Here is a 57,603-nt window from a genome sequence, read left to right as displayed (position 1 = left end):
AGCGTGCCATTGCCAAGTCAAAGAAGCAGAGTGGATATCAACTATATCTATTTTTAATTTACGAAAAGGGATAATTCCATAAAAATAAAGTTTTGTAGGTCAAAGGTCAAAAAAATGGAGTCAAATTTTTATTTTCTAAATAAATGTAGTTTTATGAAATGCTGAGGTGGATATGGAAACTTATTGCGAAATGACCCAACTACCATTTCTCTCTCTTTATATCTCTTTGTGATTGGGAGAAGATGAATGCACAGTACTATCTATCTCGATTAGTTGTTTTGCTTTTTTATTTATACATATCCTGTTATTGTACGAATTATATTTTTGGACTACCATATATATCCGTATATGGATTTGATTTTGTTGATTTTTAATTGAATTCTATAATTCATTTGTCATAATTTGATTTGGTCATCAGATTTCCAAGAAACACACACCAACTATATTTATGGACTGCCATATATATTAGTATATGGATTTGATTTTGTTGATTTTTAATTGAATTCTGTAATTCATTTGTCATCATAATTTGATTTGGTCATCAGATCTCCAAGAAACACACACCAACTATATTTATGGACTGCCATATATATTAGTATATGGATTTGATTTTGTTGATTTTTAATTGAACTCTGTAATTCATTTGTCATTATAATTTGATTTGGTCATCAGATCTCCAAGAAACACACACCACGGGTGTTGAAAATGCAAAGAAGGTGAGGGGTTGGAAAATTAATAGATAGAAGAAAGTAACAGCACTGTTTATGTTTGTAATTTACTGATAAAAGCAAATATTTACAGAAAAGCTGTTTCTATGGTATATGATCATCTCCAAACTTAACAAATAGTATAACCCCTATCGTTGCTTGTAATTCTTGCTTGTCGCCGGTAAGAACATTCCATCATCACCATCACCGTTGCTCTTGACTCAGTTCATCATAAACTTTCAGGTATGAAGAGATTTATAAAGACTTTGACTGAAAGAGTAAGCAATCACAAAGAGATATGAAGAGAGAAAAAGGGTAGTTGGGTCTTTTCGTAATAAGTTTCCATGTCCATCTCAGCCTTTCATAAAACTCCATTTATTTGGAAAATGAAAGTTTGACTCCACCTTTTTGGCCTTTGACCTACAAAATTTCATTTTTATAGAATTATCCCTTATGAAAACTACGACAAATGTAGCGAATTAAGTAACAATTACAAAACATGATAGAAAAATAAACATATCACACAAAGTATATAAAGATTTGGCAAAAAAACATAAAACCCCCCTCAAGTGTTACGAATCAACATTTTACACCCCTGAACTACAAAATCGAGCAAGTCAATCTCTCCATTATCAGAAATGATCAGTTTCACTCCCTGGCTGTCCTTTCCGGCTCATTTCCAGTACCGGCATTGTACATTTACAAAAATGCCCATTATAATTAACATTTAAAAAAAAGCAAATAAAATTAAAATTGTGAAATACTATCAATACCCTCAAGCAATTATATGGATCGGTTTTCTCTGCTTGGAATTCAATCAAAAGAAAGGTGAAAAAACTCTGCAGCATATTTGAATCCACCAAATCCCCAACATCAGTTCTGGATGAATCGCAATCGCAATTATAATCGCCTACCAAATTGAAGCCCACCAAATCGATCGAATCCGATTCTAAGGTTTCTTCGTTCACGACCAACCCTCTAATTCGATTGATGCGTACTGAGGATCGAATTGTTGTCTATTTCCCTAGTTTGAGGGGAATTCGGAGGACGTACGAGGATTGCTGTGCTGTGAGGATGATATTGAGGGGATTTAGGGTTTTCGTCGACGACCGCGACATTTCCATGGATTCAGCTTATAGGAAAGAGTTGCAGAGTGTTCTGGGCGAAAAGAATGTGACTTTGCCATAAGTGTTCGTCTAAGGGAAGTACATTGGAGGTGCTGATGTGATCAAACAGCTTCATAAGGTTGGTGAATTGGCCAAAATTCTCAGTGGGCTTCCAATTCAATAACTTGGGTTTGTCTGTGAGGGTTGTGGGGATGCCAGGTTCATTCGGTGCTCGAATTATAGTGGAAGCAGAAAGGTTTATGACGAAGACGAAGACCAGTTGAAGAGATGCCTGGAGTGCAACGAGAACGGGTTGATCCAGTGTCCAACTTGCTGTTCTTCTTGATAATATATATATATATATATATATATATATATATATATATATCTGTGTGTGTGTGTGTGTGTATTTTTGTACTTTATATATATCTATATTATCATATAAAATCTATACGTATATATATGTATTTCTGTACTTTATATATATATATATATATATATATATACCATCTGACCTTAACTTCTTCAACTTTGATGAAGATTTTTTTTTTTTTCTTTTTTTTCTGCACTTGGAGAGGGGAGCAGTTGCAGTTAGAGAAAGAAGAAGAAATTTTGGACTCAATTTATAGATAAGGCTACAACGGTCATATTGCAAGGGTAGTTATGGAATTATATTAGAAAGTAAACTCATGCGCTCCATCGATCTGTTGCCGGAAAGGACTACCAAGGGGTCAAACTGCACATTTTTGATAGTTATGGTACTGACTTGCTGGATTTTGTAATTCAAGGAGGTAAAATGCTGATTTTTAATAGTTAAGGGGGGTTTTATGCTTTTTTGCCAAAAGATTTATATATAGTTCGGCAAAACTTACAACCATGCTGGAGATCTAGCGAAAGTCTTCACTATGCATAAAATAAGAGATTATAAATTTCAACCCCTCACTCTCTTAGGTACCATTTTCAATGTCACTTAATGATTACACTCTAAACCCTAAATGCCCTCACCCAAAGAGAGGCAACTCAATCGGATACTAAATTCGGGTCACAACGTCAAGTATCACTAAATTAACACTTATAATTTGAAGCACTATATATAGATTAATAAGGTCAGGGAGTGTGGGTAAAGGCGAGGAAAATGATGTTTGTGTGTGTGCGCGCATATATATATATATATATATATATATATTTTATCACCACTCATTATGTGTATATGATGTCATACTATATACAGAAAAAACAAAGCTAAACTTAGACAAGCTGATGAAAAGAGGAGACAAGAGAGGCCTGCTGAGAGAATATATATATATATATATATAATTCCACAAGGATGTTGTAACAACTTCAAAATTAAAAGCCATAAACAAAAGAAGCTACGAAGTCTAGCTAGATGTCAATCATTGTAAAATATGGTAGTGAATGAGTTGGCTGCTCTCACGGGTTTTCTTGACCTTAACCTAAAAAAAAAGAACTCAAATATAATCCAAATTCTACCAAGATGCTGTTGGTGATGTGAAAGAACAATATATAGCCTTGTGGAAGGAATCCACATTGAGGGGATTAATTTTATTTTCCAAAATAGCCATAAAAGCTCAATTTTATAATCTCAAATTTCAAATTGTTTATTAATGAGATTATTCAAATCTCTAAAAAAATTGAGTATCTCAAGTTTTTTCCCCGACTAATCTCCATTCAAATTGTTAATTAATGAGATTATTCAAATTTCTAATGTTTTTTTTTTAGATTAATTTGGGTATTTGGGACTTTTTTCCGACTAATTCTCAAAGATCTAGAAATCGCGTCTTCCCACCCCAAGAAGGATAAGTTGCAGAGTATGACAACGGATGCGTAAAGCACTCGATGAAAATCGAACCTGAAACCTTACTTCATGATGCGCAAAGGCCAACTGACCTTGCCATTGAGCCAACCCTTAAGATTAAAACATTCCTAATGTTACATACAAGCTGCAAACTTGATCATCGAAAAGAGTTGTATTACATGCCTCTAAATTCCGTTCCATTTTCATATTTATTGAGCCAAAAGTGATTAAAAGAGTTTACACTAATTTTTTTTAATTATTATTTGTGTTTTTATATATATGGAGGATTAGCTTAAAAACCAATTTCGCGAACATTAAACTAAGAATGTATCATTTCCCATTGAGTTGGACCCTTCAATTCATACCATAATAATATTTAATCCCTCTCAAAATTGATCAATTTCATTTTAAAAGGCACAATTTATTACATTTTAAAATTTTGATCTAACATTGTACTCTAAACAAAAAATTTGATAAACTATATAACAAGACATACATATTGAAAGCAATTACTATATAGTTTGAATTCAAAGATGTAACATTAGACTTTTCAAATTCAGATATTTTTTCCCCTATATACAAGTGCCAAAGACTAAAGTCATAATGGTACTAAAAAGGATGCAAAAAATGTTAGTTGAAGATTTAGGTTAGTATCTGCCGACTCTTTATTAGGATTGCAATTTAAAGTTGATATATATATATATATATATATATTTATTTATTGATATGTAGTAAGGACAAAATTAAAGAGAACACAGAAATAGAGGGAAGGTGACTTAGGTGAGTGGACCTGGTAGGCATAATCATGACCATGCATGGAGGGGCCACCATCACCGTTTGATTCACCATTAAATGGAGTCAATCTGTTGACTCTCTGACCAGACCAGTTTCTGACCGTCAGAGTTCTTCATTTAATTGTTCTTGATCTTGAATTTAAGACTACAAGGGAACTGGTACAAGACCAACCACAACAACTGTCTGTTCTTATAGTTGTGTGTTTGTATATCTCTCTCTCTCTCTCTCTCTCTCTCTATATATATATATATACGTATCTCTCTCTACATAATATATATATATATATATATAGTACGTTTGTCACACTAATTGAGCATGCAGGTATCTCGTGAACCTCCTTTACCACCTCAGCTAGATGTTGACACTCCTAAATGCACACCTCTATTAGTACTTTGTGTTGTCTACCAGTGTTTTTTGCCACTTTTCTAATTTGGTTTACTTTATGTTTTTAGTAGTAATAATAATTATATTGTTATTTTTAAGTAATAATAATAACCATAATGATTTTAACATTAAAAAAATTTAAACGAAATGGAGAGCCCGAGTATTCCATATCAGTTAGATAACACTCAACTAGAAGTGATGTGAAGCCTCTATTAATTGGAGTGTTGAAACTCCATCAATAGCATTACACTAATAATAAATGAAAAATTAAACTTAATTACTTAAAGCTTAGTCTATAAGTAGTATAATGGTAAATGTTAGGTACAGGTTTTTTTCTCCTTTTTTTCTTTTTTTCTTGTAATTTTGTTTTTTTTTATAAATTCCATTGTGGTACCCACATGGTAGCAAAAACTTGGCCGCTTAACTTCAACTCAATTGAGCTTCGGAAGCCCAGGCCCAACTACATTGACCAACGAGGCAATGACCTGCCCAATGGAATCAAGATCCTTGAGAGAACAATGGGCCCAGCAACTTCAAATGCATTGGTGGTTGTTCTCAGCATATTTAGAGCACCCTTACAAAAGGCTTGATCAAAAGTTGATTGTTTCAATAATATTGATCTCTCTCTCTCTCTATATAATTAACAAGAAATACACTCATACACACTTTATACCCACAACCGGACTTGAACTCCTCCTCTCCTTTTCGAGGACGGAGAGGTAATACCATTGTGCTAAATGCTCTTTGGTAAATTTGGGAACTTCACAAGTTGATTTTTTCAGTAAGATTCAGCTCCATATATGATATATATAATTAGCAAGAAACATACTCACACACACTTTATACCCAAAACCGGACTCGAACCCCTCCACTCCTCTTTGAGGACGGAGTGGTTATACCATTGTGCTAAATGCCCTTTGGTAAATCATTTATTAACCTAAGTATAACCTATGTTTTCACCTGAGACTACAATATTGCCTTGCACAATACATACCAAAGCTTATTTCATTGTTTTTTAAACCCCCAATATGTTTTTTATTACACAAACTCTACATCTATTTATTTTATTCTTCTTCATAGAACAAAAAGAGAAGAAACAGAAGATAGAGTAGAGGTTAAAACCATATGGGTTTTTCTTAGCTACCCAATACACAGATATGTATGTATGTGTATGTGTGTGGGCATATGCACTATACATTGTTACCTATACAGGAATAATAGGACTTCTTGACATGAATAAAATGACAATGCATGACACAAATAGGGTTTTAATACATGCAAGTCTGTCCACCAAAAAATGATGCTGCCAATTGGCATTTATATTGTTGTAGCAACTCATCATGGTATGAAAATTTCAAACTAAAAACCTTGAGAGTGCAAGTATATAGTACAAAAATCTTGAAAATGGATGGGCAGTGTGCTTCGCTAAACGAATTAGTGTTTAACTAATTGGGCATTAATAGAGGATTTCTTACATAAAGCAGAATTTAGGGAAGCCTGAGTTAAGATAAAAATGAAGGATAAAGTAAATGCAGGGGGAAGATCGGCACAATAGGATTTTTTATTTTTTATTTTTGCAAGCAGATGGTCTGTCGAAGAACTTGACCAGCTAGGTTGAATTGTTTCCAGATAGCTTGTTTCTCAGATCCTTGAGAGCATCCACAACTTCTGAATCAAGATTGTGCTTCAACAATTTACCTTGAAAAGAAGATGATCTGAAAAAAGCATCAAAACTGATCAACCACACTTGGATGAAGAATTAAAAAAGAACAACAAATTTGGCGCGGTCCAATGCTCTAAATTACACTAAAATTGTTCACGCCCCGAAAAAAAACACACGCACAGAGACCTACCATTTTCTGAACTAGTTACATGCGGAACAAAAATGAGTCTTCTTGTGTTTGCCTACAGAGTATATACATAGCCAGTAAAATCCGGCATGACATGGGTCAAGGTAGAGCCTAAAAGTAAATGGTTAACCTGTTAAAATTCATATTAGGTTTTTATTAAGCTTTTGGATTCTCTTAAACCAAGATTTATTTCTAGTATAATTTTAGGATATATAATTTTTTTTTTATCAAGTAATTTTTCAAAATAATCAAGTTGGAAAATTGATTTCAGATCGGTCTTCAGTAAACAAAACAGGTTCAGTGACAGACCAAACCAGATCATAATTATTTGCTGGCCTCACATGAGCTAACCATCATGCAAGGACTTCAATTTTTTTTGGGTAAGGTTTAACTTGTATAAACTAGATCAAAAAAATATTCACAGATATACCAGGCATACCCTGGAGCTGAAGGCTAGGAGGAGCCAGAGAGGGACAAAAGAACCACAGAAGGGAGCCAAAGCCCAAAAAGGCTAGTAAATAAATATTTACTCAATTTCCCTTATAAAAGCCTTCAGCTGGTGCCAATTCACTCGTTTTCTGTTCTGACATGGTGCCTTTTCTTGAGATGTCAAAAGTTGCATATTCTTCAAGGCTTGACCTCCCAAATGTGATATGGTCTGAAGTCATCAAGCCTTATTGTCATCTTCACTAAAATTAAGTCATCAGCAAGAAATGACAGTTTTTTCTGAAGTTCTAATCCTACTAGCTTAAGGACATTTGAAAATTGACTAGTTAGAAAGTTTTGATTCTGCTACACTTGCAATCAAGGACAAAATAGCATCCTCTTGACTTGCAATTTAAATTTATGTAGTTTCAAAAAGCCTTCATTCATATTTTATCATAACATCTAATAACTAATACACACACGTGATTTCCATTACTGGATAAAGAAAATAAAATTTCAAAGGTTAGATATAGACTGAGAGGAGATGATGGAGGCAGATCTAACTTTTGACACTATCTTGCACAAGGCGGTTGTTATCAGACTTGAACTCGTGTTCTCACACTTGCTTTTAGAACACCGATTGCCTCAAAAACCTAAGCTATCAGAGAATGAGCCCAACCATATGTATCAAACTCCAACACCCTCCCTCAAGTGCAACCCCGCCTTGCACATTACATGGCAAACAAACCAAACAGAGACTAAAACGAAGTACAACTTGCACGACTTTAACCAAGATCTCCCAGAACCAAAGCTTTGATACCATTAAAATTAGCATCTGCTCCAAAAGTTTGAGTTATTAGAGAAGCATGTGCTGAGGCAAACAGACCAAATCAAAATCAAAACAAGTGCAGACTAGAACCCTAAACTAGTGAACAACTACACAGATAGAAACTTAAACTCAAGACCTCCCCGAACCGAAGATCTGATACCATGTGAGACTACCAATTATTCCAAAAGCTTAAGCTTTTAACCAATGGGTCCAACAATGTATATCATGATCTAACACTTGTCACCAAGTTTTTACTGCAAGACCAACACTAAGTAATGACTTTTAATCCTTGAGCTCAAATCAGCCCTCACATAATTCAATTAGTACAGGAATAAAAGGCTATGTGAAAATCATGCAAGATGGCATATCTACTCTCATTATACTAGATAAAATTAAAAGGCGAAAGAAACAAAAGGTCGTATCTAAAGGGAACACACCTTTGTTCTTGAAGCATTCTCTCAACTTCCTTTTGTGAAGCTTTAATCTGTATCATATTCAAAACATGAAAAAAGGGGGCAATATAAAACAGACTTTTAGTAACTTTGTTAATTAAGGCATAATCTTTACAACTTATTTTGATTCCTGACCACATAATAATCATTTGACATATCCTTGAGAAAAGTTTGTTAGCTGAACTGAAGATCAGGTCATGTCATCAATGCCCTTTTTTTAATTCCAACACACACACCCCCCCCCCCCCCCCCCCCCCCCCCCCCCCCGCGCGGACATGGCTTTATTCAGTTGAGATGAGTTCTATAAGCTGGAATTTCTAGTCCCAGCGACACGAAGAGCAAAAGAAAGTAACTGAGTTTAAGTTCCTTACCTCAGCAACCAATGCTTTGCAACTCCAAACAAAGGCTCCCTGGAACCATAATAGTTTAAAAACGACCATCAGGTCTTTACCAGAGTGATTCATACAAGTATGAAGAATAAATATCATATACTGTATGAACACCTTATACGGATACACATTTTTTTTTAGCTGTTCAATTCATAGATAACAACTAATCCTGCCTGGAAACCACAGATAGCAAGTCATCTCGCAACTACTACCACAACAAATCTTTGTCCAAAGAACATAACAGAACAAGTGACCACAAGACATTATTTTTGTAAGAGTCACAGTAAAATTAGCGGTGATTATGTTTAGGAGATCTGACACCAAAACTGATTAAAATGTGATTTCCAAACTGATGACAAATTTGGTTTTCCCTTTTTTATGAAATGGCTCAGACGGTTAAGACTTAACGGAGCAGGAATGGAATGTATGGCCGTGAGCAAAAGTACTTAGAATAGAATAAAATCATAGTATTTAGCTAACTCAAAGCAATTTCAATGAACATCAGCCTGGAGAAAAGCTGATGAATGAGCGCACTTGAGCACATGAATTTGACATTATATTCAACAAAGCAATGGCTTGAATGAAACACTGAGGCTGAATAAGCATTTAAGTAGCTTTGGCTTGGCAGAAAATGGTAACAATAAAAGGCTAACAAGACCGTTTGATTACAAATTTAGTGAGGAAAAGAAAAGAGAGTTTAAACAAAATCATTTTCCATTGCTTGGTCGCAATGAAATTCTAATTTTATTTGTTACTACACTTTTTCCTAATTCCCTACCATTATTGAGAAATTTTTCGTTAAACTTTATCCAAGCTAGAGAAGAACATGAAGAAAATCGTTTTCCCTATCCTTTCATTACTCTCACTAAATCCACAAAATAAACAGGGCTTGAGACTAAGCAACAAGGACATGAACAAAAGTTGCCAAATGACAACATACATCACCTTAAGACATAAGTTGATGGAAAATTATCTTGAGATATCAACCAAGATGGCATGCAACGGCTGATATAAATTATCTAGAGATATCAACCAACATAGCATGCACAACTGATATATGCATCATTGTGTCCATGAAGTAGTAATCACATGAAAAAAAGCAGATGAACAGGAAGAAAAGATAATGCCATCATATCCCTATAAAAACAAAATTACTGGAACTCCTTGAATTTCAATAATTTTTAACTCCCTGAAAATTCAATAATTTTTACACAGTAGCTCAAAGAAGAATCAATAATATAAAAATATCATTCCTGGTCTCCTCTCATTGCATCCCCATCCTGCAACAACTTTACAACCTTCAATAATGGGGTTCCACCATAGGTGGCAAAGACCAGAAGAACCCAAATTTGTCTTTATAAAACAAATGTGCATCAAAAAGTGAATATGCAACTATGGAAGAGACTACTGCACAAGGTCAGCGACCTACCTTAAAAATGTATTTCACAAGCCTAAAGCCATGTTGAGCAGAACAAACTGAATGAACCCATAGGGTAATTAGCCAGAGTCCTCCTCTAAGCATGCTTAGAAGAAAAAACACAGCAAATTTCCAAAAATTACATTTGCAGATTCAGTTAAAATAACATAGAAGCCTTCTGGATTCAATTCTTACTGTCCAACTTAAGTTTCACAGAAAACCTCCAGAAAAAAATGAAGCAATAACTTGAATTTAGAGTCGACCAACAAATCACACAGCAAACAACAAAAGCCAGAGATCACACGAGGAGTCCACTGCAAAACCAATCTTATGACAAACGCTCAGTCTCCAACCAAATCATAGTGGTTTGATCTGTTCAAAACAAAACACAAACTGCAATCTCACATGCTATACATCCTCCCCAAAACATACTCTATCCAAACCTAGGTGCATATAATGAAAAGTAGGAGAAGCCATAAAATTTCCAAGTTTCTTACATATGTAATATCCCTACACTTAGAAACACCTCACGGTGAAAATATTTGCAAGAAGTTACTCAAGAGCATCATACAGGTATAAAATGTCTGGGCAAAAAAACAAAATGCAATGAAATGCTATAGGCATATAGGACTAAGAAACCAAGTTACTAGTGATAACAACAAATTTTGGATACAATCACAGCACAGTAAATATTCATATGCATAACGCCATAATTTGTTCAAAGACATGTTATCCCAATGCATGTATGATGGCAAATCCAATGTAATTAGATTGTTGATTATCATGCAATTAGACATGGAAGCTTAATAGAATCATATACAAGAACAATCACAATACAAAGCACACAAGTCCTGATTTCCTATAAAGGTAACCCATCAAGGAAAACACATACTGCCCCATGTGCCGCGTGCTGCTGACAACGATCAGATGTTACAACCCAAACTTTTGGACATCCATCTTCCTTCAAAGCCGCAACCTGAGTGTAAAGAATGTTGTGTTATAAGGAATTATTTAAAAGAAACAAAATTTCTGGGTATCAAGCAAAGCAGTTCAGCAATAGGTTCTTAAAACAGAACGATGTGTGGCTACTTAACTGAGCAAACCATTCCAAAAGGTAAAAGTGCACATGAAATTCTTTCAAAAGACAAACACTGTAGGTGCCAAGAAAACTAATTCCAAGATAGATTCTGAAACTCTGCTATGCGTAGCTATTCAACTCAGCACCTTATTCTTAAAGCAAAAATAACAATAAACAATAACAATAACAGACACAGGACCGAAACTCAAGTCTCTGATGGAGAGTTGCACAAGGCCCGTGATTAAAACCTAGAGGTGGCTGAATAAGTGTTGTAGAACAGATTACCAAAATTTACTACTTCTCGAATTTAAAACTAAATTACCAGAATTTTAAATTCAGTTTATAGCAGAAAATAAAAATCACTCAATCCATAGCAATAATAAGCAGATAAAACAATATAGTAATTGGAAACCAAGATTTTACGTGGAAATTACAAGGAAAAAAAAACACTGGACGTATTCCAGACAAACAGAAATCCACTATGAGAAAGAGATTACAGCTAGGTTTACAGTTCCCAAACTCTAGAACCCCTAGTTACCTCCTGACACAAATGACGCCAAATTTTCCCCTGAGGGTCTCCAGGTCATCCATCGGCTCGTCAACAACCTTCGCTCCTCACGAAACTGCTTCTTCTTCACTGATTTCGGTCTCTGCCACTAGTCGTCCAGGCTCAATCTCAAATCAATGGATTGACTGCGGTGTTAATACTTCAGTCAAAGTATGCAGCAGCAGTTGTCAATACACAAATAATCCCGCTCACCAATACTACAAATGATGAATGCAAGAAATGACGCACTCTAAAATTCAAAATAATGCTCTCTTTATGAATACATGAGTGTATGTATATTCGGCCAAGGAGTAGTGTATAAATATGGACAAAGCAGAGGTATAGAGAGAATAGGTTGGTAGAGTTTAAAACCAACTTGAAAACTACTTTTTCAAAAAATCTCAATCAAATGATCAACGATACTCCAGTAGCCTCGATCAAACCCTCAATCGATCAACGTCTACTGCAATGTAAACTTCGAAAAAAATTCAAATTTCAAAGAACTCCTTTAATTCATATTTTGAAAGATATAGGGTATCAAATAAGATCAAAATCATGAAAACTTGAAAATCCTAATTATGCATGAATGAACCCTAATTTTTGGTGTATGCATCAATGTGTTGAATTACCTTTTTATCCTTATACACGAAGACAGCTGGATTACCATTGAATGTAGCTACAATTTCCTTCTTGGACCTTGAGTAGGAGGTAATCAATGAACTCTTAACTAACTTTTGAAAATTTCAAATCTAAACTAGAAACTAAAAGACCTAACAGATAGAAAAGGAAAAAGATACATCTTATAGCAAAAATTATATTACAAGTCACATACATGGCAAGTACATATTGATCCAAATTGAATTTTGACGCAATACCCAAAGAGATTATGGAACAAGCAATAATCTAGTTACTAGTAAGAAACTAGATTTTTGGGAAGGGGGATGAACCACATTCGAAGTGAAACAAAGCTTATATATGACAAAAAAAACAATCTATAGATATGACAGCTGGCACTCTCTCTCCCTCACCAGCTTCACACTAGCATCCTAGGCCCTTAAAATGTATATAATTCAAAGCTCCTAACCCCCATTTCCCTGATTCAGTCACTTAGCATCATATATTGAATGCAGATAAAATGTAAAAAAGAAGAAGTAAATATATATTTGAAAATGACACAGATTAGTCCTGATAAAATATGCAATTGCATATATAAGGTCCATTAAACGTCTCTCATTATATCTTACATTCTGTAAAATGCAGCTCAAATATAACAAACATCAGGGATTTGAAATGAATCTATATATAGTTTCATTTTTCCTGTGCCTTTTATGCCTTTTATGACGAAACGTGTTTGGCACATTCAATGGTTACTGGGAATCGAAAAGTTAAGTCAATGCCTGGTTTAGATATGCAGTAAATATAACTTATCAAAAAAAAAAAAAGATATGCAGTCATTATAGCCATTTTCACAGTGTACTACTTTCTAGAAACCATCCTGATGCTTGAGAAGTCTATTTCATAGATGCCGGAAGGTGGCAACCCATTGTGTGGTCTAGCTAAAGAATTGGAAGCTCCAAGAAGGAGAACGAGGTGAGACCCATGATTCCACATAGTTATCCTTCTTTTTCCCCAATTCTTAGACTTCATTTAATGTCTTGCATAAGATTATCTACACCAACCCCTTTCTTTAAACCAGAATTTTCTTTCAGAAATCTTTCTCAGCTTCTCCAAACTTTTTACAGTTCTCTAAGCCATACAGCCACAAAACCTTTGCCACTTACTTATTTAGCTGTTCATTTATACTATCAGCATGTAAATTAACTGTCATTCTTAAACCATCAAGTTCTTGAAATTTGTTTTAGTCATTGCCACAAAAACTTTTTGTAGTCCTACGTCGATGCAATTTAGACAATTTACTCTACAGATCAGGCAGATGCTTTCAACATTTTCAGGCATGGGGATAAAAAAACATGGTGACACCAATATTAATATGTATTAAATTAGATGAATAAGCTTATGTAAAACATCTAGTATGCATGAGGCTTTAGGAAATTGCAAGAAACATTTCACCATAAATACAGATAATTACAAATTAGTGGTGAAAGGGAACATCTCCATGACTACATAGAGATGATATTTGTGTAAACTTCACGTCTTTCCTCACCTCCTTCTCAATCCATGCATCAGCACATGTTTCACTCGAGAATACTATATCAACACTGCAACAGAAAAGAAATCTTATCATCACAAAATCTTAATTAAATTGATAAAAAAAAAGGAAATTTCACTAAATAACAAATGAACGGAAAGCAATACCAACAATAATGATGAAAAAAGGTTCAAAGAAAGACTTAAGTCACTTGACATTAAAGATTGCCTTCGGGAACAATAAAGTAATGACTACAATTATATTATGTTCTCCATCTTGTAATAAAACTTCTTTACAAAATAAAATGCATTATACTAAAACTAGCAGAAATTCATGTTAGCTAACTGCAAAGTCAACAATATAAAGAACCGTGTGTGTCAAACATGTACATAGGATTAATTCTTTTTCCATACGATTCCATCATCTCAAAGTAGAAACATCTTGGAAATAAAATGAGAAGTGTGTTACGATCTGCAAAAACTTGGAAACCTAAGAACATGGTATCTCTATAGATGCAAAAAGAAGCTATTACGTGATAAATGAAGCTTACAACAAAAATAGCGCGCACACTGAAATTGAGAATTGAAGGAAATCCATTCATGTTAACTGAAAAACCATATACAATCATCACAGTTTTGCAAATGGAACTATCCAAAGAATAGAATATCACAAATACAAGTGTAAAATCTATTACCAACATGAATCCCTAGTTAAGCAATTAATAACATAACTTCCAAGTCTCACGGTCACACAATATATATTATATCTACAGATCTACAACATACATATCATAGCCAAGCATATGTATTAATTCCAAATTGCAAGAGAGGGAGATACTTTCAGTTAAGTTGCAAAAATTGAGACAATGTAAGGTTAAGGAAGGGAGATTGGACATCAATCAATGTCAGATCAATTAAAGGTCCAGGGTACATGACATGTATGAGGGGAATGACTCTCTCAGTTCCATCCCCCCAATACATACACATATACAGACATAGTTATGTGGCACGTGTGGGTTGATGAGAAGTATAGACGGAGAGAATAGGATCTTTATAATTCTAAACCAATAATTAAAATTCAGCAGCTCTGTACACGAGCATCTTCCATGACACAATAACAAAGAATGACTTGGATATACATCCAATAGACAAACTAAACAACCAAACCAGGACTTAGAAATGAGTTAATAATAGTTTAGGTTTACAGAATAATACCCCGAAAATATTTCCTTGTGAGTAGGGAGCCCAGACATCATGGCATCAAATACAACCACCACTTTCACCTCTGTAAAATTTTGAAAATAAGATGGTAAGGTAATTACATCAACATATGAAAAGCAAATGAAGAAGCAAACCATTGCATTTTAGATCACTAAACAAGAGAGAACTTTGGAAAATTATAATAGTTTATTGGCAGAAAACAAATTGAACGGGTTATAATAATTAGTATCGAGACACTGGGAAAAGATACATATGCCATTCAAACCATGAGAAATGAAATTTTGATTTAACCTAACAAGCTCAGAGACTCCTAAGAGGGTGTTGTATCTGCGTCAAATACCAACATTTCGTGGATACTCCCACACAGGGACGGACCCAGGAAATTGTGTTTGGGGGGGGGGGGGGGGGGGGGGGGGGGGGGGGGTTGCAATATTCATAGGTATATAGTTCGAAAAAGGAAAAATCACTAATATATAATACTAAAAAAAAATCAGTGGGGGCATTTGCCCCCACTACCTATATACGTCTGAAACCTTATGGACATGCCCAAAATACAAAAATAAATGTCATTGTTTCAGTTACTTGGTTGACACATCCAAGATAGTTCCCAAAACAAGCCTTAACCCAAGCACATCCTAAAAAGGGTCATGTTAGACAATCTTGGGAACAAGATGAACACACACCCAAAGTGTCTAAAATTTCCTTTTTAAGAATTTAACGTTATGCACAGGGCCAACGCAAATCAACAATGCAACAGACTTTTTTATTATAGGCCTAGATCTAATTGTAATAACCAAAATATAGTAAGAGACTGGTATAAAATGCTCTACAGACGCTCTACAACCATCAAATTATGTTCTCCTTCTTCTTCTCTCTAACCTTAGAAACATATTCTCACAAGCTCTAATTGATCCTTTTGTTATTATATCTAAAGCTATATTTTCACCAACGGGTCAGCGGTATCAGCCTCTTACTTCCCAAAGGGAGGTCAGGGGTTCAAGTCTCAGAAGAGACGTGTGTGTGAGTACCAACTAGGAAAAAAAAAGCTATATTTTCAATAAGAATGTGAATTAGATTCTGTTTTCATGAGCATTAGATGACTTGTTCAGCCAACCCCTTGGGTCCTTTCCTAAATGAACCAACAACATGTAAGAGCCTTTTTTTTTTTTTTTTTTTTCTTTTTCTTTCTTTTCCACCTCTCCTAGCTCCATCAATCTTCCATGCACGTAAATGGACCATTTTATAAAACTTCTTTGACTTGCCATTTGTGGCTAATTGCAAATTCTCTCGAAGATGCGCATTTCTAATGCTTTTCCTTGATGCTCATCCACACTAACATGCTTGCATTGCTATGTTGGTAAGGAGACGATGTTTTGGTCAGTGCAGAAACTTGAAGATGAATCAGAGAGTGATGAAAATGTCTATGACTTTTCGGCGTGTTGAACACTTTCCTTAAAGTGCTATTTGCACCCATTCAGAAGAGATTGCTATCAGATTCCTGATGAAACACTTCCAAGATACAACAACAAAATCACTAAAATTCTGCAGTTAGCAATACTGAAAGCATTCCCTACGCACTCCCTGGAACTGTTTTCACTTTAGATTGACAAAGAATTGAGAAAATGTGAGAATTCAAATAATGCAGAATCTTGAGCAAGTAATCCTATTTATAGAGTACAAAAGGTTGACACTTTATCTCAAAACTGTGACTATTGGTCCCGAAAGTCATCATTTGAATAATTATATCCATTCAGATTATTTAAATTTAATTTCTCAACAGTCATTTATTTAAATAATTGTGACTGTTGGGAATCCTAACAGTTTTTAGAGTTAATCTGTAATGGAAGCTCCAAGCCCATGTATCTCACATCACATATATTAAAAAGGGTATACTACCTCAATCACCGTGACACAAACCATGTGCCAAGTGCCACCACAATGCACCACTATGGTGCTACACAGCCCACTACCCATGCCACACGCGCATCAGTGTGTGCAGCACCAGAAAGCTAGCTAAAATTTTCTCTTTTCCACCCTTTTCGATCTACAAATTTAGTAAATTTGTCCCACTCTTTATTAACTTTAGGAAATTCCTTTAAACTTTCCACGTGGGACTTAATTTTGCAAGGCAACTTGTCTCCCTATATTATAATCTACTCGACAAAACAAAACGCCAAGACAGAAAAATCATACAAGGAAATTTTATAAAAGAAAGCATACAGAAAAGAAATTTATGAAAGCAGTCATTAAAACTCTCAAAAACATACACAAGACTACTAAGTAACAAGATGTCAGTGGACTTGACAGAATGCAAGTCAAATAAGCTGCTTGCTTCAACTTGGTTGTTTTCCCTGCCTACCCATGTTTGCTGGATGTTTTGCGCATCCCAAGCATGGGTGCATCTGGTTTATCTTTGACTGAGGTCCATCACACCATTCTAAACTGACATATAATAAAGTCTCCTCCTATAAGTGAGTGAAAGAAGCTAAGCACAAACCTCTCAGCAGACTGAATGTTACCAATTCATTAACAAGCTTTTGGCGAGCAATGTCAAGTCTTCCATTCATAAAATGTTTCTTCAGCTTCGGCCAATAGCCACATACATTATAACCATCAACAAGCAAGACAGGACTGGCGGTCTCTATGCCCTGGTTTGTACTGTGAAACAAATTCAGCTTACAAAATGAAATACATTTCCAAACAGCTTCAAATTAGAGTATTGAAATAACGAACTCAATCAAGACAAAAACCTGGAAGAATATTACTAGTAAAGGGTCAGAGTAGGATCGCGATAGAGCTCTGTATCTTCTGGAAGGTCTTCCTTCTCCGCCTTCTTTCTGCGGTAACTAGTAGCTGGTTTAGGTGTGCTAGATTTTCTCTCTTGGAACTCCTACAAGATTTTGCTTCTTTTAACAGTAAGGAATGAAAAATAGTTATTCCATTGCTGTCTTTACGGATCTCACTTAAGGACCTACCTTCCATAATTTTAAAAACTGCAAATTTTGCTTGACATTGGATGTAATCCTTGGAGGAGCTTCCTCGGAACCCTTTCAGTAGAAAGCTTGTTACAGGCTAAACAGCTAAGAATGGAAAAAAGCTATAGTAATTTTAATGGTCAGTAATCAGCATAATACTTAGTTGAAAGACTGGAAGGGTTGTTATATCATAAGAAGCACCAACCGGTAGGTTAGGATATTGGATGTTACATCACAAACATAATCCATTACTTGGACACTTACAAGAAAGGTGACCATGAAGCCAATTTTGGATTTCCCATAACAATTTATGTTGCATTTGGGAGCTCCAAATGGGCACTATTGGAATTGGAGAAAATTTGGTTCAATTGATTTTTCTCCAATTCCAAACATAGTATAAAAACGAAAAAAGAAGAATTAGTTTTGTATACAATCCTTGATCATGATTTAATTGTCTTTAATTAATGCTTCTTGGTGATATATGATCTAAGCATAAACATGATCCCCAAAATCAATTGATACCAATTAATCTGATGAAGAAACACACTACACTCTTAACGTTTCAACAAACACCTTCAAAAAAACATTCTGTCAATCAAGATTATTGCAATATTATCAGTTCATCTATCTTAAATTTCTAAATAAGGATAAATCAAATTGATGATTAAGAACATATACAGAGTCATTCAAATGTAATGCACAAACATATATAGGTATATACAGATAAATAGAGAGACAGAAAGAGAAGGACCTTATCAGAAGATGATTGGGGCCTTTTGCTCTTGCCGGCCACAATCTTACAAGAAGAAGAGCAAGAACCACAACCTCTAGCATATACCAATGCAAGGAATGATGATGATGAAATTGAGAAGGCTTTCATGGAACTACTACAACAACTACTACTACTTTACTCTTCTTCTTGTTCATGAATTCCTTATAACTGCAAAAACCCATCTATCTTTTCTCATGATTGATTATTCTAGTGATATTGATTTAGTTCAATCCTTCCATATTACAAACCCATTTCAGTTCAAGCTCATATATAGTAGGATTTGAAAATTCATTACTCAAAAACAATCACACCCATATCTCAACTATGATTTTTTTTTTTAGCTGTAAATAGGTAATGGATAGAGAAGAGACTACACCTCCATACATAGAGCTGTCGTGGCGTGTGCCGGGCCAACCCTTTCGTTTCCAGATGTTCTTGGCGGACCGGGCGGGCAGGCATGCCTTCTAAAACTATTGCAGCCACGGGCACCCACCTTGAGTGGTCGGGCATGCTAATCAATTGAATTACGGAGTATATCATTATTGTGTTGAAAACCGTTATATTGATTTTTATTGAATCTTTGATGCACTCAGTATTTATTTCGGTCCAAAAGTAGTGGACTTGAATTAGAGTACACTGAATAATTTTCGGACATTTTTTTTTTTTTTATTTAATTAAAATGATGAGCCTCTCTACTCATGTCAAATTGTCTAATTTTTAAATTATTATTTTTTTTTGCCACCAAACGAAAAATATGAGGAGAAATGATACAATTAAAACTGAGAACTTGGCCAAACACTCCACTCGAAACCAAAACATTCAGCTGTAATATTTTTTTTGTTCAACAAGTGAATTACAACATTACCTAAGTCAAGAAAGAACTATTGTATAAATTAAGAAAAGAGCATACACCGTGAAATAAGCCTCAACATTGGTTGGAGGCGCATAACAAGCTGACTATTATAGTCATATTTTACTACTTTTTAATTTTGCATATTGGTGGTTGAGTGATCCCGTTTTATCAAAAAAAAAAAATTAAAAATTAAAAAATAAGATATTATTAAAAAAAATAGGACAAAATTTGTGCCAATAATACCAACTGGCTTCCGGTTAAGGACCATGTTCCCGTAAATTTGACCCATTGTGAGAAAAACAAGTGGACTTTTTTTTATTATTTTATTTTATATACTTTAATCGGATTTACAGTGAGTTTAATATAGGACAAATTTGTGCCACTAAAATAAAAGTCAATATTTTGATATGAAAGGAATTATATTTTCAAATATTAGTTATGAATTTTATGGTAAAGAATTTGAAGAAAATTGAAGGTGCATTTTAACGATTCATAGCATCTCTGATTCTACTTTGCAATTTAACAGTCTCTATTATCACATTCAGTTGTTTAAAAGGAGGAAAGGAATTTAATCATATGCCACTCACATATCATGCTGTATTTTTCCTTCTTTATTACTATTACTTTTTGTTATTGTAGTATTCCAAAAAGCTAGCTTTAAACTATAAGTTATACGTATGTAGATTGGAAGTAAGAGCGAGAGCCAGAATAAGAATATACCAAAGTATAAATGTATCACTTATTTTAAAAAGTTATGCAATTTAGATTCAAACTATATATATTTATATATATTAGGTTTTAACACAAAATATATGAATTTTTTTCTTTTAGAATATTATGCGCTAATTTTATTGATATTTTAGCACTCTAATTTATTCATAAATTTTTATTTGTAATTTTTATATGTTGGGTGTGTGAATATAAGAAATTAATACATGATGGCCCAATTAACATGTGAGACATCAATAAATGCTTTAGAGATGGGTAAATTTTATACAATTTTTTTTTTTGTCATTTGTTACATGAGAGTTGGACTGAAATTCAATTCTTATTGTTGCGGAAATAAAAAAAAAAAAATTTAAAATAATAATAATAATTTGTTATATGGATAAACAGATAAGAACAGTTAATTGGATAAACAGATAAAAGAATGTTTTATATATATCTAATAATTCTATTTAACCCGAAATCCTCAATATCCTCCGTGATATAAACAACTACCGATTGATCAATCGATAGATATATATATATATATCTACTGATCAATCAAATACTGTACTATTAACACTAACTACTAGTAGTTACAGCAAAACAATGGCAGATCAGAAGAAGAACAAAGAGCCAGTGTGCGTAACAGGAGCGAATGGCTTCATCGGCTCGTGGGTGGTCCAGACCCTCCTGGAGCAGGGTTACACCACCATCCACGTCTCCGTCTTCCCGGGCTCGGACGCCTCCCACTTCTTCGCCCTCCCCGGCGCTTCCGCCGCCGGCGTTAAACTGGTGGTTCACGAGGCCGACATTCTCGACGCCAAGGCGGTGGCCAGGGCCGTGGAAGACTGCGCCGGCGGCGGCGTGTTCCACGTGGCGTCACCGTGCACCCTCGAGGACCCGGTGGATCCGCAGGCCGAACTGATTGCCCCCGCCGTTCAGGGCACCCTCAACGTCCTCGCCGCTGCCAAGACGGTCGGCGTGAGGCGCGTGGTGGTCACTTCGTCTATCTCTGCTCTGGTGCCGAACCCTAGTTGGCCACGCGACACAGTCTTCAACGAGTCGTCATGGACCGACCTTGATTACTGCAAATCTCGACAGGTATATATATATATATGTGTGTGTGTTATATATATAATTTTATTGTGTTGTGAATTGTGATTTGATCAGCTTTAACTGTTGATTTGAGATTGCACATTTGTATTTGATTTGCTGTACAGTGTGACACTGGTTCAAACTATTTTTGATCATTAGTAGTAGTAAAATTTGATTTTTATTTTGATTTTGATTTTTTATAATTATGTTCTTATATATATACATGTATATTTTGGCGTGTTCTCTTTAATTAAGTTGATCAATTACATTTTTAGAACCTTAAGAGCTTCTAGCATTCTACATGTTTCTCCAATTTTATTTTTGATTTATTTGGGTTTTATACTTGCATGAACTTCTTCTTTTCTTTTTTTTTTTTTCTTTTTTTTTTTGTAGTACAATGAAATCTTTGTATCCGTGTCGCACAATTACAAGACAAGTTGGATTTGCTTTGCAGATTTAGTGGGGTAAAATAAAAGACAATGTTATTTCTGTTTATTTGGTTATTGTGCAAAATAAGTAGGAACAAGAACATGTAGAAAACAAGAAAGTAATGCTGTTTAATTTTCCAATTTTTAATTTTTTTATAATCATTGTTAGGTGCATTGGTAAAAAAGGCAGATAATTTTTTTCTTAATTTAAAAAATAAATAAATAAATAAGCTGAGAATTTTAAGTGTTAGAGAAGCTATTTTGTTCAGACAGTGCCAAAAGTTGTGCTTGGGACCAACAAGGTGTGTTCTTTTTTACATTCAAATCTTTTTTCTTTTACCTTGTTTCACTTTTGAGAAACTTATTTAATTGATATATATATACATTCAAGGACCAACGATCTCATTAGTAAGAAAAGTGATGTGTTCCACATTGAGGTTGAGGGTATTGGTAATCGCAGAAAAAAAAAAAAAAAAAGAGATAGTAAGAAGAGAGCAGTTTGTACAACAGCCAGTAGACATTTGGAATCAAGCTCATAATGGTATTTGGAATGCCTAAATGTTCAGTAAGATGTAAAGTGACAGACTACCAGTTTGGTTTGGGCAAGTGCAAGTCATCTTATCCTGAATAAGAATATCGTGCTTGATATAATCATTAGTTGGTGTTTTCATGTTTTCATTTTTATAAAACTAGATCTTGATTTTGCATACTTTTTTTGCAGCTATAGACAAATATTTTGTGTAAATATACTTTTTTTATTGCCTTAATTGAACGATAATATCTTCTGTATCCGTAGACTACACGTCATAAATCAAGCACAGTTAGCACAGTTTGTTTTAATCAGCCCCAACTTGCATGATCTTATTTTGGCAAACAATTACTCGAGTATATGTCAATTATAGTAATAATATTTGATATTAATGAAAAAAACATTGATGATCCTATAATCCAACTGCCTTCTGATATTGACAGTTGTTGAACCAATTTGAAATCAAGTGTAGTATTTGTTAAACAGTGCTTCACAATTTGAATATTTGAACGTGGCAGAAATGGTACCCGGTGTCAAAGACACTAGCGGAAAAAGCCACTTGGGACTTTGTAGAGAAGCACGGATTGGATGTTGTGACGATCCATCCAGCCACATGTCTTGGTCCGCTTTTGCAGCCTAGTTTGAATGCGAGCTGTGCTGTGCTAAAACAGCTGCTCCAGGGATCGCAAGATACACAGGAATATCACTGGCTCGGGGCTGTGCATGTCAAAGATGTGGCAAAGGCACAAGTGTTGCTATTCGAGACTCCTGCTGCTTCTGGTAGACATCTTTGCACCAATGGTATCTATCAGTTTGGTGATTTTGCTGAGAAAGTCTCCAAACTCTTCCCTGAATTTCCCGTTCACAGGTATGTGTTTGTTTGTTTTTAAGTACTTTCATTCCTATACAGACTGATGTGTTTCTTGTGGCTTGTGTTTCAACTTTCACTATTTTATAAAAAGAATATAGACCTTTGCTGTAAATGATGCCATTGATAACAAATTATCAATAGTCTGCGTGTGAGCGTTTGTTTTTACAAGAGTGTCTTACCCATCTTTCTATTTTTTTGGGACTGTTAAATACAGAGTGCTGTAGATTTTATGACTCGGCTGGGTAAGAGTTGTATTATTATATTGGAAAGGGAAGACTTATTTCAAATTTAACTTCCCAAATGTTGATTTAGATCATAGGACTTGATATCACCCATCAATTGCTTCATTATTTTTCAAAGGAGAAGAAGAAGAAAAAGGGACTGTAATATACAAGTGGGATCCACAATGGCTGGAGTCTCGTGCACCGGGCTTGCTCATATATATATATAGACGGATATATTTATATTCATAGATATAAGAATGGGAGGTTTGTGCTTTTCTTTTGTTATTCTGCTTTTAGAAGCAAGTCCTAGATTGGTTTCAATGATAATGCTTACCAGCTTTGTTGTTGAAATTCGGTAAAATAGGTTGATTTTCAGCTCATGTTATGAGCATTAAGTAGTAATTACAGTATGATTGGCCATCTTGAACTTTTGTTCAATCCTTAACCTTTCATGTATTCGTTCATTTTCAAACTTCAACAATTGTCCTCCTCTTCTTTTATCTAAATCTTCTTTCTGCTTTCAAATAATGCTCTCTAAACTCCAACGAAATACAGGTTTACAGGGGAAACACAACCAGGTTTGAAGGCGTGCAAAGATGCTGCAAAGAAGTTGATCGATCTGGGATTAGTCTTTACACCGGTTGAAGATGCTGTTCGGGATACAGTGCAGAGCCTCAGAGCAAAAGGCTTCTTGGAACAAGGGAACTGACCGTCTTAAATTGTTTTGAAGTTAAGAGTTCCCACAATATATATATATATATATATATAGTTAATTTAGAAAAGAAATGACCGCAATAAAATTACAAGGCCATTATCCAGTGTTTATCATTGAACCAAGCTATATCTCTTATGAGTATAATAAATTATTTCTTGGTGGTTTGGTCAGTTCATTTTCACTTAATTTGTGGTTCCCAAAATAGCTTGAAGGTTTGTGTTGAATATCCGTTTTTCTCATTGGAGGAAGAAAGTTTTCTATTTTATCATACCATTGTGGTACTTCTTTTTACTTCTGATTCTTAGTGAATTGTTAATGGAAATCTATTATGTCTTTTAAGAATTCTTTATTGGATTTCTCTCTCTATATGTGTGTGTGAGTGACGACTGGATTTGCATTTTTTGTGCAAACTCTCCTCCCCATAGAAGAAGAAGAAGACACCATTATCACAACAAAACAATTGAACATTGTTGGAAACCACATCCACAAGCAAAAAAGCAGAATTCCAAACCGTCACCTGAATCTACTGGCATAGCCAGTTCTACTTCCACTTAACATCAGAAGCATTACAGAGGACTTTCAACAGAACAAACATCTACTTCCACTTAACATCAGAAGCATTACAGAGGACTTTCAACAGAACAAACAAATTGTGCAGTTTTTGGTTTATCAAGCTTTGGAATATTAAATTTTACAGAAAATATATATATCCCCTACTTAATATAGAGTTATGCAGCAATAAGGGTAAGGGATTTATCCTCCCAAAATCTCTATGGAATTATAAAAAATCTTTGGTTACCAGACAGTTACCATTCCTGTAATAAAGAAACGATATCATCTTGGATCAGGGAGAATCTCGCTTCAACAACTACTTAGGGAGAATCTCGCTTCAACAACTATTTGGTCTACCTAAAAAGGTACGCCATAAATTTTATACGTAATCGATATTAGATCGTCAAGTACTAACTTGACCGTCGGAGTGCACCCGGCTGGCACCACGCCGGTCATCACTTCTCTTGTTTTGCAGAAATTGCCACCGACTCCGGAGCGTGTAGATTTTTGGCATCAATAGTTGGCGCTGTCTGTGGGAAACGTGTGTTAGTCCCGTAAAGAAATTATGATCCAAAAATTCCTTATATTTCCCCCAAAGAAGTTACGATAAAAAATTTCCTAATATTTTTAGTGATATTTGTGTTTATTGGCTAACTCGTTCTGTTCATTATTGGTCTAAAAAAATAAATCCATTCTCAAAAGGCTCAAGTACAGTGCCAACAGGTCTCTATCACCATCACCATCTAAAACCAACTATATGGAGGCGGAGGAAGCTCTATCTCAAGGGCTTGAAGCATTGAATCAGTCACCACTGTTTCAGATAACGCATTAGGCTATCCTCCTAACATGGGCAGCAGGCTTTTACGTCAAGCCAACTAGTCCGTACCTCGAAAGAATTCATTCTATTTATCACACAAAAAGACGTCAGTGAGCCCGCTCTTGTGCACAAGACAACAGCACAAGCATATCAATATAAGTGAATAATAGAGGATGACGCTTATATGATCCATTGCTTTTCATCTTCTTGTTGACAATTGGGACCCGCCCTTGATTTTTTCTTAGTAGTTCCTACTTGACACATTATTATGGTTACATGATACTTACTGAATTCCTGAAGAAGCAGTGGACGAAATCTCTTTCCAATTGATGGTATCGGTAGTTGCAGACAAGCAATCCAATCAAAGAGAGTACCCCATCTCTCCCAGTCGACATCAATAGTAGCAGTTTTTCCATTTGATGTTTTCCTTTTCAAACACAACGTGGTGATGGGTCTTTAATCAGATAAGTTTTCCAACTTAATTTTTACAGTTAAATCTTTATTAAAAATTATATATATATATATATATATATATATATATATATCAATATTATATATGTATATATATTTTCACACATGATGCAATCATGATACATAAATCTTTATGATTCTCTTTGGTATAATCTATCAAGACCAAACACAGAGTAAGATTAGATTTTTTGGTTTGCACTATCATCAAAAAAAAAAAAAAATCATAGATTTAACGTTGGTATCCAAAAAATCATAGATTGGATTTTTATTAATTTCTTAATTAATCCATCACAAAAAAAAAAAAAAAAGGTGAGTACTGTTCACATGAATAGTACCCGTGGGAATAGTAAAATAATCATTTTATATCTAAATTTTCTTAAATGCAAATTCTTTGTTTGGTGTCATATGAGTGGGTACAAACCACATCATAATGACTTTGTTATTGCAATTTTATTTTAAATTCTCTAACTCATACTTTGTTTGAGTGAGTAGTTATAAAATAAAATAAAAAATAAAAAAAAAGAGCATGATTACACTCTCTTATTTTAGAGAACAATCGCTAGCTCTATAGATGATTTTGGTCCTATGATGCTCAATGATAAGTTTTTACCTTTGCCTTAGTTGTATCAATTCTGATATATATATATATTATCCTTTCAAACTGTACATCTGTTCCTCTATTTTTGCTTTGCTAACTTTGCAAATAGAAAGAGAATATTAGTGTTCCTTGCGCGTGAGAGGCAAACTTGAGAATGTGGGCAAAAAATTAACCTCTCTTATTAAAGATATGAGCTCACGAAGCTCTGGAAAATCAGTCTTCCTTATCAAATAGATGAGCTCACGCAACTACAGAAAATTAGTCTCTCTTATTAAAAAGATGAGGTGACGAAAATCACGACGATGAACCTTCCATATAAAAAGGATAGCTTCATGAAGTTTGGAGAACCTACTCCCTTTTTAAAGGGCAAGTTGAACGTATTATAAGGGATTGATATAAAAGTGCCCCATACTATAAGGGACCGAGCTGAATGAAGCTCGTAATTGTTGTCCTCCGTATTAAAAGGGGTCAAAATCAACTCGTAAAATATACTTCCCTTTTTAAAGGGCGAGCTGAGTGAAGCTCGTAAAATATATTTTCCTTTTTAAGGGGCGAGCTAAGTAAAGCTCGTAAATATACTTCCCTTTTTAAAAGGTAAGCTCATTCAGCTTAAAAAAGCCTACTCCCTCAGCTCATGAAGTTCAGGTAAATCTACTTCCTTAGTAAAGGAGTAAGAGAGGTCAACCAAAAAGAGGTCGCCCAACAAGGGTTAACCTAAAAAGAGAATGATTTCTGCCAAAGGGATGTCGGTCAAAAAACACTTTCACATTCTCGATGCTTGACAAGCAAGCACAAGAATGGGGGGAAACTGATGAGGATAAAAATAATAGGCAACTCAAAGTCAAAATAAGATAAGGGTAAGGGATTTATCTTCCCAAAATCTCTATGGAATTATAAAAAATCTTTGGTTACCACGTGTAACGACAGTTACCATTCCTGTAATAAGGAGACGATATTATCTTGGATCAGGGAGAATCTCGCTTCAACAACTACTACCATCAATGCTTCTATAAAAGAAATGATCAGTCAACCTAAAAAGGTACGCCATAAATTTTATACGTAATCCTTATCGGATATTAGATCGTCAAGTACTAACTTGACCGTCGGAGTGCACTCGGCCGGCACCACGCCGGTCATCACTTCTCTTGTTTTGCAGGAATCGCCACCGACTCAGGAGCGTGTAGATTTTTGGCATCAACAATTATGATTTTCTTCTTCTGTTTATCCACTTTTTTACAATCGATTGTTCTCACTTCATTTTTACATATTCATGAATTAGCCTCTGAGCGAAATTAGGCTGAGAGTTTGCTTCAATCACAGTTCTGGTTCTTCTCCATCTCTTACAAATATCACTCAAATGCAGTCGGAGAGGACCAGCCAAGTGCTACCCAATTCAACATTCTTAATGAGAAAAGAGGCTCTCATTACTGTAAGGATGGCCGGACTCCTTGCTTGCCACTTCATAGCTTACTGAAGTGGATGCCAAATCAGCGTTAGGGTTCAAACCAGCCAACACCATTATGGTCTCTATGTCTTTTACCACCTCACTCATTGTAGGCCTGTCAGCTCTGGATTCTTCAACGCACCTCATTGCCAGTTCTATGAACTTCTCTACACCTTTCAGTGCGATTCCCAAACCAAAGTTCGGGTCAATAATCCCTTGAAGGTTATATAGTTCTTTAGTCTTGTCCATAGTTTGCCGTATCTCTCTTACAATGTATACTCCTTTCTCAATCGGCTTCCTTGCAGTTACCAGCTCCAGAATTAGCACTCCAAAGCTATATACATCGTTCTTCTTAGTCAACTGATGTGTCGTGTAATATTTAGGATCTATATAGCCCTGCACCAGGAAATGAAATCCACCTTTCAGTCTAAAATACTAGAGAAATATTGTAAAATTTTTAGTGAACTCAAGCATTTAATCCTCACGACACCATTATGATTTCTTGATGTTCTTTTACCAACTATTGAATGTTAATCGCATTATCTGTGCTTTATAGCAATTAATGCTGTCTTCATCAAGACGAGTCCAACTGTCCAAAGAATACAGAAAATGGTTCAGGAAGTGCTACCATACCTTCCGTGTGTGTGACTATTGAAGCAAGTGCATAACTTCTAAGCAATTACTCAATAAGAGTATTTTTAAATAACTTCAATTCTTTTACGACAAATACAGAGTTTGTAAATAATCTTATTCAGCCTCAAACACTAAGCAGTGGGAAATTTTCCATATCCCGGATCTGGTTCTTAGTTTACCTGATGCAGCTACGAATATAACCAGTTAATGACACTTATAGTTCCAAAAAATATTTTTACAATTGAACTTTGTGAACATGTTAAATTTGAAATTTCAGGAATAACCTTTAGAAACCGAAGTCATTTTCACTTTATTTATTTATAGCAAATTAGAGTTTTTCTTGCAAAAATAGGGTTTCGAGGATTTTGTACTAACCATCGTCCCTTTGACTTGAGTACTTATATGACTCCCATCAGCATCATTCATAACCTTGGAGAGACCAAAATCAGTAACTTTTGCATTTAATTGTGAATCCAGTAGAATGTTGTTTGATTTGATGTCCCTACGTATTATGGGAGGGTTGACAAGCTCATGCAGATATGCCAAACCTCTGGCTGCACCAAGAGCTATTCGAAGTCTCCTCATCCAATCCAATTTGATCCCCAACTTTCCTGCACAGCCGGGGTGTTAAAATCGAAAAGACGACTTAAAAAATACGAAAACATGAAAATATCAAACACTTTATTTGTCAGTCTTGTGAAAATGTCTTTAATTTTATCAATGCTTTCCAAGGTCCAAATATACCCCTATAACATGGTGTTATTAGAGAGGTGGGGTTTTTGAATCAGGCTTAAGTTTATTTTGCTGCTAAAAAAAAATAGAGGTAAAATCGAACTTCAAATTTTTGGATTTGAGAAAAATGTTAATGTAATTCTATTATCAGAGATGGAAAATAATTTTTGGTTCCTCTGGGGTGTTAGTCCACTGCTGAACTGCATGAATCTTGCCGCCTTTGTGCTCTAATCGGATTCTTTTATTGCTTTTGTAGCTTGATGCTAGGTGATTGATCTCACAGTGATACAGAAAGAGTAATGCTACGTTTGGTTGGAAGGAACATCCAAAATTGGGCGGAAGAGAGGAGGGAAAGAACGAATAACTAATCCAAAAAAGGTAATACCAATTTTAACCTTCAGTTATTTACAAACTTGTTAAACCTTATTGAAATTCACTCAGACTTAATAAGGGTACAAAGATATAAAAACTGTCATTCCCTTCCTTTCTTTACATGTAGAGCAAGCAACTGAATTGCAATTATTAACAAATTCCATATTAGATGAGAAGGATAGATAACAAGTTCAAGTACCTGAAAGGCTTTCCTTTAGTGAACCATTTGGAACATACTCATAGACCAGCATTTGTTCACTTTTATCAAAACAGAAACCAACAAGGCTGACAACATTCTTATGATGAACCCTTGATAACATCTCAATCTCAGCTTTGAATTCATTACCACCCTGCCTAGATCCTTCTCGAGATCTTTTAATAGCAATTAGTTGACCAGTGGGAAGAGTGCCCCTGTATACCAGTGACAAGTTCAGAATCTGAAAGCTATTCGGCGACATGAATACCTAGAAAAGGAGAATGAATAGACAGATTTTTTCTCAAACAATGAATGTAAAATTTGAACCTTCCCATAACCCCCAGATCCAATAGCGTTCTCTTCTGAAAAATTGTTTGTGTATTTCTTAAGCTCTTCAAATGAGAAACATCTTGCTTTATCCAACTGAGGGATGCCTTGTGATACCCCTCGGATCCGAGACACGGGTTGATCAGGCCCAGGCCCAAACTTGTGATGACCCTGTGGGCGGGTGTGCCGTGGGCGGGTGCGAGAGACACTGTCAGGCTACCACACTGGCGAGCTACGGGTGCACAGTCCCACATCGCCTGGGTAGAGGAAAGGTGAAGTACTTATATGTAAGTGTGTCACCTCCAAATGGTATGAGGCCTTTTGGGGTAAAGCCGAAAAGCAAAATCGTGCGGGCTCAGGCCCAAAGCGGACAATATCATACCATGTGGTAGAGTGGGTCGTTACAAATGGTATCAGAGCCTGACCCAGCCGGAAGTGTGCCGACGGGGACGTCGGGCCTCCAAGGGGGGTGGATTGTGATGACCCTGTGGGCGGGTGTGCCGTGGGCGGGTGCGAGAGACACTGTCAGGCTACCACACTGGCGAGCTACGGGTGCACAGTCCCACATCGCCTGGGTAGAGGAAAGGTGAAGTACTTATATGTAAGTGTGTCACCTCCAAATGGTATGAAGCCTTTTGGGGTAAAGCCGAAAAGCAAAACCGTGCGGGCTCAGGCCCAAAGCGGACAATATCATACCATGTGGTAGAGTGGGTCGTTACAAAACCTGAGGGAATATCAAACAATTAAAGTATTTTAAAGCGAACACAGATGACAAAATGAAACAAAAGTGATGGAATAAAACTGAAAGTAACATTAATTATAAAATCCTCTATGTATAACTGAAAATTAAAAATCCAATCCTCCAAAACTTCAAGGTTATAACTTGGGAATCCACTGATGGACCCCTAACCAAAAGTTCAACTGAAACTGAAAACTGAAAATAGATAATGCTAGAAATATCAAGAGAAGTCCTACGTAATCAGATGAAGGTGAGACTGTCCTCGACAAGTACGATCAAGCTCTAAGGCTGGAACCGTCCTGTACCTGAAAAGAATAATAAAGGAGTGGGTCAGACCCACGAGCAAGTTCTAATCTAACTGCAATCCATACAGTGACCCGATACGCAGATACACCGTAGACACCTCACAATATCTATCTAGTCCATACGTATAAATATATCCACACTAAGGGACATTCACCAGTCTATAATAGGGGTCTCAACCTGAATAGAAGGCAACATGCGAATACGCACCCAAAGGTGGGCATGAGTACCTAGACCTAACAGGGTACACCTCAACCTATTATAACCAGCTACGCATCCACTGCATATACGCACCCTAACCAACGAGTCTGAGACTCAAGCTCAACTCGTGGTACCATAACCATATATATAAAGTCCGTCCAAATCCAGGGTATGCAGTTCAACTATTTATTAAACTGTCATACAAAAAACCAACTAGTTAGTCATTCAACTTATTCAGTTGATATGACTTAACTACCATCCGTTAATCCAGGAAGTCATCCAACTTGTTTACAGCCGATCTGACTTAGTCACAATTAGGATTCGATATCTTTCAATCCATTCCATTAATCCATTAGGTTAGGTTTATGCGTTTTGAGCTAAACCGTCCCTAGTATGTCACCGTCCCATACCGGTACATACCATCCTCCATATCCATGTAAATTACAACATATATAACAGTTCAATAATTTACGGACCAAAAACTACCATCCAAACAATTGCAGAAAAATATTTAAAGCTTCAGCAATTTAAATCCAAGCATTTAACCATATAGTTGCAGGAGACGATTTAACAAATCAACAACTAACATCCAGAGCATGCATAGACCAAATTTAATATGTCAGGGACTCCATCATGCATGTGAATAGGTTAAATAATCCTATTATTAACCAATAACTTGCTAAAACAATTCAGAAGATTGTTTAAATATTTCAGCAGTTTAAATCCAAGCATTAACCATATAGTTGCAGTAAACAATTTAATAGTTCAGCAACTAGCCTCCTAAGCATGCATAGATCAAAATTAATAATTAAATGACCTTATCATGCACTTGAATGCATTCTAAAACAAGTTTTATAAACACATTATGTTCCATCAAATTGCTGAATTTTAATTCAACAATTTATTCAACTTCCATTTGTTAAGTGCCTTAATTTTTTACACTGTTTGTCCCGACAACTTAGAATTAAACTTTACTCAATTTAGGGTCTTAATAACACTCAAAATTCATTCCTTGATCCCTCTGTAAAGTTCCAAATTCATTCAAACAGTCTCCATGCTCCAACAGTGAACATAGTATGTAGAAAATTAAAAAAAAATCGTAAAATAAATCAAAACAACAAGGGAGCCTGCTCCAGAATTTGGAGCAGGCTCTTTTCCAGCCTAGAGCCGGCTCTAGGACTCCCTAGAGCCGGCTCCACTTTGTTGTGGGAGCCGGCTCCCACTTCCATGGAGCCGGCTCTCACCTCCTGTGTGAGCCTTCGTCCCCGGTGCGTGTTTCAGCTCTTGTGCTCCTTCTCCGGCTTATTCCTAACCCTCTGTTAGTTTTTAAAACCAAACTTAGGACTCGTAATTTAGTCTAGAAGCATTCCCTAAGATTGTTTACAATAGTTTTGAAAGCAATTACAGAGTTTAATCAGGCCATTTAAACTAGCGTTGTTGAAGAACGGCACTGAAACTAAATTGCAAGATCAGTTTTATCCCAACCCCTCTGTTCTTTCTCCAATTTAAATTTGAAGTCTTAACTTACGTCTAGTATCCAGTCAGACCTTGGTTGATTTCAGTAAGATTCAAAATAAAAATTAGAACAGTGGGACGTTATGCCAAAACAGAGTCAAGAAAACATACGCGCTATAATTATTTTGTAAATAAATTTTGCACAGATAAAACGATCAAGCAAATTATATATCAAACATGCATGGTTCAGTTTAAGGCCAATTAATCTCCTAGAGACTGTCTAGGTGCACAGAACACAAGCCAAAGGGAAGGAGAAAGAGAAGAACTTGCCTGTGATTTCAATCTTGAAATCCCTGTGTCGTCTCTAAGTTTTCCGGCAATTCTGAACGCCGCCAAGCTTCCTATAACTCAGTCTCTAATTCTTACTCAACCTCCTTGGTCCTCTCTGTACACTTCCTCTTAAGCCTCACTCTGTTTTCCCACAACTGCTCTCTGTTTCTCTCTCTCTGTATCTCACGGTCTCTGTTGTTTTTACAGAAATTCCGGTTAATTATTCTCAAACCCTAAACCACCGTGACACACATACTTATAGGCTTAGTGATTAAACCCTAATCCATGTAACCTTAAGCCAGAGCCCATCTCGGCCCATAAACCGACCTAAGATAAATACCTACGTCGGCCACCTATGTAATTGCAACCCTAAATTTAACTGTAACTAAAACTGAATTAAATGAAAAAAAAATAATAATAAATTGAAGTAAATCCACTTAACTAATTAATTCCAATTAAATAACCCAATTAAATAATTAAAAACACTTAAACAATAAAATGCCAATTAAAGAATAAAAGATAACTTAATTCAATTTAAAACTTAATTCAATTTAAAACACATGACACATAGGTAAACACTTACATCAAAACAATAAATAAAAATAATTAATCCAAATAATCATGTAAAAATACAATAAAAATAATAAATAAATACCGAGACTATCCTTTTAAAATTAGGGGTATTACATGCCTCCACTGTGTTTACTAGAGTCCCAAGATGCTGCATTAGTATGACAATAAAGCCAAAAAAGACTCAGTAAATACCATAATAAGTTTGATTAGAAAATGCTTTGTCACAATTCATTTCTTATCTTACCAAAAGGATCGTTCCGTTTAGTAGCTCTTTCAGCTCTTTTCTTTTGTGTGAAAGCATAAACTCCAGCAAAGAGTAACAACAGCACAAGAACAGAACTACCAACTGCTGCTCCAATGATAATACCGATACTTGATTTATTTGTTTGTTTAGATACTTCTGCATGACAATGTAAATGGAGAGAATGAGACTCGGGTGAATCACAACGAGATAGAACAAACTTTGAGACAAATTTCTCTCACATTCAATTGAAATACTTAGGGCCTGTTTGGAGGCCCATATCTGTTATTGTTTTCATGTTTTGGTTTCATATTTGGGCCAATATCATGTTTGGAGTGGGTTGATGTGGTATTGAACATGGTAAAAACATTATGAGATTTGGGCCAAAACCCATATCAAATAATTGGTGATATTGGGTGATATGGTTTACTGCAGCGGCCATACCAACCCAAACCAAAACCATATCAACCCTCATTTAACTGTAGCGGTGATATCAAGTATAAAAAATCGAATATCAGAACTGGGCCATTTTTCATCGTCATTTTCTCTCTCATCGTGCAGCTCCTTTGGAGGCGATTTCATGGGCGATTGTTCTTCGTTTTCGTTACACCTTCATTCCTAGGCTACAGATCAATCAATCCTCCCATACTTGGTTTTCAGCTCAATCGTCTCTCTGTTATGTATTTGTGTGACCTGAATCTAAAACCCTAGATTGTTCTTCATCATCATTTTCTCTCTCATCGCGCAGTTCCGTTGGAGGCGATTTTTGAAGCCGATTGTTCTTCGTTTTCGTTACATCTTCGTTGCTAGGCTACAGATCGATTAATCCTCTCGTACTTGGTTTTCAGCTCAATCGTCTCTCTGTTAAATGGAGTGTGACCTGAATCTGAAACCCTAAAGTTCTTCGCAACCACAGATCGACGCTTCTTCTCTGGAAATTTCTGTTGGTCATACATTCTGTGTATCGATTTCGTCAAGGGCGATTCTTTCAGGTGCTCTCTCTCTCTCTCTCTCTATATATATATATATATATATATATATATATATAGTAACAAAATTCCAGATTTAGTTCCATAACTTTAGTTCCACAATTCCATATTCTTTCAGTAGCAAATACAGTAGCATAATCCAGATTTAGATAGAGTTTTATTCTCTGCAGAGTGATGAATAATTTTGTGTATATAGAAATGGGAGTTCATAATTTCATAACTCAATTTTAATTTTATAGCTAAAAAGTAAAGCCCATTTCAGCAACTTATGAAAATTTATAAAGTATCATTCAAACCAATTATTTGGAAATTTAGCCTTCGTTAGTAACTGAGATCATATGACATGTTTAGAAATATAAATTGTCTGATTCAATTAAATTAATAAATTAGAAATAAGCATGAGATTAAAAATAAAATACCTAACTTTATGTCATACAATCCCTATTCGGCCTTATTATATTGTAATTAGATGTGAGATTTTTGTATCCTCATATTTTATGCAATTACCAGGCACAATAAAATATGCGATTATAAGTTGCATTACCTTGAATAAGTTGCATTACCTTGAATCTGATACGTTGAGAGAGTTTTATGATTTGAAATCATATACTTTGACAGATGTAATATAATAATTCACGTCTGTGTAATTTGAAGGTAGAAAATTTAAGAACAATGTAGGTTTGGATCGTGATTACTGTATGTTGTTCATGTGTTTGGTTTTGCATGAGGTCATTTACACTTTAAATTTGCAACATAGCCTAAAAAAAGATTAGATATATCTTGCTTAGTACTGTTAAATTACTTCATTTCTACCATGTGTTATTTTGTTTATCTCTAATGTTGTTCATGTGTTTGGTTTTGCATGAGGTTATTTACACTCCAAATTTGCAACTTAGCCTGAAAAAATGTTAGATATATCTTGTGATTGTTGGAATAGTTTAGGAGGAAAATAGGCAATTTTACTTGGATTTGTGGATTAATTTTGTGGGCGGTGTCCCTTATTAAATTGATTGAATGAATTTTGTGGGCGGTGTCCCTTGTTGAAATAATTTTGTGGGCATTGTCCCTTGTGTTTATTGTGATAGGTTCAATTTTGAAAATGTCTATCTTTAAGGGGAAACCATGCCAGATTTTCGAAAAAAAAAAGAAAAAGGAATTTAAACTTTGATTCCAAAAAGGCATGTGGTTGATTTTTTAAACTTGAAATGGATTTTTGAAATATATAACAGTAGAAAAATGTGAAATATATAACTGTGAAACATATAACAATTTTTCAAGCTTAGTAGAATGCAGCTGTTTCGTGGTGGAGTTGAAGGACATGGTAGTAAGTTGTGGGTAGTGGCACCAGTGGGATTTATAGGAAACATTCTCCAGTTGTTGCAACTCCAGGAAGCTGGTGATCTCTAACTTAAGCAAATGGAGGCTTATGCAAGTATAAAGAAGTGTGTGTACATTTTACAGAATGAATTTTAGTGATTTCTAGATGTAGGTGTGTACATTTTATGTGAGTATAATGAAGTGTGTATGTACACACATACTAATTTTAAGGAATGTCTAGCTCCCTATATGTGCAAGTATATATGTGAATGGTGCAACAACAATTTATTAAGTTTGTGCTGTACCAAAAAAACTTGTCATTTCAAGTCTAGCTTGTGATGTCTAGTTTCCTTGATTGCTTGCTTCTAATAATATTCCTATTTATCATTTCTAATTATGGTTGGAGATTGTATGAAATATTCAGAAGTTGGTTATCAAAATAAATATTCAGAAAAAGGAGAAATGGTCTCAAGAGTTAATAATAAAAATATTAACACTTTGAAGGATCTCTAGCACAAAATTTCAAACTAATCTCAGTGAAATAAATCCATTCACAAGCTTCAATGTCCACCAAGCCTCAACTCTGACCAATTCAAGAAGATCAACGTTTTGGCTTTACTTTTTGTTAGTTTCAACTACAAGGATCTCTCTCTATCATTCATAATGAATTTATATATATATATATATATATATATATATATATATATATATATATATATATGAAATAAAACAAAGTTAAATGGAGCGCAAACCAAAAGAAAAAGATAAATAGAGTGCAAAGATCTGCTCTCATTGAAAGATTATTACAAAGTTAGATTTGTACTTTGGTTGCCACTAATCATGTCTATGCCTCATAAACATCCCACATGATCTTATTTATACATGTAAACTTATTCATAATTTTTTTTCCCAACTCTTTAATGCAAAATATTTTTATTTTTTTATTTTAATAAATTATCTCAAATCATAAAGAAAATAGACTATTACATGTAAACTTATAATTGTATTCATGTATATAATTATTCAAAACAAAAACAAAATAGTCTTTACCAAACATGTATTCTGTTATTGATTCAGAATTTTTGAAAACAAAACAAATTTCCCAAACATGTTTTGTTTTCGAATTCTTTAAAACGTATAACATTACCAAACGCGTTTTCATGTTTTTGATATACAATTAACAAAATCAAAACACTCGTTACCAAACATGGATCCGATTTCTACTAAAAACATACCAATACCAAAACGATTGTTTTCATATCATACCAAACCATAACATATAACATTATCACGATCTAAACGGGCCCTTAATTACCTGCAAAGTGACTATAATCGTCAGGAAGGAAATAAGAGGGTCCAAATTTGGGAGGGTGATCGAAAGTTTGTTTGCTCAGCACAAGCCCAATCTGAGAAATTCCAGTTCGGTTGAATCGTTCTTGGCCAGATGGAAAAACTTCTAGGCTCAATAAAAGGTAATCTTCCGAATTTTTGGTTGCATTAAGAGAAATTGAATCCACTGGGAGTCCATCCGACTTAAAAGCATGCATTAGCAGGCCCACAATTATGTGGTGGTTTTGAATATGGAATATTGGACTGTTGAATGGTGCAGTATTTTTCTGTTTCTGTTTTCGTTTCCTCACAAATTGGATTGCCTAAAAGACTGCAGCAAATAGTTGAGAATCACGGCAATGTGGTTTATAAAAATGAAAAGAAAATTATAGTAAATATATTGCATCCAGTCATTTGAAATTCCAAATAATAATGTAATGGTCAGTTCTTTAGTATTGTCATAGACACAGAAAATGGCCAAAACAACAGAGGAATATTAAAGATTACATTATTGTTTTTGGCTCAATATTGTTTTCTTCTCTTGGTGTAATTGGGTCAATATGATTGTTCTGCAAGTCGATGAGTTGCGGCTGATTGCTATGGTTGGAGCCAATATCCAAGGTGCCATTAAGCTGGTTCTTTCTTAGTATGCTGTCATCACAAGTCAAAAATGAAGTTTGCTCATTACCACCACTATCATAATAAACATCTAATGAGAATCAGCTCTGTTGAAATCTCAGGAATTTGCATGGTTTTTTTTATCTAGATTCCTCAAAACTTAAATAAACTAAATGCAGCATTATATGATATTAAGTTGATACTCACACAGTTTGTAATTCAGAAAGGCTGAAGAGATCAACTGGAATTTGTCCTTGAAGACTCGTCTGTTCCATCTTTCTGCCATGAAAAGTTTAGTAGATTATATTTTATAGAGAACCCTCCAAATCTTCTTCTTTACACTGAGTGAGTGAGATTTAACAAGAAGTCCATTCACCAAGAAATGAGGACAATAATAAAGAAAGTTGCTTAGATGGTTTAGATACGTATAGCAAAGATCAGTAAGGAGTGGCATATTCAGAATTGAAGCTACTAGATTAAAACGATCCACTACACCACATGGCATGATATTATCTACTTTGGGCCTGAGCCCGCACGGTTTTGCTCTTGGGTTTTACCCCAAAAGGTCTTATATCAATTGGAGTGACACACTTACATATAAGCACTTCATTTTTTCCTTACCCAGGCGATGGGGGATTGTGCACCCGTAGCTCGCCCAGTGTGGTGGCTAGCCATTACTGCTAAGAAAGTTGCTTAGATGGTTTAGATATGTAGAGTAAAGATTAGTAAGGAGTGGCATATTCAGAATTGAAGCTACTACATTGTCAAGGAGAAGGCTTAGGACACATGATTGAGGTTGTGAGAAAAGGCATGATTACTGTGTTTCAATACAATACGAGTCCCTAGATAAAGAAAAAAAGGTGGAAGTGGATTAGTGCAACATCCCCATGCAGTTAGTAGACTTCTTGATTCAAGTTGTATGTGAGCTACTTTTATGTGTGTGTGTGTGAGAGAGAGAGAGAGAGATTACAGTGTTGTCAAATTTGGAAAGGATGAAACCCATGGAGGAAGACTTGGTGCATCAAATGAGTTATTGCTCATATCCCTGCAAATTAATAACATTTCGGTTGAAGAATAGAAAATGAGAACATTACTAACTGATATAATTGTCAAAACAAAATAACAGCAAATTAAAGGCATATGTTTCGGAAGAGGGAACAAGAAGCTAAAAAAATGATATTTCAGAAAACATTTGGAGGATCTAAGATGTTTTATTCGATGAAGTTAGTAATACCAGCTACTTACACATAAGAGAGGGAATGCATGCCAGTAAGATTTGGCAGTGGACCAGTGAGTTTATTGTTGGACAGCAACCTGAAAGTGAACAATCAGAAGCCAAACTGAAAAAAGCAGAAAGTCCATTACAGGATAATGTTGACTTCTTCAAAAAAAAACATAGAAATTCAATACACTTGCAGCTCCTTGACACGCGAAAGGTTGTTAAAGTTTGATGGAACTGATCCTCTTAATGAATTTCTATCAAGGCGTCTGTTGTTAACACAATATATTCAATACGAAAGCCTCACGGAAATTCACAGTTTGCAAGAATCTTAACTTAATTTTGCTCAAATATGTGACATAAATACTCACACCACCTCCAAAGTCTGCACAAGTCCCAGTGAGGAAGGAATGCTGCTGGTTAGCTGGTTGCTATGAAGAAGCCTGTAAACAATATATAAATATATTATGTATGATTATATGATCATACTGAAACTAATTTCCAAATTTAAAAAAAAAAAAAAAAATTGTATGAGAATAGATGCTTGTATTAAATTTAACACTCCTCGTTAGATAAAAGAAAATGTCACTAAATAAAAAATCCAAGATACGCATAATTCAGATATATCAAGTAATTTGAAGATGCCATATCCACAGGAAAACTGATAAAAAAAAAAAAGAAGGGCATATTATCCATAGGGAAAGAAAAAAGAGAGTGAAAAGTCGTCTGTATCTTTCCTATGTTCATATATATTATTTTTCAGCATGAAATCTTGCTACTCTTCTTTTCTCCTAGGCAATATGCAGGTAAGCAAACCTTAAAGATGTAAAGCATATCCAATGTATTATTTGATGCAGACGCTCGAGTAATATACTACTGATTCTTGTGATAAGTAAACAATTCAATGGAACTTACAAATGTATCAGAGTCATGTTTGAGCTGAATAGCTGAGGTGGAATTTCACCGGATAGTTGATTATTTCCAAAGTGACTGTAGTAAGCATATTTAGTGATTATTACTAAGAAGAAAGTAAAGATCAAAGTAATAGGAACTAGTAGCTCAAACATACTTGATATTATAGAACTCACAAGTGCTTCGTACGAACTAGCATATCCAAACCAGTTGTGTTTCCGTCAGAGACTGGGATAGGTCCACTTAGTTTGTTATCAGCAAGATCTAGCCAAGATAGATTTGGTAGATTTCCAATGGACGGTGGTATTGGTCCGCTAAAGTTATTAGAATTTAGAGACCTGTAGAAGACAAAATTAAGAAGTACTATTAAAAAGAGGGAAAAAAAGGGAAAAAAATGAAGAGAGATGTTAGTGTATTCAAGACATGGAACTGCACTGAAAATCCCAAGTCACTTTACTTACTGGCACATTTCAGCTGTAAATTTGTGGAATACAAACATGTAAAGCACAACTCATATAAATTAAAATAATGGAGCTTCTGATGCAATTGTGTAGTCTTGAAAGCAAGTAACAAGAGTGTGTGCGGAAGTAGCTAGGTTCAGGGGCATGACGGAGGAAGTGCTTGTCTTCATCAGGTTTAAAAGTTTACAATGCATAGGAAATGCTCAAAAATAACACACATACATACAAGGTATAAAATTTGTAGAAAAAACTAATATCTTACAACAAAATAAAATTTGTAATGAATTTTTTTGTAAAACTTTATTTAAAATCAAGCTTCTTTACAATAAGAGAGCATCAATGTTCATAAATTTTTTAAAATCAAAATCACATACAATAAGAAAGCATTGGTCAGGCCAGTTCTTTAAGATAGTTCTTTTCGTTACAATCATAATTAAGGAAAACAGTCATTGTTTATTTGTCAAGGCTTTTAAACTTCAGTATATAACCTTTTTGGTTTCACTCTAGTATAATTATTCCAGAAGATGAAATAATTTCAGTTATAGTGTTGTACAACAAGTTTGATTTTGCAATCATATTAGTTCCAAATCTATGATAACACCATCATAGACTTGTATCACAAAGGAATTTCAATCGTAAACGTTCTTAGCGACAAGCTTGGAGTCACAGTTCTGGAATAGACTGTCAACTAAGATAAAAATTTGTGCAACCTCGACTTCTAGCCTCTTTTAAATGCAAGTAATATTTCAAAACTCACATCTGACATTTGCATTTTCATTAACTCTCGCATTAAAAATAGAACAAGAATACCAGATTTGAAATCCTTACAAGATATCCAGCTGCTGGAGAGATCCTATTGAATCTGGAATCAGACCAGTGAAACTGCAACCAACCAGAATTCTGATGCAGAGTAGAATCAATTGGTTTATTATCATTTAATTGGCAGAGCATTGTAACTACCATTTAATTATCAGCTTATACTTTATTAAAACAATAAAAAATTTCCTAACAAGTATGATAACTTCTTTAAATTTCCAATTGATGAGGGAAGAGATTCTGTTAAGCCCTTGTTATATGATAGATCACTGTACACAAAGGCAGATAATCAAATATCAGTTTCATTAATTCTTTCTAGGAAAATGAAAATTAAAAGACCATCCAAACAGCTTCTATTAGTAAAATAAGGAATAATCACACTCATGTAGAGGGTGAAGAATCTTTCCATATTAGCATTGAAGAGAAATAGATACATGCATAGATATTGTTTTTGTGTGCATGCCTCCATGAGCGCGCGTGAGAGAGAGAGAGAGAGAGAGATAGCGGGGATAAGTGGGGAAAATATAGTTATAACACCATTAGTCATGGTGCCATATCCTGTAATTAAAAAATTATTAAGATAATATAATTCTGATGCAAAATAATTAAACAAAAACAAAGAAAAATTCATCATGGTTGTTCCTTATTGTGTCACGCATAGGACTTTGAAGGGTTTTTTTTTAAGGTAGCATTTGGATGTTCCAAGTAAAGGACGTTAGTCAAACTAGTCAATCAAATTTGTTTAAAGAAATGTAGCAGATTAATTACGTTTCTCCCAGACATACAAACATCCCTTAAATAATGATGGTATATGAAAAGACGAAGAACCACAATTTGGATTCCATGTAAGGGAGAAGGGGAAGAGTGAGCATGGAACACGTACAGAGTCTGTAACTCAGATAGGGACCCAATATCTCCGGACAGCTGACCAACCAAGTTCATGCTTGATAGTGTTCTGAAATTGAAATAGGTCAGGTTAATCTCAAATATATTAAAAGGCAGAAAAAGTTATTTTCCATTAGCAATAACATGATGAAAACAAGCCAAGGACTTACATGGAAGTCACGCGTGAATTGGTGCACCCGATTCCTTCCCAATAATTGGCACATGGATCGGAGCCAATCCAACTGGATGGTGTGTTCTTCCAGCCATCATCCATGAGAGATTTTAGAGGAGCAACTGCAACACAAATTCAGAAATTAAAAATTACTTTACTATTTTGAGTACCAAAAACCAAAATTTTCATAGATAAACTATCAAATATACTCTGGAATAACTGACCATCAGAAGAAATCGATAACTGAAAGCATTATCGTGAGCCGTTGAATTTTGATGAGAACTTTGAAAACAATAACTCATTTTACCAGCAAAGGATAATCAAGACCATTATAACATATTGAATATACTTTTCTTTTTCTTTTATTTATTTATTATCAAACCCTTAAAAGAGAAAGAATTGTCAGTATTCAGTAATATGCCGCCTGAGGGATATGATTTATGAGTGTACTTTCTAAATCAGATTTTAATATTATTCTCTTTGGAACAAACAAATAATTATGATAATTGTGGACAAAGGAAGTTATTATTAAAACTTAACTGTCTATACTCTAAAAATTTAAGAAACAAAGAGAATATCAACCTTGGTTTAGACACAATGAGCCTTGAAAATTTAGCTTGGTTGATTTAACTTGTTCATTCTTTGCAAGGAAAAATGAAAGGACACAGATCAACATACAGTTCCTTTACTTTTCCTTCATTTTCTCAGCACACAAACAGAGATTATCTATAAGTAGATTGAAAATGAGCTAAATCTAAAGAAGCATGCAATGAAGCTCTATCACACACATATCAACAACCACTAGGTGAACCAATCATACAGTGAACGAAGTTGAACAATGTGAATAAGAGATGAACAAACTTACAATCTTGATTATCTGCCTCCACTCTTGTAACCACACTTTGGATTGAAATAACCAGCAGAAACATCTGAACTTTTAAACCCATCATCCCAAATCTCATGAAGATCAAACCTTCATAACTTTTAAACCCATCTGAACGAGACGCTCTTTTATAGAAAATATCTCAATGACTTCCACGCAATTCATTAATGCAGAGTTTCTATGCAGTAGAGTATTCAGCCGCCAAGTCTCCATTAAAGTTTCAATTCTTTCTTCATCAGGAGGATGAAAAGCCTTGTCAGCAAATAAATGCATGTGGCAAACCAAATTAAATTGAGTGGGCCAGTTTGATGTGAAGAATTTATTTATTTATTTATTTTTTTTTTTTTTTTTTTAAAAAAGGATCTTGTTAATATATTCATCTACACACTCAATAAAAATTATGTGCCAGTTCTTATTAGTTGACCCATGTGCTGACCCTTTCTATGTAAGGTCATAATTTTAACCATGTGCATATAAAACAAAACAAGTCAAATTTGATCTTCCCAATTCGTATAGCCTTAAAGGTATATCATGTCATTATTTTTAAAATTTATTTATTTTATTTATTATTAGTATTAGTATTTTTTTAGGATGAATTAACTTGTTTGTCAATATGTATAAAAAGTAATTTGGTAAAATTGGCGTACTCAATTTGAGAGCCTGACTATCATTATATACAAGCGGAAAATTACAAATATGAAAAAGAGAATAAAATCAAATCAAATCAACTCAGAATAAAAATAAAATCCCTAAAAATTAGCCTATATTGAAGACCCAATAAATCTGCCATAATCGTTGAGTCAACTTATTGATAAGATTTCCAACACTCCCCCTCAAGCTGGAGCAAATATGTTGACTAAGCCCAGCTTTACGATGGAAGACTGGATAAGAGAAGGCCCAACAGACTTTGTGAACACATCTGCAGTCTGTTCTGAAGAAGGAACAAAAATATGATTAATGATACCCGATCGAACCTTCTCTCGAATAAAGTAAATGTCTACCTCAATATGTTTCGACCTTTCATGTAAAACAGAATCAGAAGCAAGCATAATGGCTGATTTATTGTCATAAAACAGCCTTGAAGAACCTTTCTGTACAAGACCCAACTCTCCTAAAATTGATTGAAGCCAAAGGAGCTCACAAGTACCTTGAGCCATAGCTCGGTATTCAGCTTCAGCAGAGGATCTAGAAACAACAGCCTGCTTCTTACTCTTCCATGATATAAGATGATTACCATAGAAAGTACAGAAGCCAGAGGTAGAACGTCTATCTGTCTTACATCCAGCATAGTCTGTATCAGTAAAGCATGAGAGTCCAGACTGATTTCCTGAGGCATAGAACAGACCAAGACTAGGGCACGACTTAAGGTACCTCAAAATAGGGTAGACTGCATCCATATGAGCTGAGCAAGGGGCATGCATGAATTAACTAATCACACTGATAGCAAATGTCAAATCGGGCCTTGTGTTAGTCAAGTAGATAAGACGACCTACTAAACGTTGATACACGGATGGATCTGGAAGTAATTCCCCTGACTCAACAGAGAGTTTAAGATTGGGGTCCATAGGAGTGGAAGCGGGTCGACACCCAAGCATGCCAGTATCTTGAAGAAGATCCAAAACATATTTTCTTTGAGATAAAGAAATTCCACGACGGGATCTAGCAACCTCAATTCCAAGAAAATATCGAAGATGACCTAAGTCCTTCACATCAAAGGACTTTTGAAAATGAAGTTTCGCCTGAGCAATCCTTGAAACATCATCACTTGTGATAATGATATCATCCACATATACCAATAACATAATGCAACGACCATCAGAGCGACGTCGAATAAAACAAGTATGGTCTAAGTGGCAGCGTACAAAGCCCATGGATAAAACAACATTGCTGAAACGACTAAACCAAGCTCTAGGAGATTGCTTCAGACCATAAAGAGACTTCCGTAGCCTACAGACTTTCCCAGCATACTCCCCCTCAACTCGAAATCCAGGGGGTGGATCCATATATATAGTCTCAAGTAAGTCTCCATTAAGAAATGCATTCTTGACATCTAACTGATGTAGAGGCCAAGAATAGGCAACAGACAAGGAGACAATAAAACAAGTATGGTCTAAGTGACGTCAACTTAGCCACAGGAGCAAAGGTAGCACTAAAGTCTTTACCCAGAATTTGAGTAAAGCCTTTTGCCACCAACCGAGCCTTATACCGATCAATAGAACCATCGGCTAAGTACTTCACATTAAAGACCCACTTGCAGCCAACCGTTTTCTCCCAAGAAGGTAAAGCAACAAGTTCCCATGTATTATTATGGTGTAAAGCATCCATTTCTGTTGTCATGGTAGACACCTAATTGGGATCCTGGAGGGCTTCTGACACAGATCGAGGAATAGAAGCGGTCCCAATCTTGCCGAGGAAGGATTTATATACACCTGAAAAACCATCATAGGAGACATACTGGGAAATAGGGTGGTTAGTGCTACTAGAAAAACCATACCAATTAGGAGGATGATGATCACGGGTAGGATAACGGGAGGTACGCTCATGAATTGTAGGAGCAATAGGAGAAGGAAAGTTACCTGGACCTGGTTCGGAAGATGATTCTGGCAGGGGAGGTTGAGTGCGATGGCGACGAGAGTAGACCTGCAAAGGTAGAGGGGAACCCTGCATGGATGGAGAAGGAGATTCCAGGACAGTGTGATTTTCAAAGAGAGGAACAGGACGGGCAATAGGAGAAATCTCCTTCTCAAGATCACAAGAGAGAGAATTCTGTACCACAGAATTAGTACTATAAAAAGGAACAGTTTCATGAAATGTCACATCAAGAGAATGATACATATGTTTGGTCACAGGATTATAACGACGATAGCCCTTTGACATAGCAGAATACCCCAAGAAAATACGCCTAATAGATTTATCATCAAGTTTATGACGAGAAGGACTACGGTTATGAATAAAACAAGTACAGCCAAAAACACGAGGCAGAAGGTGAAACAATGTATAATTAGGCTGGAGAATCTGAAGTGGTGCCTTACCACCTAAAACTCAACTGGGAGTACGATTAATCAGAAAAACAGCTGTAAGAACAGCCATGTGCCAATAAAATTTAGGTACATGCATACCACTCAGAAGACATCAGACCATAGACATAAGATGACGGTTTTTGTGTTCAGCCACGCCATTTTGCTCAGGAGTATAGAGGCAAGTGAGTTGATGTAAAATCCCTTTTTTATTAAGTTCAGACCGGAACTCATTCGAAACATATTCTCGTCCATTATCAGAACGAATATTACAGATAACAGTGTTATACTGGGTTTTGATCATTTGAAGAAACTGGGTAAATAAAAGAAACACATCAGATTTCTTTTTCAATAAATAAACCTAAGTACAACGAGAATAATCATCAATAAATGTCACATAATATCGATGTCCAGAGAAAGCAGTAACTGGGGAAGGGCCCTAGACATCAGAATGAATAAGATCAAACATACTAGGAGCACGACTCATATGAGAAATATAGCTAGTCCTAGTATGTTTAGAAAGCTCACAAACTTCACATTGAAACTTATGGCCCTTACATGCTTTATTTAACGAAGGAAACAATAGACATAGATATTGAAAGTTTACATGGCCCAAACGTGCATGCCACAGACTAAAAGTGCAGAAAGAAACATCATAAACACTAGAAGTAGGTAGGACAGAAGCTTGAAGACTCGTTCCTGGTGGTTTTCCAAAGTAGTAAAGCCTATCACGCTCATAACCCCTGCCAAAAATCCTCTTCGAACAAAGGTCCTGCAACAAACAGTGATTTGGTAAAAATATAATTGCACATTGGAGGTTTTTTGCAAGCCGGCTAACAGATAAAAGGTTAAAGGCAAATTTAGGTACATGAAAGACAGATAAAAGAGTAATATCAGGAGACAGACAAACATCACCCTTACTGTGAATGTAAGATGTAGAGCCATCCGCAAGATACACAGATTGGGTAACAGGTATGACATTAGAAGGAAAAACTGATAACTCACCAGTCATGTGATCATTGGCCCCAGAATCCAGAACCCAAGTGGGCTGCTTGGCTTTAACATGAAATGCAGTAGGAGTACCTGTAGCAATAGTTGCAGTGGGAGCAGTTGAAGGAGCACTAACTCTAGAAGCAAGGGAGCCAAACTGGTTTTGGATATGCCCAATCTGATATTGAAGCTGGCTCAGTCCAGGAAATACAGTAGATCCACCAGTAGTAACAGGATTTTCTGCAACAGCCGCAGTACGAGAAGAACCAGTTCCAGATAAACGGTTCCTAGAAAATTTTTGCTTCAGTTCAGGATGAAATTTGAAGCAACGAGCCTTAACATGTTCAACCCCTCCACAATGGTGACAAATAATCTGACCTTCAGAAGCTCGTGATCCAAAGTTGGCTGCACAAGCCATACTATCCCCAACAGGCTCAAACACTGGTACAGGAACAATTGAGGGCTGAATTAAACGGTGCCTGCGTGCTTCACCATCAACAGTAGCAAAGGCTTCCAATAGGGATGGCATTGGTGATGCATTCAAGATCTGAGACTTTAGTGGTTCAAATTCTGGGCGTAATCCCATAAAAAACTGATAGGTATGCTGACGATTAAGACGTTTGACAAGAAGAGAGGCTGCCTCAGAAGGAAATTCACTGAGAGGCTCATATTGAGCTAGTTCCTCCCAACGAGATCTCAAATACCCAAAATAATCAGTTAAAGACAAATTCAGGCCTTCCTTCAAGGCCTTAGCAATATCTTGATATAATTCAAAAATACGAGCATCATTCCTAGAATGAGCATACATTTGATTCAAAGCAGTCCACAAGTCATTAACAGAGTCATAAAATATGAATATATTATAAATGCGTTCCTCCATAGAATTAAATATCCATCCTAAAATGGTGCAACTGTCCATATCCCACTGAGCATATTTAGGATCTTTAATATCTGGCCTATTTTCAGTACCCAAAATCCACCCTGATTTGCCTTTTCCACCAACATAGAGGCGGAGGGAACGAGCCCAGGATGCAAAATTACGGCCATTCAACAGTACACTAGTAACTCGTTGAGCCGGTGTGTGTTGCGCCGAAAAGAGAGTTTCTTTATTATTACTTGATTCAGCCAGAATATTAAATAGATCAATTCAACAGATTACCAATAATTTCAAATAAAGGAGGAATAGACCTGATTTTGATCAAACCAAGAAGCCGGAGATACGGCGGTCTGATCCGAAAATGCTGCCGAATATCCCAGTAGCCCCAAAAAATTACAAACACGTCTTCTGACCCTTAGTGCATGAAAAAGACTAAGGGAATACCCCTACAGGGGTCGAACCTAGAGGAGATTGACTCCCCCTAGGACTGTCGCAACAGTGACCTGAAAAAGAGAGAAAGTCTGTGAAAAAAAAAAATAGGGAAGGGGCTGTAACGAGATAGAGAGAGATATTAAAAGAGGCGGTGAAAGAAAGAGAGATGGGGGAGGCGTAGGTTTGAGGCTCTTATACCAAAAAGTAACTTGGTAAAATTGGCGTACTCAATTTGAGAGCCTGACTATCATTATATACCAGCGAAAAATTACAAATATGGAAAAGAGAATAAAATAAAATCAAATCAAATCAGAATAAAAATAAAATCCCTAAAAATTAGCCTATATTGAAGACCCAATAAATCTGCCATAATCGTTGAGTCAACTTATAGATAAGATTTCTAACAGTATAATTAGGTACATTATTTAAATTCAAATCTCATCCTTTTTGTGTGTAAAAATTTAAAATAAATATCTTAAAAACTTTATCAATTAAAACCCGAGTAATTTAGCTGGTGAGACTTTAGACCCTCGTGTCTCATGTCTCAAGTTTAAACCTCTAAAAAAGTTTTTCCACCTAAGTTATTGGTTATGCAAATTCATCTTCCTTATTTTTTAAATATTGTTTATTTATTTTAATAATTTTTATAATTAAATTATTTTAATAAACTTATTATTTGGCCAACGGATTAGCTAATGCCATATCATAATAGTTGTCTGGTATCTATCACATGCTATCATATCATAATGATATGGAAAACGATTGATGGACTTACCACTACACACCGAGACCAGGTAAAAGTGTAAAACCACTGCATAAGTACATATGATTCATGAGGAGTCTACCGGTCCGTATGGGACAAGTTTGGGTTCCTCGTAGGGTTGGGTTAAGTTTGTTTACTTGATTTTAGAATCTGTTTGAGTCGTTTGACAATTGTTTTTAATTTTGTATTTTTATTTTGATCCGAAATAACAAAGTGTGTCTAATACTATTTTAAAATTTGTTTGGTAACGTAAATTTGTTACAAGGGCTTTGGAAACAAAAATATAAAAGCATGTTTGATAAAAAGTATTGCAAGTTTGAAAAATCAAATGATTAAATAAAAATGTCATTTTATATATATATATATATTAATAGTACTTTTGCTACTATGCAAAAGTAACCAAAAACATCATTTTAAAACATCATTTTTATGCTTCCGATTTTGACTGCTTTTTTGGAAGCACCTCGGTACTATTTAAATGGCAACAAATATTATCAAACATGTTTTATACTTTTGCTTCGCTACAGTACACTAGCAAAAGTAAAGAATATGAAGTAAAAACATTAGCCGAACAAACCCTTTTTTATATTTTCATCATACTTTTAGATTTTAATAACAATTTTGCTATTATGATCATTAAGTAATTGACTATAATTAAGTTGAATTTTCCTGTAATATTTATTTTAATTTTGTTCAAGATTATTACTCTGTATTTTTTATAAATAAATAAATAAGATGCGTGTCAAACATCTTGAACCAACCCCAACTTTGATATGAGGTGACCGAGATAATTTGAAAAATGTTTTTTTGTTTGTGGATATAGGAGTGTCTCGTTCCGTAATTGTTCCATTGACATATCTAAATCCATATGTGTGTTATTCATAATCGAGTCAAAGTTGAGTTCTCTCGATTTTTGCTAGTGACTTTTTGGAGACGTAAACACTATACCTTTCACTTTGAAGATAAAAAAGATATCATTAGGCCATACGCGTGAATTAAAACGAATTAAATAAAAGAGCAACAAAAAAATCCATGATGACCAAACATAACCATAATTAGGCTGAATTTCTGAACATCCCATGACAATTATGCCATTGAATTATGATGAAATTACAAATTTTTCCAACTAAAATGATTGGTTTTTGGGGGAAGACATTGATAGAAGGTTGTGATTGTTGAACAAGTGATGTTAATGGAGGACTTGGATTCAGTTTAGTTCACTGTTGATATGGTCCGGTCTATTTTATTTTATTTATTTATTTTTTTTGTCACCGTTTTGCCACGTAGTCCCTTGTAAACCATAATTTATGTTTGGGTTTGTTTCTTTGAATTTTTGGCTAAAACGTTACTGCTGCGTGGGTTTGTAAACTTAATCATGAGCGCGACGTGGCAAAACGGTGGCCATTGAAATCTGGACTGGACCAACTGTATCAACAGTGAATTAGACTGAATCCAAATCTTGGAGAGAGTTTGAGATAGAATTCTACCCTAGACCTCTCTTGTTAGACCTTAACGAACTCTAGAAAGTTTTTTCTTTGGAATGATGAACTCCAGAAACTTGCTCCTTTGTGAAAAATGCTCTGTTATTGGTATCAAAAAAAAAAAAAAAAAAAAAAACGAAAAACCTATTTTTAAGGTTTGCCTTTTATTAAAACAGTATCAATATTCTTGTGACAAAGTGGCCATTTCTCAGGCGTAGCATTGTTGAAACAAGAATGGTAATTATATTGGTGTATAACTGTCGCAGTGGTTAACTATGAAAAACCCATAACGTGTTTTATTCTTTTGTCAACTGCCGTTTACATTTGATACTAATAACGTTAAAACCTCACTAAATTTGACGACAACTAAAAAAAATGCAAACATGATGAGTCAGGAATTGGGGTGTTTAAATTGCCAACTCATACAACTACATATTGCATTATAATGTCACTTTGTCCTAACAATATTTCCATGTAATAGTCATGACCAACGGTTGTGGTTTAATTCATTTACTCTCATGTGCCATTTAATTCTTTGCCACGTTTTCGTAGTCTTACTAATTCAATGATTGTGATTTAATTTGTTTGAAAATTCTACAAAATTTGCTGATTAGCATTGTTATTATTAATATGCTCCCCAAGTTGAGCAGTAGAAATATCAAACACTTCACAATGCAAATTGTTTGAAGGGATTTTCATGTCTCTATCAGTGTAAAGACCATCATTTGTTGGGAAATCATATGCTTCTTTGATTGGTACATCTACCCATATAATAATCCACTTGTGGTTTCCTTCAACCAAATGGGGCCTGCCTATTTAAAGAAGTCTTCTTCCACCCTTATCTTGAACTTGGAACACAAACACTCCAGAATCTTTTTTTTTTTTTTTTTTCAAGTAAGACGAACAACGGTTGTGGTTTAATTCGTTTACTCTTATGTGTCATTTAATTCTTTGTCATGCTTTCCTCATTCCTAGACCTAGTATCACTAATCCAACGATTATGATTTAATTCATTTGAAAATTTGATTTACAAAGTCTGTTGATTAGCATTGTTCTTATTAGTATGCTCCCCGAACTGAGAGGTAAAAAAATCAAGCACTTTACAATGTAAATTGTTTGATGGAATTTTCATCTCTCTATCATTGTAGAGAGCATAATTTGTGTGGAAACTATACGCTTCTTTGATTGGTGCATCTACCAAAATAATAATCCACTTGTGGTTACCTTCAACTAAATGGGGCTGCATATTTAGAGAAGCCTTCTTCCACCCTTTCTTGAACTTGGAACACAAACACTCCAGAATCAAATTGTATGACCTTTTCAAATTTTTGGGAACAGTGATCATTATATATATATATATATATATGTATAAACCAAAAGTGATTGAACAACAAGTGACAAGAACTTGAGGCATGAATCTTGCTATGACAGAGCTCTGGTTGCTAATTCATAATCTACAAAAACTTTGTAGAGATTGAGAAATAACATATCTCAAAATAAAACAAAAATGATGAATAATATAAATTAGATAAAGTGCAATAAACTATCTTGAACTTTTAACTAAAAGCATAAAAACCCTCAATATTAAGTAATGCCCCCTAAATTATTAAAAAAATATAATTAGAGGACAAAATCTAGATTTGCCGGCACCAACTAACCGGAAATGTTTAATTATAAAATTATCCTTTAGTAAAAGCTAATAATATTGTGACAACACATATGCCTTGTCACAATTTTTTTTGGACAAAAATATCCACATCATGTACTGCCAAATCATTAATAATAGGGACATTTAAGTAATATCATAATCCCAATCCCCTAATCTTCTCTCTACCAACCATCGTCTCTTCTCTGAACCAGCCGACGCAGCATCAACACCACCACCACCACAGATGCGGAGGCACCACTCCAACTATTCCCATAACCGCCACTACATCCCCACCCAACAACAAACACCCCCATAACCACCACCATCTCCACCCCTATCACGCCAGCGATAATCACGGCCGACTCCTGATATTTTGTCTGGGACTCGATTTGGCAAATCAAACCAACTTAATCACGAAATCAACGTCTGCGTTTCCTCTCTTAGCATCCATAGCTATTGCTGCTGTACGAATCTTCGCAATCCTACGCCGCCATTATTGAGTTGTCCACGACAGTTGGGTTTCGTAGTCTAAAATTGTTATTTTTTTTTTTCTCCCAATGATTGATGATTCGGCCATTCACCTGTAAGATGATTTTTGCTTATAAAGAATAGTAAATGAACAATTGAAAGTTACATCCAATCTTCCAGTAAGATGGTTTATGTCCATATAACCTGTTATAGAATTATTTTGGCAAAATTGAGACTTTGACAACATACCTTCTACTTCACCTGTAAGTTGCAGAATTTGACCTACAAAATGAATTTGACGCACCAACGGTTGATCATATCAAAATAAATTAAGGGAAACATTTTTTTTTTGGGCAGAGTCAAGAGAGAAATCAAAGATCCCATCATCTATGATGCACATAACCAGACCTCCTGCGTCAAGAATTGAAACGATCGGAGGTTAGCATCTCTCAGAGACACGGCTTCCAAAGCATCGAAGTATGAATCGATCGTTGTAGCGTGGGTGGTCTTTCGGGAGTCCATCGGAAACTGTTTGGAATCAGAAAATTGGTAAACAAGCCAACCGGGTGTGAACGTGGGCAGTGGGGTAGGAGATAGCAGGGAACTTCGCCGATGTTGAGGAAGACGACACTAACGAGCTTGAGCGAGCACTTGACTTGCTGATGGCGATGGCGACTTGTGAAGATAATTAGGGTTAAAAAATTACGTTTTAATTTGGAATTTTTATTTATTTATTTTCTTAATAATAATAAGAGTAACTCTGTTATTTTGAAATTATATCTTGGGTCAATTGATGATTAGGCGCCGGAATAGTGTCACTTGGTGTTTTTTTTGTAAAAAAGAAAATAGTTTAGGAAGTTTATTATAAAAGTAGAAGTTTAGGGGGGATTTTTTTGAGAGAGAGAGAGAGAGGGAGAGTAAAATTCAAGTGGGTTTATTGTATTTTACCCGATACATTATCTTAGAAACAGAGTTAGACACATAATAAGAGGACTGTTAATTGCATGATTGATGAAATATTAGCAATGAAGTACAGTGCATGAACAAAAGCATTTCAATTTTACAAAAACTAGTTGTGATTGAGAAATAACTTATCTCAAAATAAAACAAAAATGGTGAATAATATAAATTATCTTATAAACAGGGTTGGACACATAATTAATTCACTTTATTCATAGAACTTTGCTGTTAAATTGGAAATATTATGAATACATAATGCAAACAAATCATTGGTACCTTTACCTAGCTTCCATCTCTGAAATTGACACATCATTGACAGAATAAATTTTTGGCATGCCTTGGGAAGCATCTGCCTCAAGCACATTCCTACCAATGAAAAAGGCTGGTTGTTTAGCCGTCGAAAGTGGTCTAGTTTCCTCAGGGAGCATAGAAATTACATGTGACATGGTAGGTCTATCTGTAAACTCTAATTAAATTTGTGTTAGATTTTAATCACAAATTATCATAAAACCCTAAATCTTAGAACTTTAATTAATTTCACATCCTTATAAAACATAAATAAATATAATTAGATATACATACCTCGATTCATGATATCAAACCTTGTTGAGATTAAATCTAATGTCTAGATCCTTTAACCACGAACCAATCTGCAACTCTGATCAACAGGCAAAGGTGGAAATTGGTTTCTCTCTCTTGGCCTTTTGCACACAATAACCTTTTACGTGTTGTCTCAATAATCGTATATAATTGATGGAACATTTCACTTTTATAAAGGCAGAGAGAGGACCAGTTTTCCTTTTAGTAACATAATTCTACTTTCCATCAAAGTAAGGAATTAGAAGGAAAACACTTCTCCAATAAGTAATTACCAAAAAGGTAATTATAAGTTGACCAAGAATAATTAATTAATATTTATTTACTTAGCCACCAAGTAATATGTCACTTGTTTAAATCATGTGGGTCACAATTATATAAATAATCTTACATTCTCTCACTTGGCACATATGATGACTTCTGTAGTAGTTTAGTAAAATAGCCATTAGTGTGCACCATAAATCAAATTAAGATATTAATATGGTCATCATAAATACCATGGTAAACAAATTACCAATGTGAGTCATGGCGGTTGTATGTCTCTAAATGACGCAGTCCGTTCCATGTACCACAATATTAGTAACCCATTTAACATAGTCTATAAGTGAGAAGAAATAATAAAGGTTTAGCAATAATGTCTTTTCTAAGACTATTCATGTTTTCATCATTTAAAGTAATACATGCATGTACATACATAAATTAACAGGAAATAACATAAACACATTTTAATGAGCTCAAAATGTCAAATATATATAAGCATTGTTAAGCAATCCATACCAAAAATAATAGTTAACTTTGATTACATTCAAGACCCATTCTTTCAACATGCCCTATGAATGTCTTGGGTGGTAATCATTTTGTTAATGGATCTGCAACCATAAGTTATGTGCTTATATTTTCAAAAGACACTCGTTGTTTCTGAACTTCTTCTTTAACGGTAAGATATTTCAGCTCCATATGCTTAACGCCATTGGAATACTTATCGTTTTTAGTAAAGAAGACAGCTGCGGTGTTATCACAATAAATTTTCAGCGGTCTGAAAATTGAATCCATAATACCACATCCTGAAATAAAGTTCCGCAACCACAAACCATGATTTGTAGCCTCAAAGCATGCTACAAACTCAGCCTCCATAGTAGATGAAGCAATAATAGACTGTTTTGCACTTTTCTATGATATTGCCCCTCCAGCTAAAAGGAACAAATAACCAAAAGTGGATCTTCTACTATCCACACATCCAGCAAAATCTGAGTCTGAGTAACCAATAACCTCTAAGTCACCAGTCCTTCGAAATGTGAGCATATAATTCTTTATTCCTTGTAAGTATCTCATGACTTTCTTTGCAGCTTTCCAGTGATGCATTCCTGGATTGCTTTGGTATCTGCCTAGCATTCCAACTGCAAAACCAATATCTGGACGAGTGCAAACCTGTGCATATATCAAACTTCCCACAATAAATGCATAAGGAATATTTTGCATTTCTTTATGTTCTAATTCATTCCTTAGGCATTGCATCAAACTAAATTTATCCCCTTTCTGTATTGGAACAATACTAGCTGAACAATGTTTCATACCAAATCTCTCTAGAATTCTCTCAATAGACAATCCTAACAATCTACGTGACCAATCACGAAATATTTCTATTCCTATCACGTAGGATGCCTCACCCATATCTTTCATCTCAAAATTCTTAGAGAAATAATTTTTAGTTTCATGCAATATACCAAGATCACTACTAGCAAGCAAAATATTGTCAACATATAGAATCAGAAATATAAACTTACTCCCATTAACCTTCTAGTATATACACCGATCAACAGTATTTTCATTAAAACCAAAAGAAGTAATACTATCATTAAACTTAATATACCATTGTCGGGAAGCTTGTTTAAGCCCATATATTGACTTCTTAAGTGTACAGACCATGCGTTCTTTACCCTCTAATCTGAAGCCTTCGGGTTGATCCATATAGACTTCTTCTTCTAAACTCCCATTTAGGAAAGCTGTTTTCACATTCATTTGATGCAACTCTAAATCATAATGAGCTACAAACGCCATGATAATTCTAAAGGAATCCTTCTTAGATACAGGAGAGAAGGTTTCTTTATAATCAATGCCTCATATCTGAGTGAAACCCTTGGCTACAAGTCTGGCTTTATATCGTTCAATATTGCCATTAGAGTCGCGTTTGGTCTTAAATACCTATTTACACCCGACTTGTTTAGATCCTTCAGGCAATTCAATGAGTTCCCAAACTTTATTTTGTTCTATTGACTTCAACTCCTCATTCATGGCATTAATCCAATTAATAGAATTATTACTATTAATGGCTTGTGAATATGTAACCGGATCCATACATATCCCTATATCAAAATCAGATTCATGTAGATATACCACATAAACATTCGGAATAGTAGGTCTCTTTTCTCTTTGAGACCGTCTTAATATTA

General features: G+C 35.1%; 2 protein-coding genes, 1 long non-coding RNA gene and 2 pseudogenes across 6 annotated transcripts; 2 read left to right on the top strand and 3 right to left on the bottom strand.

The window, feature by feature from the left end:
* The first annotated feature begins 705 nt into the window (after positions 1-705).
* On the top strand, positions 706-2,159 carry LOC132301111 (uncharacterized protein At3g28850-like; annotated as a pseudogene).
* Positions 2,160-6,092: 3,933 nt separating this feature from the next.
* On the bottom strand, positions 6,093-19,419 carry LOC132299488 (uncharacterized). Of its 4 annotated transcripts, none has more exons than XM_059796151.1 (10): positions 19,289-19,419; positions 18,141-18,212; positions 17,931-18,055; positions 17,663-17,823; positions 15,160-15,229; positions 13,961-14,015; positions 11,064-11,147; positions 8,737-8,775; positions 8,351-8,397; positions 6,093-6,523 (listed from the first exon to the last, which is right to left on the bottom strand). In XM_059796151.1, exons 1-10 carry the CDS (start codon positions 19,292-19,294, stop codon positions 6,418-6,420), a joined length of 765 nt encoding a protein of 254 aa, XP_059652134.1. In that variant the 5' UTR covers positions 19,295-19,419; the 3' UTR covers positions 6,093-6,417. The 4 variants fall into 4 exon arrangements, with proteins under 4 accessions (XP_059652134.1, XP_059652132.1, XP_059652133.1 ...); XM_059796149.1 differs by lacking the exon at positions 19,289-19,419 and adding an exon at positions 18,892-19,278; XM_059796150.1 differs by lacking the exons at positions 18,141-18,212; positions 19,289-19,419 and adding an exon at positions 18,892-19,279.
* Positions 19,420-20,905: 1,486 nt separating this feature from the next.
* On the top strand, positions 20,906-24,677 carry LOC132299487 (cinnamoyl-CoA reductase 2). The gene is made up of 3 exons (XM_059796148.1): positions 20,906-21,574; positions 23,044-23,393; positions 24,176-24,677. The coding sequence occupies exons 1-3, from the start codon at positions 21,080-21,082 to the stop codon at positions 24,327-24,329; spliced, it is 999 nt and encodes a 332-aa protein (XP_059652131.1). The 5' UTR covers positions 20,906-21,079; the 3' UTR covers positions 24,330-24,677.
* A 3,354-nt stretch (positions 24,678-28,031) lies between these two features.
* LOC132301110 (leucine-rich repeat receptor protein kinase HPCA1-like) lies at positions 28,032-44,142 on the bottom strand (annotated as a pseudogene).
* A 9,487-nt stretch (positions 44,143-53,629) lies between these two features.
* On the bottom strand, positions 53,630-53,986 carry LOC132299486 (uncharacterized). Its single transcript, XR_009480135.1, has 2 exons — positions 53,846-53,986; positions 53,630-53,709 (listed from the first exon to the last, which is right to left on the bottom strand). It is a non-coding gene; the product is annotated as an uncharacterized LOC132299486 (long non-coding RNA).
* Positions 53,987-57,603: the final 3,617 nt, after the last annotated feature.

This window comes from Cornus florida, unplaced genomic scaffold, assembly GCF_030987335.1.
Source record: "Cornus florida cultivar Cherokee Brave unplaced genomic scaffold, ASM3098733v1 CherokeeBrave_3.0.0_Hap2_Chr03, whole genome shotgun sequence".
NCBI lineage: Eukaryota > Viridiplantae > Streptophyta > Magnoliopsida > Cornales > Cornaceae > Cornus > Cornus florida.
Note: the sequence above shows the minus strand (reverse complement) of the source record. Positions and strands in the feature narration are given on the sequence as shown.

Excerpts from the sequence above, each read along its gene's own strand:
- LOC132299487 (XM_059796148.1), top strand. The coding sequence starts at position 21,080 with ATGGCAGATCAGAAGAAGAACAAAGAGCCAGTGTGCGTAACAGGAGCG. Across the intron at positions 21,575-23,043 it reads ATTACTGCAAATCTCGACAG|AAATGGTACCCGGTGTCAAA; the intron begins GTATATATATAT and ends TGAACGTGGCAG. Across the intron at positions 23,394-24,175 it reads CCTGAATTTCCCGTTCACAG|GTTTACAGGGGAAACACAAC; the intron begins GTATGTGTTTGT and ends AACGAAATACAG.
- LOC132299488 (XM_059796149.1), bottom strand. The coding sequence starts at position 19,020 with ATGAAAGCCTTCTCAATTTCATCATCATCATTCCTTGCATTGGTATAT. Across the intron at positions 17,824-17,930 it reads CCTACTCTGACCCTTTACTA|TACAAACCAGGGCATAGAGA; the intron begins GTAATATTCTTC and ends TTTGTTTCACAG. Across the intron at positions 11,148-13,960 it reads ATGCATGGATTGAGAAGGAG|GTTGCGGCTTTGAAGGAAGA; the intron begins GTGAGGAAAGAC and ends CTTTACACTCAG.